We start from the raw sequence: 58,507 nt of genomic DNA on the forward strand, positions 1-58,507 counted from the left end.
AGGAAAAGCAACACATAGAGGAAATGAAGCTATATAGAGAATTCAAGTCTCGGTATTCATAAGCAACAAGGTCCCATCCAAAAGCCAAAACGTATGGTAATGGTTTTTAATGCCTGTTTTCATATGAAATATCTACATGGTTCTCAGAGAAATTCAATATTTCAGGTGACTTTTATCAAACTGTATCTAAGCTGCATGCTCATATTAGTGTTTCCCTCATGTATTTACTTCATCTGGGCTCCATTTTCAGAAAGCATGCATCATTTCACTGCTATGCAGATGATTCCCACATTTATTTACCCCTGAAACGCAACAAACATGCTGCTCTGAAATATCTTTTTGCATGAAGTGAAAATGTGGTTTTCTCAAAATGTCTTATTTCTGAATAATCTAAAACCGAGGTTATAGTCTTTGGCCCCCGTGAAAACTTTAAGAGTAAAATTGACCCGGATTACCTTGCTCCTTTTACTTCATCCTGTATTAGGAACTTAGGTGTTTTCTGGGATCAGAACCTCAAATTTGAAAAACAAATAAATGCGATGATTAGTTCTTGTTTTTTCCAGCTACGTCTTCTCTCTAAGATTAAATCCTCTCTCTCTGAGAAAACCTTAGAGATTGCTATCCATGCGCTCATTAAATCTCGTTTGGATTATTGCAACTCTCTTTACTGGCATGTCCAACTACTCTATTGCTCGTCTCCAATTAGTACAAAATGCTGCTGCAAAGTTCCCCAAAAGAAAACGTAAATTTGATCACATTTCTCCAGTTTTGAAATCGCTGCATTGGCTACCTGTGCATTTTAGAATTGAGTTTAAAATTCTTCCCTTTGTTTTAAATCATTAAATAATCTGGCACCGAGCTATTTGTCTGAGCCACTCTGTCCAATCCCACACGGAATCTGAGGTCTGGTGATTTGAGACTTCAATCTGTCCCCAGATCACGATTAAAGCATAGAGGAGAGCCTTTGCTATTGCCGGCCCTGGGCTGTGGAACAGCCTTCCGGTTTACATCAGATCGGCTGTTTTTAAATCTTCTCTTTTTCTTTAGCTTTTAATTCATTGTGAGCTTCTGTCATGAATGTGTGGTTTGCCCTTGTCGCTTTATCTTGTGTTTTGGTCAGCACTTTGGTCAGCCATGTTTGCTGGTTTTAAATGTGCTATATAAATAAAAACAAACTTGAAACTTGAAACTAAGAAAACATATTTAGACTTTACAATAAGGTTCCATTTGTTAAAATTAGTTTACTATTAGTTAATATGAACAAACAATGAAAAATACTTCCAAAGCAATATTAGGCCTAATCTTAGTTAATGTTAATTTCAGCATTTACTAATAGGCCTACATAATTAACAACAAAAGCTGTGTCTGTTAATATTATTTAATGGACCTTAACATAAATTAACAATGAACAGCAGTAGGCCTAACTTTAACAAAGATGAATAAATATTGTAACAAATTTGTTAGTTGAAGGTAATGAAGCCTATACTGTTACCAAAATGTATTTAATTACTAGGGGCAGCTAATGGTTATCGAGTCAGACTGGTAACCCAAAGGTTGCTGGTTCGATTCCAGTACCGGTAGGAAATGACTGAGGTGCCCTTGAGCAACTGTGTCACGGTTTGCAGTGTGTGTGTGTGTGTGTGTTCACTATTCACTACTCTGCTCCTAATGTGTGTGCACAAACTTGGATGGGTTAAATGCAGAGGACAATTCCGAGTATGGGTTATCATACTTGGCCTTAACATGTCAACTTATAGGCCTAGGCAAACTTTTCATTGGAAACAAAGTCAAAAAAAATGTTTTCTCTTAGAAAACATTTAGTAAAGATATAAAATGGAATACAAATGATCTACTTTAATATGGAAATATTTGATTGATGACAGGAAAAATAAATAAATAAAACTTGACAACACTAATAATAGCCACATGCAAAATGCTGAGCAAAAATCTTTAAAGAAATTTAGACTGCCTATACACAGTATATAATATTTTTGTTTTAATGATGTTTACAGTGCCGTTGTTATCCATATTTAATAGAACACTACAGAAATATATATATATATATATATATATATATATATATATATATATATATATATATATACATATATATATATATATATATATATATATATATATATATATATATATATATATATTTTTTTTTTAAAAGCAGCAGTCAGAGTTAGTTCTCAGACAGATAGTTCAAAGAGTCATTAAAAAAGTAGGCCAAAAGCAAGGTATTTTGGACATGATACCATCCATGGTAACTCTATAGTTTCTATGAATTACCTTGAATATTATCTAAATACCATGGAATATGAATATGGTAACATTTCTCACTTGGCACATGTGCTTCTGTCACTTCATTTCCAGGATTTGGTCATATACCCCGTATCGATTATTATACGGGGTCGTTGGCTCACTCTGTACGCTAGATGGCGATGTTTATCAGTGGAAGAGCAGGAGCAGTACAAAGGAGGGTTTTTTTATTTTCTTGTTGCGACTGCAGAGGTATTTTGTCCTATCCGGGAGCCGTACTTGCTCAAAGCAGATTCATACGATGGCGAATGTGAAGTGCTGCAGCGAAGGCCCCTCTAAAGAAGGAGGTGAAACTGTCAAAACTGTTTTAATTTTGCAATTAATTGACTCTTAAAAGTCTTCGGGAATATTTGTAGTACTTGTATTTTTGAATGTAGTTAAAAAATAAAGTTATAGCCATAGATTTGGACTTTTTTGTTAACTAAATTGAGCAAGCTAGCTAAGTTAGCTGGTAACGAGCTGTTTTCTGTTCCGTGCTGTGGTTTCAGATGCGTAATATTTAACACTACTATCTAATGTACCATAACAACACCAAATGCATAAGAATGTTGCATTTTGCCCAGCTGAATTTTGATCGGTGGATCTTTGATCCATTCACAAACACAAGCTCAAAATAAGTACCATGAGTTTTTGGATTTGTAACTTACCATAATTCATTCGTGGAAGTTCATTTGAGTACCATGGTACATGAATTTTAGTAACTTGTTATTTATGTATTTACCGTCTTATACTGTCATTGAGGTATTCTTAGAAATGCATTTACGTAACGTTACATATATGGTAATAAAATGGCGTAGTGATTCTATCATAGAGTACCATGTAAATACCATAGGTTGTATGGTAATAATCCATATGGTAAATATCAAAGTACTATGGTATTACTGTGTTTGATGATATCATATCTGTTCCATGATTCTGCCATAGTACTTTGATATTTACACCATATGGATTATTATTACCATACAACCTATGGTATTTACACGGTACTCTATGATAGAATCACTACGCCATTGTATTACCATAGCTATATGTAACGTTACGTAAATGCATTTCTAAGAATACCTCAATGATAGTATAAGACGGTAAGTACATAAATAAGTTACTAAAATTCATATACCATGGTACTCAAATAAATTATTACCATGACCCCTATGGTAATTATATGGTGTAGTGATTCTACCATAAAGTATCATGTAAATACTATAGGTGGTATCATATGGTAATAATTCATATGGGACATAGTATGGTTGAAGTGTTTAAATGTGCTATTGTCTACAGTTACAAACATTACTGTGACAGAACCATGTTACACATATGGAATCATCAGACAGTAATACCATAGGAATTATTACCATATCTGTACCATGGTTCTGCGATATTGTAATGTTTGTAACTAGACAATAGCACATTTTAACTTCAAATTCCAGTGTTTTGCTGAAAGCAGCCAGTTCCATTTGATTTGGTATTACTGTTGTATCTGACAATTAGTTCTAATCAAATGAATCAAGCTAATCAATTAGATTTTAGGCTCAACAGCTTCTCTCTGAGCAGGTCCTCCTGGCGTCCCTCATCTTTCAGGTAACTAGCTCACCTTTGGTCTCCAAGGCAACAGTCGCTCACCTTGGTAAGTTGTTTCGCCTCCAGCAGGACCAGAAGAGAAGGGAAGCAGTGTGAAAACTAAGACTGTCTCTTCCAGCACGGCATCAGGGGACAGTCTGCGAAAGCGGCCTGCTCATGAGATCGATCCAGAAGATGAGGCTAAAAGCAAGCCAGCCCCCCCTAAAATGTTTAAATCGGGGTTTAGCATGACTGCGAAGAAGCCTACGTCCATCTCTATCAAGCTTGGAGCAAGTGTATGTCTATGTTGTTCTGCGTACATACATCTATATTGATTTTTTTTAACCAAATAATGCTTCTTTGAGTTTAATTTTTAACATTTAAAAAATGGTGTTTTGTTCCTCTTATTTTAGAAACCTAAAGAACCCGCACCTGCCTTACCTGCCAAGAAAGCTGGACTTGCATCTGTTTTTAACGAGGATGATGATGTATGTGTCATTCATTAATATAATAATGCTGTATGTGTGAAGTCATGTAATAATTGATTATGTGCTGTGCTTGTTACATTTGTTTCTTACATATTTACCGTATTGACAAAGTACTAATGTTTAATTTTAATATAATACAGTGCGTGCATAATTATTAGACATGTTAGATATTCATAGATCATCTTTTTTTTTTTAGCAAATTTGACCAATTCCAAACCGCATCAATCTTAACTATTAATTTTGTATATGATTTAGTTTGTATATAAAAGTTTTTGCAGTTAATATATTTTCTTCCCAACCTGTTTTTGTGACCCTGCTGTCCCAATGAGCATTTGCTGTCCAATGGTCTTGTCTTAATTGTGAATTTTCTGTAGTATTGCATCCTTCTCATAGGTATTTAATAATTTTTGACTTTTCACTGTGAGTTAAATCTCTTTTTTTTTTTTTTTTTTTGTGGCCCTTTTTACCTGTAAAAGAACCCGTTATTAATTATGCACATCTGAATATAAGGAGTTTTTCACTTCCATCCCTCGTTAACAATTATATCACTTATACATGATTATATATGATATATATAAGTTGAGATTGATGTGGTTTGGAATTGGCCAAATGCAAAAGAATATGATTTGAATATCGATTTACCTAATAATTTTGAATGCACTATGTTAAAATACCAGTTTCGTAACCTTTTTTTTTTAATCTTATGTTTCAGAGCGAGCCTGAAGAAATGCCACCTGAAGCAAAGATGAGGATGAAGAATATTGGCAGGTTGGATTTAATTTTAATTCAATTTAACTTTGAATTTTAATTGTAAGTTATAGTACTGTACTGTATAATACAGTACTGTTGACAACCTTTTGATTTTCAGAGAAACGCCCACATCAGCTGGACCCAATTCCTTCAACAAAGGAAAGCAGGGATTCTCAGACCATCAGAAACTTTGGGAGAGGAAGCTCAAATCCCACACAGACAAGTAGTGTCTGGCTTCTTCCAATAGCTTGCTTTTTGGCACAGAGATATTTGTCCTATCTGTCTTTGTTTGACAAACATTGTACAAATGTAAATATGTAATGAATGTTTATGCTATCAAGCATCTTTTTATTGTAGCTATTTAGTTGTATTATTTAACCATGCTGTGGTTAAAAATGCCTTCCTGTGTAAGGTGCAAATCACAACAGAGAAAATGAGCATAATCGTTATTGCTGTACAATGGTATGTGCCGCACCGCCCCCTGTTATCATTTGCCTATAGTTTAGTTGTTCTCCAGAGAAGGAATGTAGTGGTCCAGTCATTTAGGTTTAAGTTTCATTCATAGTAATGAAAGAAGACTGTAGTTTATTAAGTCACTAATAAAGGAGAGATGTAGTGTGACTTTGTGCGTCTGAAGAACTTTTTTTTCTGTTTTGTAATCAGCTAATCCAGTTTTGAGCGCAGAATTAACCTTGGTTAATTAAATTAAACTTCTCAATCATTTATGATTTGCGTCCATTTCAAACAGAGGACAACAATCTAAAACAAAATTTTATTGAAATTAAATGACAGACATAAATGCATAGCATTTTGTCAATGACTCAAAACTGTATTAACAGTCTTCAATGAGCCCAAGAGGCAGACCGATGAAGCCTGGGAAATGCTGAAAGCAGGAGATGAAGTGATGGTAAAATGAGCAAAGTTTATTTAATAATCTTAATTGCGTCTGTTTCAATGCTCAGTAAAACTTAATCTGACCAGCACAAATGCAATAAGTGTTATTATACAATCAGTAGCAATGGAGAGTCTGCTTCACAACATTGTGATGTTAAAAACCGTGAAAGAGACATTCTCTTGTCTTTAACTCGCGAAGACAACACAGCTCACAACATAAGACTACGGTTAAACAGTAATGGAAAAATAGTATAAAATAACTGATCAGTGTAATGAGTATATAAATGGTTACATGATTAAATGGAATAATAAAATGATGAATAAAAATGATTACATGATTAAATAGAATAATAAAATGATGAATGAATATTAAAGGAAATAAAACAGACGAATATATGGTTGCTCTCTTGAAGCTGCACACATGCAGGTTGCTACAATAAAATCCTTAGATACCTCACTTTTCTTCAATAAGGACTCATAATAATATAATATAAAATAACTGATGAATGAATTGGTGTAATGAGTATATGATTAAATGGAATAATAAATTGATTAAAATGATTATAGATGAATGAATAATAAAGGAAATAAAACAACACAAATGTATGGTTGGTTGCTGCAAATAATTCTTAGATCCTTCGTGTTTCTTAACAAAAAGCTCAATTGCAATGTCCAAAATAAAACAACAAAAACATCATGCAAGTTTACATGTTTGTTCCCCATGTTGAATATTTCAAGCTATGCCCTATTGAGAGTAGATTTTATTATTATTATTATTTGTTGCATCAAAATTGTTGGAACCAGCTATATGAAGTGAATTCTAATAGGTAACCAAGAGGCTGCGTGCTTTCTTCAGACGTTTCTGGCGACTCAGTAAGCTCTCCCGCTTTTGGCCAATGTCAAAGTCTTCTTTAAGCAGGTTGTCCACACCATCTTTATCATGCAGCAACTGCAACATGCTCCTTTGCAGCTCCAAAGCTGCTTCCTGGAGCAACATATAGCGGATCACCATTGGGATCTGGTCGGCTAGACGCTTGCTTGCAATCTAAGAAAGATAAGAGCATCATATATACATTGCAAATTGAGCTGACAGCACAGAAAGCTTTAGTTAGCACAATTACCGTATAGTAGGCCTCAAGGTGCAACTTCATCTCATGCAATGTGGCATGATTGTCTGTACTAAAGCCTACACTGCTGCAATTAACCATTTCTTTAGTTTCTTCATCCTCTTCCAGCTTTTCCTTTGCATCTCTCAGGCTCCAGCTGTATGTGCCATCTTGACTGTAAACAATGAGCTCCATCTTGAATTGGGTCCTCAGCATGGATTCTGCTAGGGATTCTTTATCCTGTTTGATGGCTTCGATCTTAGTCTTAGAAAGTATTAAAAAATAAATGATAAAACAACAACAAAAAATCTTTTAAATCTGATGATTTAAATGCAGAGTAATGTGATTTATTTGTATGAAATTTAATAGCATTATCTACTATAATCAATTTGTCAAACTCTGAACTTGAAAGTTTGAGAAAGCCAAGTGAAAGTAGTTTGATATGAACACTTTGAATTCATGTATTACCAGAATCATTAGCAAAAAATACCTACCTTTGCTACTTTCAGAAGATTAGGGAAGCCACTGAAGCTGTACTGGGCCAGTTTGATGAACTTCTTTGAAACAACATCTATGTAAACATAAACACAGCGTTAATACTTCTTTAGCAAAAGTTCATCTTGCCAGCTCAATTATTCAGTGAACAGTGTTGGTACGTTATTCAAAAAAGGAATTAATTACTAGCTAATTACATTTGCAACCGTGTAATTAGATAACTGTACTAATTACTCTCTCTAAGAAGTTTCATTATTACTAATAATTTTCTAAATTCCAGACATGAAACTGCTCTTTTAATTCTTTTATAAAAAATGATATAAAATTGCATAAATTGTTCTCACCAAAGTATTTAAAGGGAGAAGGTTACATAAAACAACATGCATTTTAAAATTAGACTTTAAATTTTTATGTTAAATCCACTGTAAATTGTTATAGAATTGTTCTATAGTCTATACAGTATTTAATGCAATTACAGAAAATAAATGAGGAATCTCTTACTTTTCTTTTTGAAGTGAAAATTCAATTTCAGTAATTCATTATTTAGTAATTAGTTACACCCAACACTGCCAGTGTATCCAGGTGTCATAAGAAACGATACTCGGTTACTAACGTAACCTCGGTTCTCTCTAGAAGAGGGAACGAGTATTGCGTAAGCTAGCTTACGTTACGGGTAAAGTCATCTTTTCTCGAGATATGAAGCCAAAAAATTATCCTTAATTTTGTATTTATTGTCAACGCAGTGCAGCAGCTAGCAGACCTTGAGCAGGCTGTCTAGCGTGCTCATTGGCTGCCCTGCGGCAACTGCTGCAGCCTACCAGTAAGCCTGGCGTGACGTCATGCCCAATGAGGGCGCGTGCGCCCTCCACGCGTCAGAGCCCGCCGAAATGGGCGTGGCTTAGCGTATAAAAGAACGGCTCGGAGGCTGCTTCACTGGTTTTTCGTTGACTGAAGCGAAAGTCGAACGTGGCGCAAACACGGCAGGTTACGCAATACTCGTTCCCTTTTGTAGAGAGAACCGAGGTTACGTTAGTAATAGGGTTGGGTACCGAAACTCGGTGCCAATAGGGAACCGGTTCCGACGTAAACGGTAGTAACCAGACCGAATAAGAACGACAATTTCGGTGCCTGATTTCGGTGCCTGACTTAATTAGGCACACACACGCACAGTCTCTTCTGTCTCGCATGCGCGCTCTTGCTCGCAAGGTTTGGCTGCATTTCACGTGTAAAATTACGCGTCAGAACGCCCTCTGGGTGTGCCGATAGTCTGAATCCATATAGAATCAAGCCAATACATTGGCTGATGGCGCGGGCGCCGCCTCGACGCACTTACGTCGTCATATTATGTTGGCGCGCGCGCGCCATTTGCTCCTCAGATTTCTTTGCCGAAAAAGGAAGCTGGTCGGCAGCACGAGGAGCTTGGCAGCGTCTCGTTCCCTATTGAGAGAACATAGGTTACACCAGTAACCAGAGATGTTCTCTTTCATAGGTTCACTCAACGCTGCGTAGCTAAGAAGCAGTGGATTTGTATTTGTAGGCTGCTGTATCACGTGCCGTTTGAACTGACGCGCTACAGCGATCTGTCACATTTCAAAGAGCCAAAACATTATTTATTGTGTGAATCTCGTAAAAATATTGACAGAATCTGACAGCTGTGGATTTGTTCCATATCAAAAGTAACCTTTGTCAGTGTCCTCTTTGTCCGCGATTTTTCTCTGCGTGAGAAAATGGATGTGTGGCGTGCGTGAGAGCATGTGAAAAGGGTCAATTGCGTGAGTCTCACGGTCAATGCGTGAGAGTTGGCAGCTCTGCCTGCTAGTAATCTCTATTAATCTCCAGTATTACATTGTTTGATACAACATTGTTTTATTTGATATTATGTAAATGTGAATTTTTGTTTTATATTGGTTTTATTATTATTTGTATTTATATTGTTTAAAGATTTAAGTTAATATTGTGTCCAGTTTGGCCCTGTAACTAAAAGGGTATTATTTTTTGATAAAGTGTGTGCGGTTTCGTTTTCTTAAGTACCGTTTCAAGAACCGTTTAGGCACCAGAACCGTTTAAAAAATACCGAGTAGGTACTGGTATCGGATAAAACCCAACCGATACCCAACCCTAGTTAGTAACCAACTATCGTTCTCTTACGAGAGGTTCTCTCGTTTTGCGTAAGCTAGCTTACGCTACGGGAACCCCTTGTCAACGCCGTGTGCGCCAGCATCCACTCCATGAGTCCCCAGCCGTGCCGGAGAACAAAGATAAGTGGAAAAATTAGGCGGCCAGCATAGCGGGCCGACACCAGTATACAAGCACTCAATGGGAAATGCAGAGCAGCGCAGCCGGTCTGACATAACGGCCCATAACAGTGCAGCTCAACCAGGAAAGCTTTAATGACGTGATATTTAGTCTGCGCGCTGACAAGCGGGCAGAACATAAACATTATCAAACCGCCAGTCTAGCCTGCAGGGCGGGGACTTCAAGGTTATAAAACCTTACAAATGTCGACGGGGAGGCCCAGCCTGCCGCCGTACAAATGTCATGAATGGAAATCCCGCTGGACCATGCCCACGACGAGGCCACGCCCCTAGTGGAATGCGCCCTGATGCCCAAAGGGCATTGCAGACTTTTTGACGCATAAGCCGCAGCAATAGCGTCCACTATCCATCTGGACATGCTCTGTTTCGAGGTGGCGAGACCCTTAGTGCGGCCACCGAACGAAACGAAAAGATGCTCCGTAAGCCTGAAAGGGGCGGAGATCGCAATGTAAATCCTTAACGCGGTCGACGGCCTTCGTAAGGAGGCGCACCAGCTCCGCGTCCACTCCGGCACGAGTCCTCCCGGACTCCTGGACAGACGGGGAAGAAGAGTATAGAGACCAGTCCTCACTCCTCACAGGCCTCGTCCCCTGATGCAACGGCAGTGAAGGCCGAAGCCGGCAGCTGCGCGTCGGGAAGGGGGGGGCGGGGAAGGCGAGAGAGACACTCGAGGGTTCCTGACCGGCGAGTGCTTCAAAGCCGCGACGATCTCCGGCATCCGCTGTGCACGGCGCTTCTTCTTGCGCGGCGCCACGGGGGGTGGAGTCTCAGCTTGCACGTTGAAAGCCTCGAGTCGAGCCCGCAGGGTCGACAACGGAAGCTCTTCGCACAGCACGCAGCCCCCGGACCCGAGGGCGAGTGCGGCTTAGTCCTGGCCCATGCAGGCAGAGAGCGCAGATAGCTAGCTTACGCAATACGAGAGAACCTCTCGTAAGAGAACTGTACTGTACTAAGCTACCTTTATCCAAAGCGAGATAACAATCTACCTTTCAGCAATCTAAGGTTATACATGCCTTATTCTATAGGACCAAAGGAGTTGTTCATGAGTTGTCTCTCTTTGATATTTATTCACTTGGCAGCAAAACTCTGTATCTACAAATGCACTACATAAACCTGAATGTTCAGTGTGGCTAAAATGGATATAGATGGTTCTTGGTATTCTTGACAATTTCACCCTTATTCAAAGATTCCACCTTTAAAACAACCGTTCTAGAAAATGGCCCTATCTATCTTTAGAATAGCAAAGGATCTGTGCACAAAGTGAATTCCATATGAAAAAATTCAACACATTATTAAATTATTAAAAACGGTAAAAATGGAGTGGGTGGGATTTAAAAATATTATTGAAAAAAAAAACACAAACCGGAGATGGTCTTCAGCATCATTAAGGTAGGTTCTTCCAACAGCTTGATCTGTTCACCAACAGTATTTTCAAAGGTACTGTAATTGATGAATCCTGGAAGCTCTCTTCCCCGATATTTGGCTTCATATGTATAAACTTCGTCCTTAATCTCATTTATGGCTGCAAAGGATTTATAAATGATGTCAGAAGATGCTCTCACGTTTACATTACCACAGAATATATTTTTCAAAGATCTGTCAAGGGTGCTTCAACTCAAACAGCGTTTGACAATAATGTTTATAATAATGTTGAATAAACGGGGGCTAAAACGTTTTGAGCTGTCCACTTTCGACCACTTTCAGAGGTAGTCAAAAAAGCATTCAACCCGATTGTGTGTAAACGTTCATGTAGTCAAATGCGTTTAAATAACCACAAAAGACAGCCTATCTGCCAAATTACCTCATGCGTATGCATTAGCCTGACAGTTCGCTGAAGACAAAAACGCACCAAGCACAATGTTCTCTCACTGTTCCTGAATTCTAACACACACTCACAGCATTCACCGTGGTCTTGCGGTTATCAGAGCAAAATTTACTTAGATTAAGTTAAAAAAAAAACATACAAAAATAAACAGTACACTTAGGAGGTACCAACTATATGCTTCACTTACATGATTTTCCAGAGTCAACCAAGAAGCCATTCCAATTTGCAAATTCTTCACGGAGTTCTGGAAAAATCAGTAGATCTGGTGCACATTTAACCGCTTCTCCATTGGTCAGGTTAAGGGTATCACGTGTGAAATCTGTAAGTTTCTAAATTCAGAGATGAAATGTAAAAGATGTCAGTAACTCACTGATATCAATATGACTAAATATTCATACTTTGGTACTGTGTAGATTTTAATGCTGTACTCACATCACTAAGAAACTTCAGTCTTTCTGCAGGGTCTGATGGGGGTCCGTTGCAATATTTCTGCAGTTCCGTCTGTGTTTCAGCGAGCTTCTCATCGATTTGCTTTTCTAAACTAGGCAATGATTTCTATATAGAAGATTAGTCATATGAAAATAAGATACAGAATGTTTATAAGTCTAAAAATGCTATAGGTCTCTTTTGTAAAAAAACAAAACAAAAAACAATTTCACCTGAATGTGATGAACCAACTCAATTGTTAGTTTCTCAGCCAACTTAGGAATAGTTGCAAAACCTTCTTCATAGAGTTTGCTGGGAGAAGAAGCAAATCAAATGTTCAGTTACAGTGAGCTTTAACTGAACATAACACCACTAATTTTCTAAAATCCCATTAATGGGTACTAATTTGCATGTGCACTTCGTGGGCTTACATAAAAGTTCTCACTACAGTTTTTTCCCCAAAATAAGTCACTGTATTTTATCATCTGAAATGTCCTGCGACTTATAGGCCTATTCCAAAGTTATTTATATAACGCTATTATTGTCTGACAAAACATAGCTAGTAGTTCAAGTTTTGCTTTAAATAAATTTGGCTTGCCATTTATAATGTTGTTTATAATAAATGCCACTATAATTTATGTTTGTTTTATACCTATAATTTTCATTCCTGTTCTGTTCTGAATAACGGTAAATTTAAAGGTTTTGTTATGGAGTGAGGGGAACTAAAATACATATTTATAGTGTTTATAATGTTTGTCATTTAATTTATTGGTATTTTACATGATTTCTGAATTTAATAATATGAGATATGCATTGATACAACTTGTGTTTTCTTTCTCAACAATCCAATTTTGTGATAAACCATTTCAGCTTGAATCTCAATAAATAACAACATTTAACCATATATTTACCTGAAATGAGGATGGTCTTTGAAGAAGGCATTCTCTTTTACTATGGACTCATTAAGAGTGACCTGATCGAAAATATCCCATTGTCCCCTGCACTTTACAATCATGTAGCCTTTAGTAAGGTGAATGACCTCATTGTGCACAATGTCTACCACTGTCCCTTCAGTGCCCTTATCCACCAGATCCGGCTTTGTTAAGATGCCTGTAGGAAACAAACAATAGTTATACCGAGTCTGATTCAGTTTGAAGTATATCATTGCAACGAGAAATGCACACCTAAAGTTCTTTCGCCCTCAGGGTCCTCCTCCTGAGCCATCTGCAATGCTTCTGTGGTCGCGATGTCAACATTGCATGGCACAACAACCAGGTTGATTGTTTCTTGCTTTGCAACAAACTTCCTGATCAGTCTCTTAATCTGGAAATGCATGTGATTAATGTGTCTTTGCCTTTAAACAGACCATGACATCACAATGATCTTTGCAACAAAATATCATAAGAAAAATATGACAAATGTAAAAAAGCCTAATTTTGGCATTTAAAAAAAGGTCTTTATTGCAACCATTATAAGAAAGTTAAATTTACTGTTTCTCCAATATCCTCAGGTTGACCTTTGACTGCGACTCGTGCAATCCCAGGGAGGTCAATGAGAGTGAGGTCAGGAACATTGGCAGAGGTGATCTGCAGACTGATGAGTTCTTCACTAATGCCAACACCTACTCCAGCCATCTCATCCTGGGCTACAAACATAATTAGTGTTGTGTTTGGGTGCAATCAAGATGCGTTTTAGGCATCATAAAACCTTGTGCCTAACAGTTTATGGATAATGTGCTCTGGAAGATCGGTATCACCTTCCTTGATGGCACTTACCAGCAGAGGCCTCGACTCTCTCCTCGAGTTTCAAAGGCATTCCAGTGAGATTGATGACTCCTCACTAGTTGCCACAATACCAATACCTTCAAGTTACTTTTTTTTATTTCCCTGCGGACCATCTGTTCTCCTGAAAAACTCCTCGAAATCTTCAAGCTCACTCCTAACGAGCTCACCAAGAATATTAGAAAAAATATTATCAAACAGAAATAAAACAAGCTTTCTGGGAAAAAAAAAAAAAGTATAATTTTAGGGCTTTGTGTCATTTTGACCAATGAGGGAAAGTTACAAAGTGCGAGGGAAGGATGAGGGTTACGATGCATCTTTAAGTTTTGACCCCTTGGTGATTTTGATTCTCTGATGGTTCTTGGTTGACCGATTGTAAACCTTGCCGTTCTTTGATCTCTTTTTCTTTACTTTTCTCCATTCTGAATATATATGTTTTGCTTAGTGTAGTTAGTTTCCCCACATAGTTCCATTAGTTAAAGCAACACAATGGAACTTTTCCTCTTCGGTCGCCCTACTGGTTGGAAAGGAAATTGTCCATTATCGCTGTCGTAAATAATGTAGCCTACTGTGGCACGCACGCTCGCTGTTTATCCAGCACCGGCTTTAGAATGAACGATGTCCACAGACAAGGTAGAGTATGTTGCATGATTTCATGAAAGTAGGCCTAGATGTATTGCGACATCAGAAACGAAGAAAAATGACTATTGTAAGGCTTGACGTAAAGCAGTCGAATTTTGTAGTACTTTTTGTGCTCGGGTTACTACCCGAACCCCGAAGTTCCATAGTGCCAGTAGAAGCGATACAGACCCCGTCAGGCTATGGCAGAAGTGCCTTTCACCCTGTTTTGACTTGATGAACCACTGATAAGATTTTGTAAACATTATTTTTTAAGGTAAAAAATGTTACATAGTGTTGCTTTAAACCCTTTATACACAGGATTGATTATTGGTTTCCGTCTCACAAATCGAAGTCACTTTAGCGATTAATGTTCATATGTATTTTGTACTGTTAGTACAGTATGAAAGTTATCCTTCTTGGCCATGCAGGATAATTCTTTTTCTTAGAGTTTATATGATTGTGCTGTCTGTTTGGTGGACAAACAGATCAATCGATTGTAATGTTAATTCATCTAGAAAGCTGGTTTAAATATTCATAATTAATTATAACCCGTTATAATTAATTATACATATTTCCTTTTGAGCTAATTTGCTACATTAGATATAAGACATTAAGAAATGCTGTCTTAGAGAGACCTCAGGATACATTCTATGCATTTTCTACCTTCGCAAATCTTTTTCTCCACTTCTGCTGGGTCATCAATGTCTTTCTCATAGTTCTTGTAACTGATTCTCCCATGCCATTTGTCCTCGCCTTTAGTTCTTATCATCTTGAGCTCAAGAGGGCATCGTGTAACAATTCCTGTTCAAAACACGAAAGAGTGAATGCCAGACATATGCTGAATTCAGAACTGCATACTAGTGTAGGCCTACTACTCGTTCTATTTTTATCATATCTTTCTATGGCAGAAATAGTAAGTGTATATGCTAGCTAGAATGCAAATCTGAATTCAGAAATATTTTTAGCATGCAAATTCCATATTGATCATTCAATATCATGGCAAAATATACAATCACTGTGCCATAGCATTTGTTGGCTGTAGTCATTAAATAACATTTATATTTTACATATGTATCTATGTTTTAGTTTTATATATATGTTTATTTAATATTTCTTTATGTGTTCTCCTTACCACTACCCCTGGGTAACGCTACTCCTGACAGCGCCTCTAGAATAGAACTCTTTCCTGAGCTTTGGTCTCCAATGACGACGATGGCAGGCAACGCCAGGTCCTTTTCGACTCCCAAAGACCGTAAATTGTCGATGGTGTCGATGCAAGGGCGGATCTTTTCCTCATATTGCTGACTGAACGTATAGCTCATTTTCTCTATCTTTAACAATGCTCAAATGTCAAAATAATAAAGAAAATACTTCACGTCGATTTAACAGCTGCTGTCGGTTTGTGCACTCTTCGATAGGATGTCTCAAAGTGATGCAGTTTCAAAGTGAATCCCATAGCGGTTTTATACTTTGGTAAGATGAACTCATCATACGGGCAGAACAAAAAAAAATTACCAAGTAAGTCTGCATACCAGCAGATCCTGTTTTAAATAGATAATTACATAGCGATCCTGTCTTATTCTTGCTAACACTTTACAATACGGGTGCACTATGCATCACTGCAAAAAAAATATTAAAAATAAAGGTAAGATACTGGCAGCAGAGTCCCCAGCAATTTACTCTTATTCTACAGTATTAATACTGTGAAATTGCTATAGGGTCATTGATCACACTCAGAAGAAATAGTGCAAAAGCTGTTACTGGACAGTAGGCTACCCTAAAAGCTTCTATATGTATCATTTAGGTACTAATATGCATTTTAATAAGGAATTAGGTACAAAAGTTTACCTTTTGAAAGGGTGCCATCCCAGTGACAGTTTGTGTACTACTTTTCTGAGAGTGCTGGGATTCTGTGCCTTTTGTGACCCCAGTAAAGATCATGAACTTACTGCCTTAAAATGATGAACAAAATCCATTTTAAAGCTGCCGTAACACCACGTGAACTCTAAGCATATTGAAGTTGATAAAAAAAATCAGTTCAGACATTTTACAACATTTCTAACCTCCATGTCTCCAGACATTCATTGCCCATATTTCACCATCAAATCATATGTGTTCTGTGTTTTACAATCACCATATGTTAGCCATATCACCATATTCAGCGCTGTGGAAAAAGTAAAAAATACAGGAAAACACATCATTGCCCGGTGTTTTTGCCCAAACTTCAATGGCCTTTTAAAATTATTAAAACTAGAGGTATCTCTTAACTATAAGATTACTTTTATCATCTAAACTACATAATACAGCATGTTATATGTGTGGGCGAGTGGCAGTGGAACACGGTTGCATGAAAGTGAGCTGTATATGGCATAAATCAAAGCACGTGATATACAGTGGTCAGAGGAGATCAGCTGAAAAGGTGGCATAATGGACAATACTCGTCCGTATAATGCAATATATCAATTATGATAAATGGTCAAAAGCTTTGTGTTCTTCCAAAGTGTGTCTTAACTTATTGCACATGTGTCAATAACGCATTCCCCAAAAGTAGTGTTGCAGGAGACCTGGGAGAACGAAAGATATAACAGAGATAATTTTAGTCTGGTAGGCAACGAGGTAGCAATAGAATTTGGAGTGTTTTATATGAAGATAAGCCAGTTGTAAAAGGAATTAAGAGAAGAACATCAGATTTTTTAGGAATATACACAGTGGAAATGGTGGCATGTTAGTTGCATTAAGGTAAAAACAAGACAAGAAAATGTGCTGATATGCTCTGATTCACCCTCAGTCCTTGTGAGTTTAAGGTCTTTTCATTCAAAAAGCCACCTTTATGTGTTATGTGAAGTCCCTCGGTCAGTTACGAGGATAACAAATCAGGGAGGACAGGTACAATTTATGGGTTCCAGAACATGTAAGGGTGAAAGGGAATGAGCAGGTGGATGAATTGGCAAAGAGGGCTTTAAAGAAGGGAAATAGAGATGCAAATTAAAATAAATAAAGCAGAGGTCAAAAGTATCATCTGGGTAAAAAACTATCCAAATGTGGCAAGAAAGGTGGGACAGAGAGGAGAAAGGAAGACATTTACAGTATATCAAATTCAAAAGAGTGTAAAAGTAACTAGGTTAGGTGGTGGGGACAGGAGAGAGGAAACTGTAATGACAAGGTTAAGGCTGGGGCACGGTGCTATAAACAAATCATTGAAAATTATAGGAAAACCCCTGACAGAATTGTGTGAGGAATGCCAAGAAGAGTCGTCAGTGGAGCACATAATTATAAGATGTAGGAGATATGAGAAACAGAGAGTGATAATGAGGAATAATTTGAGGGAATTAAGGGTGCAGGAATTTACATTAAAAGGATTGTTGAGCATGGGTGACAGAGCACAGGTTAGGATATTGTTAACTTTCTTAAGGGAAACAGGTTTGTTTAATTGGTTATGAAGATAAGCAGGGATATGGGGAAGTGTTTATTATATGTTTTTTTTTTTTTTTTTTTTTTTTTTAGGTTTGTAGGGAGGTGGGGGCCATTTTTATGAAGTTCCCAAACGTATAGTTAGGGAGAAGCAAGCCCATCTAATCTTTCAATCAACAGCCAGCCCAGAGTATATAAGTAGCTGCTCACCTCTCTTCAGCATCCCTATCTCCACCTCCCCTAACTCCACCATTTTAGGTACCTACCTTGCCCTATGTAATCCTATCTCATATTTAGTTACTGTGGGGGTATATCAGAGCTCGAGTTGAAGCTGCTTCATTGAGACCCTCATCAGTGGACAGCAAGCCAAATAAGTTTAACCTTATGTCTTAAAGATTATATTGGCAATCAATCTTGTATTTTGAATTTTACTTATTTTTCTCCTGCTGATGTTATAGGGAGTTTGCTTGTTTTGCTGTACTTTAGTTTTCTTTTAGTTTAGGTAGTTTGGTTAACGAGGAGTTAGAATTTTAGGTTAGATATTTGGGTTAATGTTGTGGAAAATTCTGGGGCTGGAGACGTGTTGGTCTCTTGCTGTTGTACACCCATTCACCACCCTCTATTTTGCTCTTGTGTTTCTCGACCAATCAGGAAATCGTAACATTTGGTATTCTTGACAATTCTAAGTTTCCACTTTTGAGGAAACAGTTCTAGAGAATGACCTTATCCTTCTTCAGAATGACAAAGGTCCCACGTGCACAAAGTGAGTTTCGTGTGAACTATGGTAATGGAGAGGGCGGGATTTTAAATATTAAAAAACAACCAAACTGGATATGGTCTTTAGCATCTTTATGGCAGATTCTTCCAAAAGCTTGTTCTGTTCCCTAGCAAGTTTTTCAAAGGTACTGTAATTGATCAATCCTGATATAAACATTGCTGTCCAAACAATACAGAATCCCACTGAATTTTTTTTTATTATTATTTGTGTCTGTTGCAGACGGAGGACAGCTATCAGAAACACATTCGATTCAGTTGATTATGGAATTTTGTGGTGCCATGAAGTTTCATTTTTAACGTGTTGAAACGTTCTGCTGCCTCACCGATCTGATAAGATACCATGAAATTTCATTTTCGACATTTGTTGAAATACAAGTTCTCTAGCTCACAGATACTCTGATAAGATACGACAATATATTGCTCAAGACTCAAACTTAGTACAAGAAGCTTTTTCAGCACATTAATCAATTAATGTTTATTTATAGAACACATTTAACCACAACCTAGGTAGACCAAAGTGCTTTACAATGGATAAAAGAATCGCAATGAATTAAAAGAACAAAATATAGAAATAAAAGCAAAAAATAAATAATAAAAAAACAACAGGCAATCAACACTATAAAAAGAGAGACCCAAAATAACATGCTAAAGGTATGTTAAAAAGCCAGGGAGAATAAATGTCTTAAGATACAGGATTAGGGGTGGGAATCAGAGGTTAACGCATAATACAATACTACGATAACGATATATCACAACATTACCGATTCTGTGTCAGACAATATACTGCAAGAAAATCGTCCACGATATATCACGATATCTGTCAATGAAGAAAAAAATGTGTCAAAAAGTCATATGATGTATTTCATTTATTAACAGTACATCTTTTTTTATAGGATGGCAACAATGTACAATAAGTGCAAAGTGCATACACAAACTGTCAAAGAGCCATAAGCTTGAAAAATGCATATTTGTCAGAGAGAGACAACAGTTTGTGACTAAATTATGTATTGTAAAGAAAGGTCACATCTCTCTAACTTATCAGTCAAAGCAGCAATATTTCAAATTTGTCCAAATTATATTTAACAAAAACCCCTCAAACTAGCAATTTATTGCTGGAAAAAAATGTGAAGTGCATACATTACTAAAAAGGTGATGCTAAAAGAATAACACCCGGTATAAAACCTTACAAAATAAGATCACATTTCAGCACCCAGGGGTACAATTAACTTGTATTCTGTAAACATGTACACATTGACTGCAGTGCTTTCTAACAAGAGTTTTCTGTAACCTGAAAATCTTTCTGTAAATCGACTTCTGAAAACTTAAGGCACATATTACAACTTGGCCAACTTTTTATGTAAACAATGGAAACATTTCAGTGCTTAGACCTGGTTTATCTTTAATGCAAAATAATGCATTCCCAGTAGATTAAAGTGAGACTCACATATGCATGTTTCTCTTCAAGAACAGCAACTGATCAACATTCTCAGAGGTGAGCAGACTCCTCTGAGCACTGATTATGTCCCCAGCAGTTGAGAACATCCGTTCTGTTGATACACTTGTCCCTGGGACACACAAGAAACTTTGTGCTAGCTTGGGGAGGGGAGGGTAGCCATGTGCCTTAGATTTCTACCATTCCAATAGGTCATCTGTCAGTGGTAAAGTTGGAGCCTCTTGGTTTCGTTTCATCTCATATTCAGCTATGGAGGCAGCTGAAGGCATGGACGTACTAGTACTACTGCTGTTGTTGAACGTCTGCCCAAGGAGATCAACAAGTGCAGACTTCCTCCTCTTTGGGCTGTGTGCAGTGGAAATATATTTTCCAGGCTCACTGTAGTATATCATCCCCTCAGCAGCAGAGGATGCGTGCTTTCATCAGACGTTTGTGGCGACTTAGTAAGATCTCCCGCTTTTGGCCAATGTCAAAGTCTTCTTTGAGCTGGTTGTCCTCACCGTCTATGTCATGCAGCAACTGCAACATGCTCCTTTGCAGCTCCAAAGCTGCTTCCTGGAGCAACATATAGCGGATCACCATTGGGATCAGGTCAGCTAGATGTTTTCTTGCAATCTGGTAAGATAGAGAAGACAGTATCTCAGATATGATGTTTTATTGACAAAGTTCGGGAGGAGCACGTTCAGATAATTAACATGGGTGGAGAGCACTCAGCAATCAATGATAAGAGGTGTATAGATTCAGCAGTCTCACCTCAATCCATTGACAGTTTAGCAGCACCCCTCCACTGCCCCTTCTCCACACTTCTTCTAGTCCTAACCACTTACATACGGGGGGAGTACTCTGGGTTCGGGCCGAACTCCGAGCTCGGAGCCCTCCCCCCGGACAGCACGCCAAATGTGCAAATATGCAATAACTTTACTCCCTCTAATTGTATGTAAGTGTGAACTCGTGAAATACATTTCAATTTGAGCTTCCTCAGTCAGATGGCACAGAAAACTTTAGTTGGCACGCTTACCAAGTAGTAGGACTCAGATGCAACCTCATCTCTCGCAAGGTGGCATGACTGTCTGTGCTAATGCCTATGCAATTAAAACTTTTTCTATTGTCTTCATCCTCTTCCATCTTTTCCTTTGCACCTCTCAGGCTCCGCGGCTCTATATGTCATCATGACTGTAAACACTGAGCTCCATCTTGAATTGGGTCCTCAGCATGGATTCTGCCAATGAAACAATTGCATCAAAGCCATTTTGTCTGTGCTCAAAATCATATAATGATTTCAGATCATACATACAGCCAGTCAAAATATATAAACTACAGATCATTCATTTGACACTCAGTTACAGGAAAAAAAGTATATTGTAATAAAGGAAACAAATTTTGCAATTGTGTAAATAAGTAATGACAACTTACAAAAATAAATTGTAAACTGTATGTACTGCAAGTATAGAATTGTACTGAATATTGTAGGCCCAGGGGTCTATTGAATGTCTGTACACTTGCATACCGTGAAAATGCAGTATTCCAACTTCAAAACCCAAAAAGTTTTAAAAACATTAAATGAAAAGCATGTTACAGTACACTTAAAAGAGTTGTGCAACTACAAAATCAAGGTCAATGAGAGATTCATTCTGCCTCAGCATCATGTCTTTGTGCTGGGTCTGGCCTGAGGACTTTTTCCACATCACAGGTTTGCCAGGCAAAGGGAAAAACCTGCAACTTTTGGGAGACAATAACTGTAGGCTACTTATAGTGCACTTTCGACTTTGCATAACATTTAAATTCACAAACAGCTATATTACACTGCATGAAAGGAAATACCTGAATTAACTACAGTTGGTTTAATCAAATCATTAGATAAGTGTGAAAAAATTTAATCATTGTATGTAAACGATGACAACAATATTTTAGTTTCATTTAAAGCTGAAGTCGGCAAGATTTTTTTGATCATATTCACTGAAACCGCAGCCCATTCTCATCCCTAGGCGTCATGAAACTGACGCCTTGGGAATCATTTTGACCATGCTTCAATATTCGACGCTTTAGGCACCCTTTAGCGTCAGTTACATGACGCGATCCTAGGGCGTCATCTTGCTGACGCTTTACCTTTAACGTCAGTTAGATGACGCTATCTAATCCTAACCCTACCCCAGACCTAAACCTACCCGCGTCATCTAACTGACGCTAAAGGTAAAGCGTCAGTAAGATGACGCCCTAGGATCGCGTCATGTAACTGACGCTAAAGGGTGCCTAAAGCGTCGAATATTGAAGCATGGTCAAAATTGTCATTTTAGTGACGCCTTGGGGTGAGAATGCGTTGGAAACCGACACTATGCTCCGACAGAACAACATAAATCAGCCGGTTTTAGAAAAAACCCTGCGCTTCTACCTCCACCTGGAGCGTGTTATTTGTTTAGCAAAAATCCACCACTCCCGGTTCTTCTGGTCCAATCAGCGCAGGGCTTCGAGAGATCTGACTGTCAATCACAGTTCGTGCACACCACAGAGACCCCCTCCCCTGTTTCCAATTCCTCGGTTAAAGGACAACTCCGGTGCAAAATGAACCTCGGGTGTAATAACACATTGGTACAGACTAAATCGTTCCCTGAGATTTGTTTTCATGATAATCGAATGTAAAGAGTTTTATCTCTAAAAACAGTTTAGCTTATAACGCTAGTATATTGGGCATCGAGTAAGCAAAAAGAGATCGCTAGTTAATACCATTAACAAGGCTCAAATTAGCCCCACACTAACACGGCAGCATAATGAGTGTCCTTACATGCAAACCGAAGCATTGAGAACTTTGTAAGTGTATAGACAGTTTAATAAGAAGATACTTTACACAGACAGTACAGTTAGCGCATACAGACAGCAGCCATCTTGGAAAACAGTCTCGATCAGTCAAACCACGAACACGGTGATACGTGAGCTGAACTGTGACTTGGAATCTCATATGGTCCGTTGTTTCCGGAAGAAAGCACTGAGCGCATAAGAGAAGCACTGAACGCAACAGAGAAAATAAAAAAAATAAAAATAATTTATCTTATCTTCAATATCTACACACGTACTGTTCGCTCACCTTCGTGGTTCGATTGATCGAGACTGTTTTCCAAGATGGCTCCTGTCTGTATGCGCTAGCTGTACTGTCTGTGTAAAGTATCTTCTTATTAAACTGTCTATACACTTACAAAGTTCTCAATGCTTCGGTTTGCATGAGGACACTCATTATGCTGCCGTGTTAGTGTGGGGCTAATTTGAGCCTTGTTAATGTTATTAACTAGCGATCTCTTTTTGCTTACTCGATGCCCAATTTACTAGCGTTATAAGCTAAACTGTTTTTAGAGATAAAACTCTTTATATTCGATTATCATGAAAACAAATCTCAGGGAACGATTTAGTCTGTACCAATGTGTTATTACACCCGAGGTTCATTTTGCGCCGGAGTTGTCCTTTAACAACCAGAGCTAGGAGGTCCAAAACAACCAAAGAAAAGAAAATGATGCATCGATGCTGAAGAGACGGGCACATTCACAGAAAATCTGGTACACACGCACTGACAAGCACAAACTCGATGGGAGGGTGTTCGGAGGTAGTGGGGGAGGGGCATGAGAGTTGTAAACATTCAAAATTTTGGCTAAATCCCCTCAATCTGCCAGACTTGCCGACTGCAGCTTTATTTAACTTTTGCCTGCCTGTGTTTAGCATTTTGAAACATAACATCACAGTGCAAAATGTATTTTAGTGAGTATTTTAGTGATGAGAATGATTTTAGAGTTTAGAGTCTTAACTTTCTGAACTTGTTTAATGTTCAAGTGATTTATTTGACATATTGGTTTAGGCTACAAAGAATTTGGTTCAGAGGATTAAGTATTTTAGCAATTCAGAAAAACTGTAAGTTATTTATCAGCCCAATTTGCAGAGGGAGGAACCAAGGAAAGTGATGGTACAATTAGTTAAATTAATTAGTTTGTCGTATTGTTTTACAACTTGGTCACAAGCAGGTGCAACTACACTTAAGCCTGTGTACTAGCCTCGTGAGACCATCCTGATCTCGCGAGCTTTCAAGGTTTCACTCGCAGATCAGTCTGGATACTTTCCGTTAAAGAAAATTTGGGAGCAGTTCACCAAACGAACGTCCAATCAGCGTTGGCTTTGAGGCGGGTTGAGGTGTGACGCAACGAGAAGCGCGACAGTTCAGTCTAAAGAACATGGCGGCTTCAGCGGATGAAACTAGCATCAGCGTGGCTATCGAGCAAGTTTTATCGGAATTACAGAGTATTTCTTCACTGAAAGAAGAGCAAAACACTGCTCTGGAGGCTTTTCTCAGAGGAAAAGATGTTTTTGCTCTTCTCCCGACTGGTTTCGGCAAGAGTTTGATCTATCAATTGCCTCCTCTTGTCGTGAAGAAAATAGGAAAGGTGAAAAATCCCATAATAGTGGTAGTATCTCCGTTGGTTGCCCTGATGGAAGATCAGATCAGAGAGGCTGGGAAGCTAGGAGTCTCTGCCATGCAGCTCGGAGGAATCAACGATACAGACATCCTCCATGGCCGAATACAGTTGGTGTTTGGTAGCCCTGAGTCTTGGTTACTCAATGTGAAATGGAGGGATATGCTTTCCTCCGAAGTATACCGTGAAGACTTGGTGGGGATTGTCGTTGATGAGGTGCATGTCACATATAAATGGTAGTTTAAAAACGTTAACGTTAGTTACGTTACCTAACTTAATTGTATGTTAAACAATGTCATTAGGTCCTTGAAGCCAAACAAACGATAGCTAACAACAAGCACTAGCAATTTGTTCATAAGCAACGTTGGCTCAGTCATAAAGGATGAAGATTAAAATGTTTTTTGTATATATACATGTATTATATACACGTCTATATTTATGTTGTATGTGAACGCCAAACAACCTATACAGAGTGATGAGCTAGCTAGCGTTAACTAAGTTAACATTGCCCTGGATGTAAATGCTACTATGCATGTTATCAACATTTACTTAGTAAGACTCATTGTTGGATCTCTGTTTCTCTGTTTAGCAAGAGTAGCCTGGCTTGTGGTTGTGTTTTCGTCGTCACTCTGTTAGTACGTCATATGCTTCGTTGATCTGATTGGTTGATTTGGCCCGTCTATCACCAACATAGGCCAATCAGCTAACCAGTATTTTCGCCCCTTACCAAAACTACTTCAACGGAAGGTTTCCAGATGGATATGCGGAACAAATCCATCTGGCGGAGTCAGGTTACCTGTGTACTCCCTCCATAAACAAATTATGAAAGTGCTAGACAAAAAAACCAAGGGACTATCATCATTGTACTATCTTAAAAAGGTAAAAAAATAATTAAATTTTAATAATTTTGTATTTTATACTGATGTATGCCTGATGTACAAAATTATTCATAATCTTGCTGCCCCTCCTCTTAAAGGACAACTCCGGTGCAAAATGAACCTCGGGTGTAATAACACATTGGTACAGACTAAATCGTTCCCTGAGATTTGTTTTCATGATAATCGAATGTAAAGAGTTGTATCTCTAAAAACAGTTTAGCTTATAACGCTAGTATATTGGGCATCGAGTAAGCAAAAAGAGATCGCTAGTTAATACCATTAACAAGGCTCAAATTAGCCCCACACAAACACGGCAGCATAATGAGTGTCCTTACATGCAAATCGAAGCATTGAGAACTTTGTAAGTGTATAGACAGTTTAATAAGAAGATACTTTACACAGACAGTACAGCTAGCGCATACAGACAAGACCCATCTTGGAAAACAGTCTCGATCAGTCAAACCACGAACACGGTGATACGTGAGCTGAACTGTGACTTGGAATCTCATATGGTCCGTTGTTTCCGGAAAAAAAGCACTGAGCGCATAAGAGAAGCACTGAACGCAACAGAGAAAATAAAAAAATAAATATAATTTATCTTATCTTCAATATCTACACGTACTGATTGCTCACCTTCGTGGTTCGATTGATCGAGACTTTTTTCCAAGATGGCTCCTGTCTGTATGCGCTAACTGTACTGTCTGTGTAAAGTATCTTCTTATTAAACTGTCTATACACTTACAAAGTTCTCAATGCTTCGGTTTGCATGTAAGGACACTCATTATGCTGCCGTGTTAGTGTGGGGCTAATTTGAGCCTTGTTAATGGTATTAACTAGCGATCTCTTTTTGCTTACTCGATGCCCAATATACTAGCGTTATAAGCTAAACTGTTTTTAGAGATAAAACTCTTTATATTCGATTATCATGAAAACAAATCTCAGGGAACGATTTAGTCTGTACCAATGTGTTATTACACCCGAGGTTCATTTTGCGCCGGAGTTGTCCTTTAAGGGATGCCTGGCCCATAACAGAAGTGCTGGTAGGACTGGAGCATCTGCCAGGGGAGATCTGGTATCGCAGTATAGAAAAACAGCCTTTGGTCAAAAAGCTTTTTCGGTTAGAGTAGTGGGGATATGGAATTCCTTACCCATAAACATCCAAAGCATTGATAGCTTCTCTATTTTTAAAAACAAGCTTAAGTACTGGCTACTATCAGAACAAATTTGCAACCACTAATGACTGTGTTGTAAATTATCTGTTTTATATACTGATTTTGTCAATTTCACATTCCTGGACATGTATATTGTGATGTTTTATGTATATGCAATATTGTATGTTATTTTATATGTTTACCTGCCCTGCCCAGGAACAGCAGGTGTAAATTAGCTATTAGCTAACTCTGGTGCAATTACTTTTAATTGTGCATTGTGCCTGTAAAAATAAACAATAAAGTATGCAAGTAAAGTAAAAAAAAACGTTTATTTAATAACATCTTAGTTGTGCAGGTTTCAATGTTCAAACCTTTGTCTGACCAGCACAAATTCAACAAGTGTTGTTATGCCACATGCAGTAGCAATGGAAAATTTCTGCTTCAAAACATTGTCCTGTGATTTTAAAACTTTGAAATAGAGACATTCTCTTATCTATAACGCACAAAGACAACTCATCACACAACATAGGACTAAACAGTAATGGGGGAAAAAATATTCTATAAAATAATTTATCAATGAATGAATCAATGTAATGAGTACATAAATGGTTTAAATGATTAATATAAATGATTAAATGATTAAGTAGAATAATAAAATGATACATGAATGAATGCATATTAAAGAAAATAAAACACCACACAAATTAATGACTGCTCACTTGCAGATAGCTGCAGGTTGCTACAATAATCCTTAGATCCTTAACTTTTCTTCAATAAGAGCTGATAAAATATAATATAATATAAATAAAATGATCAATGATGAATTAGTGTAATGAGTAAAAGTTTATTTTTAATGATTATAAGACTAAATAAAATAACAAATTGATTAAATGATTATGAATGCATGAATAATAAAGGAAATAAAACAACACAAATGTATGGTTGGTTGCTACAAATAATTTTTAGATCCTTCACCTGTTTCCTAACAAAGAGCTCAATTGCAATTTCCAAAATAAAAACAACAAAAAACATCAAGTGAGGTTGCATGTTTGTTCCCCATGTTGAATATTTCAAGCTATAACCTCTTGATAATTTTATTATTATTATTCAAATTATTACTATTGAAAAATGTTGGAACCAGCTATATGAAGTGAATTCTAATAGGTAACCAAGAGGCTGCGTGCTTTCTTCAGACGTTTCTGTCGACTCAGTAAGCTCTCCCGCTTTTGGCCAATGTCAAAGTCTTCTTTAAGCAGGTTTTCCACACCATCTTTATCATTCAGCAACTGCAACATGTTCCTTCGCAGCTCCAAAGCTGCTTCCTGAAGCAACATATAGCGGATCACCTTTGGGATCTGGTCGGCCAGACTCTTACTTACAATCTGGTAAAATAGATAAGACAGCATCTCAGATACACATCACAATTTGAGCTTCCACTGATGGCATGAAAGCTTTAGTTGGCACACTTACTGTGAAGTAGGACTGAAGGTGAACCCACATCTCTCGGAAGGTGGCATGATTGTCTGTGCTAAAGCCTTCGCTGCTGCTATTTACCCCTTCCTTAGTTTCTTCATCCTCTTCCATATTTTCCGTTGCATCTCTCAGGCTCCGGCTGTATATGTCATCTTGACTGTAAACAATGAGCTCCATCTTGAATTGGGTCCTCAGCATGGATTCTGCTAGGGATTCTTTATCCTGTTTGATGGCTTCGATCTTAGTCTTAGAAAGTATTACAAAATAAATGATAAAACAACAACAAAAAATCTTTTAAATCTGATGATTTAAATGCATAGTAATGTGATTCTTGAACTTCGATCTTTGTCTTAGAAAGTATAAAAAAGAATTACTGAAAACGTCTCGGGTTACGTATGTAACCCTTGTTCCCTGAGAAAGGGAACGAGACACTGCGTCGGTGACGACACTAGGGGAACGCCCTTCAGCGTAGCACGTCTGAATTTATGAATGAAACCGAATCCAATCCTATTGGCGTTGCGTGATGACGTAGCGTGTGACGGCATAAGCGGATGTATACAAAAGCACGCCGGCACACAGAAATGTCAGCTTTTGCTATGAAGCAAGTGATCCAGGCGGGGTGAGGAGTGGCGAACCGACGTAGTGTCTCGTTCTCTTTCTCAGGGAACAAGGGTTACATACGTAACCCGAGACGTTCCCTTTCGAGGGAACTCGAACTGCGTCGGTGACGACACTAGGGGAACGAGATACCCACTATACCACAACGAACCCCGCTCATCCTAGTGTGAAGCTGACTTCAGGCACAACTTAGGACGAAAGCACTCGTGCACCGGGTGTAGAGGGAAGGTCCAGACTGTAAAACCTCATGAATGTGTGCGGAGTGGCCCAGCCAGCCGCCTCACATATGTCATGGATAGGAACCCCTGAAAGGAGGGCTCTAGAGGACGCCATGCCTCTGGTTGAGTGAGCCCTCACGGCCATAGGTGAAGGCAAATTGCGCACCTGATAGGCCAGGGAAATAGTCTGAACGATCCAGTTGCTGATGGTCTGCTTAGAGGCGGGAAGCCCCTTCTTGGGCGACCCAAAACACACCAGCAACTTGTCCGACTTCCGCCATGAGGAGGACCTCTGTATATAACACTGCAGTGCTCTGACAGGGCAGAGCAGATGAAGTCTCTCCTCATCCGCCGTCACTTGAGGTGGAGGATGAAATGCCTGCAGAACCATAGGCCGTGCCACATTAGATGGCACCTTTGGCAAATAACCGGGCCTGGGATGTAAGATGGCCTTAATGTTGCCTGGAGCAAACTCCAAGCACCCATTAGAAATAGAAAGCGCCTGGAGCGCCTTGTATTTGTGCTCAGGAGACCTCAGAGAAGTAATGGCCAACAAAAAGACCACCTTAAACGAAAGGTTCTTGGCCTCAGCCGACTCCAGTGGTCCGAAGGGGGGCTCGGCCAGCCCTTCGAGAACCACTGCCAGGTCCCAAGAGGGAACCCTGGTGCGAGTCGCAGGTCTCATCCTCCAGGCTCCACGGAGGAAGCGTACGACCAAGTGATGCCTCCCCAGAGGACCATCACTCAGAGGAGCGTGAAAAGCCGCAATGGCAGCCACATAAACCTTGAGTGGGGACGGGGTAAGCCCAGCAGAAAAGCGGTCTTGGAGAAACTCCAGTACTGAAGCCACTGGGCAGTTAACTGGGTCCAAATCACGCTCTCTGCACAACAACTCTTCGGATGAATCAGTCTCTCTAAATCCCTCCTTTCCGAGGGCTTACTCTGCTCTGATTGGCCTGATGGCCCAGTCTATTGTGATTTGTCTACAGTGTACAGCACGTGTTCCGGTAAGCTAACGCCCATTGCCACAACTGAACTGCAGCTCTGTCCGGAGGTTTTCTCAGTCCTCATCGATTGTACACACTGTAAAATAGATTTTACCATATCAAGCCGAGCGTGAGTTTGATGATGAAACGTTGGAAGAACTGGTTATTCAACCCGAACCTCCATCGCAAGGAAGTTTCCCAATTATATTCTTCTCAGTTTGAGGTACATTAAGAGATGCTGAAACTGTAATTCCTCACCATTAGAATTAAATGATGTTTTATTAACAAAGTTCGGGAGGAGCACGTTCAGATAATTAACATGGGTGGAGAGCACTCAACAATCAATGATAAGAGGTGTTTATAGATTCAGCAGTCTCACCTCAATTTATTGACAGTTTAGCAGCACCCCTCCGCTGCCCCTTCTCCACACTTCTAGTCCTAACTACTTACATACAGGGGGAGTATCCCTCCCCCGGACAGCACGCCAAAGATGCATTAAACTTTACTCCCTCTAATTGTATGTAAGTGTGAACTCGTGAACAAATGTATGTCCATCAACAAACCTATGTGTGTATTTCTAATTTATTGCGGTGCACATGCAGGAACTCTATCAATAACAGTGCATAATCCTACATTGAAAGCAATCATCAGTAAAATGACATTTGAGGGTGGGTCAAGTTGTTCGTGGGCAGACAACGTAGGCGAGCATAATGCAAATCTATATCTTCTAGTGACATAAAACCGTAAAGCAGTAGGATTCGATTCAAAATGACTTGTAAAGGCAGTTCGGAGTCGATTCTTTCTTTTGGGAGACAATAACTTTATTTATAATGCACTTTCAACTTTGCAGAACGTTTAAATTCACAAACAGCTATATTACACTGCATGGAAGGGAATATTCGAAAAACCATAACAGGGGCACTTTAAATGTGATGATTTAAAGGCATAGTAATGTGATTAATGTGTATGAAATTTAAAAGCATTATCAATCATTGGCATAAAATCCATATACCTTTGCTGTTTTCAGAAGATCAGGGAATCCATTGAAGCTGTACTGGGCCAGCTGGATGAACTTCTTTGAAACCAGATCTATGTAAACACAAACACACTGTCAATACAGCTTCTTTAGCAAAAAAATAAATAAATTTAGATTTCTTTGATATTCTTGACAATTCTAAGATTCCACCTTTGAGGCAACAGTTCTAGATAACTGCCTTATCTATCTTTAGAATAGCAAAGGGCCCACGTGCACAAAGTGAAGTCAATATGAAAATATTTAACACATTAGTAAATGATTAAAAACTGTGGAAATGGAGTGGGTGGGATTTGAAATATAAAAAAACAACACAAACCAGAGATGGTATTCAGCGTCTTTATGGCAGGTTCTTCCAGCACCTTGATCTGTTTCTTAACAAGTTTTTCGAAGGTACTGTAATTGATGAATCCTGGAAGCTCTCTTCCCCGATACTTGGCTTCATATGTATCAACTTCATTCTTAATCTTATTTATGGCTGCAAAAGATTTATGAATAATGTCAGTAGATGCTTAATATTATCACAAAATATACTTTTGAAAGAGCTGCCAAGGGATCAGTGATTAAAGTCAATCAGCTTTTCATACATTAAAGAAAATGAAAGGCCCTGTTTACACCTGGTATTAAGATGCAGTTTGGTTGATCGGTTAATTGGACGACGCTAAATAAACGGGGTCTAAAATGCTTTGAGCTTGTCAACTTTCGACTACTTCCAGAACAGGGGCGGCGTTTATGAATGGCAGTTACCATACCCTGGCATTCAGACAAAAGATGGGAAATAAACAACTCTTGATGCTGCACCGGACAACAACAGTGTTGTGTGTAACGCGTCACAAAGTAACGTAGCAAATTAGTTCCTTTTTCAATTCTGCGCAACGTTCCCAGGGACAGATACACCACCTTCTCAGCTGTGCACTTGCGCAATAGTCACAAGCTCCACACGGTACTGCTCTGGTAGCAGAGCAATCATGGCAAGCGAGAAGCAGCCAACTCTAACTTTTGAGAGATGGAGGTATTCCCACTACCATTCAGATGCGAAAGAGAGCTCAGTTCAGTACTCACGCGCTGTATAGGTGTCTATGTATATGGCTGCGCGTTTCGGGTGTGTGTGAGCACAGAAAACCGTACGCTGCTCTTCTCTTTCTCCCAGACGTTTACATTTTTGATACAGTTTTTCATACAATTTTATGAGACATGCTATGCATCAAGTGCATGCAAACTCTAGTGACGCCGGGTAGAGCAGTAGCCTACGTTACGACTCAAATGTGCGCATCTACCACGAACGCAGCCGGACATCAGTTCTGACTGGATCTCTTCCCAAATCGTCCCTAACTAAAATGTCAATAGATTTTTGTCATAGTTTTTGTCATTCAGAACTGGTTTTTATTAAGTTATCGTCTCGGTTTCATCTGTGAAAATATGTCGTTGACGAAAATAATGACGAAAATTATTCGTCCATGAAATTAACAGTGCTAGGCATATGCTTTCCATTAACGGGCATTTCTTCATAAATATATATATTTTTTGATAAATGCATTATGCCTCCCTGAGTCGTGTGTCTGAAAACTAAGCTTTTGTCTTCTATTTAATTTTGTCCTAGGCTATCAAGACCGGTGTCACGCATTTAGGAACAGATATTCCAGAAAGTCAAGCAACATAAAAGTAATGTAAAAGTAAGTAACTAAGTAAAGTAACGGATTACTTTTTTTTAAGAAGTAACGAGTAACGAGCAAACACTACTTTTTAAAAGTAACTTCCCCAACACTAGACAACAACATAGTGTCTGCCCAGATCCGGCCCATATCTGGTACAAGTTGAATCTACATGTGTGGCCCGGATCTGGGCCGACACTATGTTGCTGTCTGGGGCTAGTTAATTCTGTTGCTTGAGTTGGCCTTTGGCAGAAATTTCAGCTTTGAAAAACAAATTTAAACCGTGTCCTAACCAGACTCAACCCAAGATGAGAGAAATTCATAAAAAATCACAGCCAATCAGAAGAGCACGTGGGCGGCCTCTCTCTGCAAGTGCACTGCATTCGCAACGAAATGGATAAGTACATTATCAAATTCCTAAATCTTACACAATTTTAACATGATTAAAAATACATTCTGAGTGACTGAAACAATCTTTTTATCATAGAATCCACTTGCTTGTTAACCTTGAGTTTATAGTTTGAACTTTGTTGTTTCCTTTAATTTATTTTCAAGATCTGAGGTGATTTAGCCTATCCATTGTTGCTTTACTATGTATATAAAGGTCACGAAAAATGATAGTATAAACTCTTAATTATTTTTACATTAAATAAAGCACACAATTAGCACCTCAGATTTTCATTGTCATTTGTAAGTTGTTCCAGCCGGATTTTTTCCACATTTTGATTAGATAGTATAAAATGATTGCATGGGAATGTCGTTTTTGTATGGCCAGAAGAAGGAATCATGTCATACCCTAGGTTTTTGTGAAACGCCGCCACTGTTCCAGAACAAATCGCATTCGACCAGATTGTGTGTAAACGTTCATGTAGTTGAATGTGTTCAAACAGCCACAAAAGACCACCTTTACTCTCTGCCAAATTACCTCATGGGTATGCGCTAGCCAGATGGTTGGCTAAAGACCCAAGTTTGGTTTGAAGACAAAAAAACTTACCAAACACAATGTTCCTTCACTGTACCTGATTTCTAACACGCACTCACCTTGTTTGGTGTGGTCTTGCGGCTATCAGAGCAGAAACTAATGGTGCTGCTCATATATAAATGTGTGAGCTTATTTCATCCATTAGATCGAAAGATCTGAAAAAGCCTGTGCATTTACCCACCCATAAACACTCCCCTTGAAGAAATCGGGACATGAGGTTGAAAGAGGACAAAAGAGATATATTAAAATACTATGTAAACAGGAATGTGTCTCCCTCATCTACTTGTGATCTGATCTGATCGACCAAAAACTAAATAAGGTGGAAACAGGGGAAAAGTTGTTACAGACATGACCATTTTTTCCATTATAGCATCAGGAAGTTCTTATTAATAAAAATGTTACCTAGATTAAATTAGAGATTTAAGTTGGTAGGCCTAATTAACAGATTGAAACTGTGATGAAGGGGGATACAGCAGATATATTATAAAGCAAATATTTTAAAGCAAAACAAAAATGATAAAAATAATAGTAGACTAAGAAGGTACAAAGAATGCTTCACTTACATGATTTTCTAGAGTCATCCAAAGTGACATTCCATTTTGCAAATTCTTCACGAAGTTCTTGAAAAATCAGTAGATCTGGTGCACATTTAAGCGCTTCCCCAGTGGTCAGTTTGAGAGCATCATCTGTGAAATCTGCAAGTTTCTAAATTCAATGATGAAATGTTAAAGATGTCAGTAACTCAATGATGTCAATATGACTTAATATTCATACTGGTAACACTTTAGAATACTGTTCCATCATTAATGAGTAACTAGGTACAAATGAGTAACGCACTATTAACATTCTAGTAACTACTGTTAACTAACAAGTAACTCTAATTAACAAATGAGTTAGTAATAAAGCTCAGTTGAATGAGGTAGTTCATTATTAGCTTATCAGATTTCTTTCATACCTGAGGACTACTAAGAACTACTATATAAAGGTTCATAATTACGGTTCCTATAAAAGTTTAGTGACACTTGAGTCATTCCTATCCAAAACCTTACAAAACCCTCAATAGCTTACACTTATTTTAGTCATTTTCACTTTAGAATGCTGATCTAAATAATTAGTATTATAATTATAAAATACAAGTATAATAATAATCAATAATTTGGAATACTGGAGTCATTACTAGTGGGGCATGACCTTCACTTCAATTAATTATATATTATGCATTAATCATGTCAATTATGACCCCGTATATAGTAGTTATTAGTATTCTGTCTATAATGAATACTAGTTTGTCATCTGGTGTTGTTCCGGTTAGTTTTAAGCATGCGGTTATTCAGCCCCTTTTAAAAAAAACGTCTTAGACCCCTTTGACATGAGTAGTTTTCGTCCGATTTCAAAATTGCCTTAGGTTTTAGAGCTGGTCGTGGTACAGAATCTGCTCTTCTGAGGGTCTCTAATGATATCCTACGAGGTGTTGATTCTGGAAACCGTGTTGTTTTGCTTTTGTTAGATCTTACAGCGGCATTTCATTCAGTTGATCATAACATTCTAATTGATCGTCTTAGGGATCAGGTTGGTATTCAGGGCTTAGCCCTGAAATGGTTCTCTTCCTATTTGAAGGATAGGACTTTTTTCAGTCAGTTTAGGGGATTATTTTTCTTCCATTGCCCCTCTTGTTCCACATGGCTCTATACTGGGACCAATTTTAATTTCCCTTTATATGCTCCCTCTAGGTTCGATTTTCGAGAAATTTGGAATTCAGTATCATCTGTATGCGGACGATTCTCAAATTTATTTACCACACTGAAACACGGGCATAAATGTGCCATTCAGTCTCTTCATGCATGTTTGGCCGAAGTTAAGTGTTGGCTTGCGAATAACTTTCTCCAATTAAATGAGGATATGACCGAGATGATTTTATTTGGAAATAAGGGGTGTGTGGATGATGACTGCCTGGGGTTGTTTCCTGGGAAAAAACTGTCTAGCGTGAGGAACCTTTGTGTCATTTTTGACTCTGAGCTTAAATTTTACCGGCAAATCAATGCTGTCGTTAAGAATAGTTTCTTCCATCTTAGATCAATATCTAAATTGAAATCTATCCTTTCTTTTGACGATATGGAGAAGGTTGTTCATGCCTTTGTGTCATCTCGTTTGGATTATTGTAATGTGTTGTATCTGGGTGTGAGTCAGGCTTCTCTCTCCCGTTTGCAGCTCGTTCAGAACTCAGCTGCCAGACTTTTAACGGGCACTAAGAAGAGAGAGCACATTACTCCGGTGTTAATTAAATTACATTGGTTACCCATACGATACAGAGTTCAATACAAAGCGTTGTTGTATGTTTTTAAATCTCTGCATGGCCTAGCACCTGAGTATGTTACTGATTTAATCAGCCGCTGTCAATCCAGTAGATCTCTGCACTCAAATGATCAATTGCTTCTCATAGTTCCGTGATCCCGTTTAAAATGTAAAGGTGATCGGGCATTCTCTGTTGCAGCTCCTAGGCTCTGGAATGACCTTCCTCTGTCTGTAAAAACTTGTCCTTCATTGGGTGTTTTTCAGAGTGCGCTTAAAACTTATCTGTTCTCTTTAGCATTTGATCAGGTTGGTATCAGGTTGGTATTCAGGGCTTAGCCCTGAAATGGTTAGCCCTGAAATGCTTTGTAAGTTGTGTATGTCATATGTTTGCATTGTTTTTATTTATTTTTTATACCTTCTGTACAACACTTTGGATCCACTTGTGGTGTTGAAAGTGCTCTATAAATAAAGTTGAGTTGAAAGTTGAGTAGTAGTCCTCTGGGAGGTATTTAAAAAATAATAGTTACTGATTCGCTAATAGTGAACTTCCACATTCAACTGAGTACTAATACTTATTCGTTAATCAGTTTCTTGTTAGTTAATGGTAGAGTGTTAATAATGTGTCACTCATTTGTTCCTGTGTCTTATTCATTAATGACGGAACAGTATTCTAAAGTGTTACCTTCACACTTTGGTACTGTGTAGATTTTAATGCTGTACTCACATCACTAAGAAACTTCAGTCTTTCTGCAGGGTCTGATGGGGGTCCGTTGCAATATTTCTGCAGTTCCGTCTGTGTTTCAGCGAGCTTCTCATTGATTTGCTTTTCTAAACTAGGCAATGATTTCTATATAGAAGATTAGTCATATGAAAATAAGATACCGTGTTTTTATTATGAGTCTAAATGTTCTGTAGGTCTTTTTTGTACAAAAAAGATATATTTCACCTGAATGTGATGAACCAACTCAATTGTTAGTTTTTCAGCCAACTTAGGAACAGTTGCAAAACCTTCTTCATAGAGTTTGCTTGGAGAAAAAAAAAAACACAAATACATTAAGTGAGCTGTAACTGAACACAACACCCCTAATTTACAAAAAAAAACTAATAAAGGGTACTAATTTGCATTTGCACTTTTGGGGCATACCTCAGGTGAAGAAGAAATGTTATACAAATAACCACAAAAGCAAATAACAAATCTTTTTTCTGTGAAGAACATAAGTCTCTTTTTTTTCATCACCTGAAACATCCTGCGACTTATAGGCCTATTCCAAAATTATTTATATTACAGGCTCAACGCTAAATATTTTATCTACTGGCCTGGTCGGGCCAGTGGTTGAAATTTTTACTTGCCCTAAAAAAAATGTTCACTGGCCCCACCACAAAAAAAAGTAATAAAATAAATAAAATAAAACATGTCTAGTTATTGTTTTAGTTGTTTTTGATTAATGTAAACTTAACAAATAAGGTTATGACACCAAAAACTACTAGCCTAACTCATTTACATTTTAAATATTGTTAAAGACCGTCAGTAATAAAATAAGAACAAATAATCAAATTACAAGCAATAGCACAAATTAATGCAACAGAATACAATTAAATAAACAGTTCTTTTCAGGTTTTGCATGTAGGTCTAAACAAGATTTTTAGGCACATAAATAGTAATCAAATATAAAATATCACTAGTCTTCACTGTATAAATATTGATTAACCCTAATTAAAGATATTCAGTCAAGAGCAGTGAGCATTTTTTTTCTGTCGTTTGTTTGATTAACATGAAAACAGATGGCACCAGGAATATTAGGCTGCTGTCACTTTAAGAGCTGGATCCAATATTTACACATGCATCTTATCTCCCACATGTTTAGGTTCACTTAAGACTTAACCGACTATGTTTACGATGATACTTGACAGGCCATTTGACATCATTTTGTGTGAATTAGGGCTGGGCAATATGGACAAAAAATCATATCACTATTTTTTGGGTGAATGGCGATATATGGTACATATCTCTCTTTTTTCTAACTTTTTCTATTTGGATTAAAAAAAACATATTTGTAGCCTATTTTTTTATTTTATTATTATTATTATTTCACATCCTGTCCAATGTTGTCCTACAGACAATGTTCTTATTAAAGGCTATGAAAACAAATAGCGTAGTGAATGTAACCATGTAGGCCCTGGTATATATTATGTGCAACAAAGGGTTAAAATCACATTACATTCTAACTTTGCAACATTACAATCAAAAAACTAAAATAATGATTTAATTGTTAAATTCACTAAACTAAAAATCAAAATAAATACAAGACAAAATAAACTACATTTAATTAGGCTACACCATTACAATAGTCACTTTAGAGTTACTGCTTTCATAAAAAATACACTTACTTGTAGGTTTAAATTTCTACACATGGCATATACATATTGCTAAAATATTTGTTGTTGAACAATATTTAGTCAGAATTATTGCGCTCCTATTCTATTGCGCTCTCTCTGTTTGGAGCGCACGCGTGTGGTGGCACTCAGATATATTGTACAAAATCTATATAACTCAGTGTGAACATGTCCAAAAGCTCACGAAGTCGTGAAAGAGTATTTGCGTGCGGTTAGACAGCTTGAATGCTTGAATATTTAAGTTGGCAAGCCTTAAAAACATGCAAATTATCAACTTCCGTGAAGATGCAGCACTGGCCCGATTGGCCAAGTGAAAATTTTGTCAACTGGCCCCATTCTCTTGCTTGTCACTGACCAACGGGTGGTCCGTATTGTCAAGCCCTCTTAATTGTCAAGCATACAAAAAAAAAGCTTAAAGTTAAAGTTTCATTTTAAATAAATCTGTTTAGGCTTGTCTTTTATAATGTTGTTTATAATAAATGCCACAATAATTTGTTTTATAATGTTCATAATGTTTGTTGTTTCATTTATTGGTCATAATACATTGATGTGACTTTTTCCTCAACAATACAATTTTGGAATATACTATTTCAGCTTGAATCTCAAAAAATAACTAAATGTTGTGACAATTTACCCACCTGAAATGAGGATGGTCTTTAAAGAAGGCATTCTCTGTTGCTGTGGCCTCATTAAGAGTGACCTCATCTTTAATCTCTTTTTGTCCCCTGCACCTTACAATCATGTAGCCTTTAGTAAGGTGAATGACCTCATTGTGCACAATGTCTACCACTGTCCCTTCAGTGCCCTTATCCACCAGATCCGGCTTTGTTAAGATGCCTGTAGTAGTAGACAAACAATGGTTATGAATCTGATTCAGTTTGATTTATAGTAATGAAATGCAACGAGAAATGCACACCTAAAGTTCTTTCGCCCTCAGGGTCCTCCCCCTGAGCCATCTGCAATGCTTCTGTGGTCGCGATGTCAACATTGCATGGCACCACAACCAGGTTGATTGTTTCTTGCCTTGAAATAAACTTCCTGATCAGTGTCTTAATCTAGAAGAAATGCATATAATTAATTTTCCTGAGTCTTTAAACAGACAATGACATCACAATGGTCTTTCCAACAAAACATCATATAAAAAGAAAATAATAATGTAAAAAAAAGCATACTTTTGGGGGCAAAAAACCCCCGGTCATTATTGAAACCATTATAAGAAAGTTAAATTTACTGTTTCTCCAATATCCTCAGGTTGACCATTGACTGCGACTCGTGCAATACCAGGGAGGTCAATGAGAGTGAGGTCAGGAACATTGGCAGAATGGATCTGCAGACTGATGAGTTCGTCACTAATGCCAACACCTACTCCAGCCATCTCATCCTGGGCTACAAATATAATTAGTGTGTTTAGATGCAATCAAGATGCTCGATCATATTTTAGGCATCGTAAACCTTCCCCCTTTTCCACTTTTCACAAATTCGTATTGTAGAAGCAAATCTTAACTTGATTTAGGATTAGTATCCTATCTTATAAAATCTCATCTTAGTATCTTAAGCCGCTCCATTGAGTTCAACCACTCAATTAACTCTCAGGTCTGTTACCAAGCAACCACCGATGTGCAATTAGCTGCTGTCAAGTAAATGCTAGAGATTAAAATGGAGAAACGAAATAGGTGTGCTTTTAATTAAGTGCTACTGAAAGAGAAGTTTTGATAAGCCTGGTAGAAAAGGCAAAGCCTATCACTGTATTTCATGGGATGCTGTAATTATCAGTGTTTTAACGTCAAAGTACAGCACATCATTTGGGTGTTCACAAAAGTTGGGCTATTGGTATGTGATTTTTAGAGTAGGCTTTCAAACAATTTTGAAGTTAGGACACCAGTGGGGTTGTCTTAAAGTTATGACAGTTTTTAGGATTTTTTGTAGAGTTACGATGCTTTTGTAATCTGCCTTTTCCTATTCGTAGTTAAGATAAGATTATGCACTAAAGAAATGTAATTCTGTAATAGCTTTTGTCCTACATGAGGTTCTACCTGATATTGCCATGTTTACCAAACAGATACGACAGGATTCTAATGTAAGGACCTTTCTGTAATCAGTATTTGGTATTAACTTTGCGGACCTTGATGACACTGACCTGTGTCAGTGACTCTCTCCTCGAGTTTCAAAGGCCTTCCAGGGAGGTTGATGACTCCCCATCCCCAGGCACCACAATACCTATACCTTTAAGTTACTTGTGTTTTATTCTCCTGCGGGCCATCAGCTCACTCCCAACGACCTCATCAAGAATCGTCTACTCTATTCACGCATCCAGACTCTTGTTCAGCCTCAAAGACAATGCAAGTAACTGCTTCTCAACTATTAAAGGGGTCATCGGATGCCCATTTTCCACAAATTGGTATGATTATTTAGGGTCTAAAGTTTGTAACATACTTTGGTTAAAATTCCACAATGGTTGTGTAAAACAGCTCTGTTCACAGCGACCCATTTCGGTGCATGTCTCTTTAAATGATAATGAGCAACTGCTCACCCCACCCCTCTCTTCCATGGGGGGTGTCGACACAAGAAACATAAAGTGCTGCCTTGGCAACCTGCATTGGTGGACAGTATACAAATGGCTGAGGGCGGAAATATGCTAATACAGGACAGAATGTCAGTGGTCGTGGGCGGAACATGAGCAATATGCATCATATTGCTCAGAAAATTCAAACGGCTTGATTATTGAGTGTGTTTAAGCTTTTTGAGGATTTAAAAAAAAAGGAGTGAAAGGATTTTTTTCATTGTATTGTGGTTGTGTCCACAGACTGCAAAGTCACATTTATATGCAAACACCATATAAAAGTGAATTTTGCATCCGATGACCCCTTTAAGATAGGCTACATCTTTAAGTTTTGACCTCTTTATTAAGGTGATTTTTATTCTCTGATGGTTCTTGTTATATGATTAACCAAGCTTGCCATTCTTTGTTCTCTCTCTTTTTCTTTACTGTTCTCCATTCTGTGTATATCTCTTTTGCGTTTAGTTGTATGTTCCCCATAGTTCCATTTGTTAAACCCCTTTATACTGGTTGTCTCTTGGTTTCCAACTCACAAATCAAAATCACTTAAGCGTTTGATCTTCCTACATGCATGTGGTACTGTTAGTACTATATACAGTAAGAAAGTTATTCTTCTTGGCCAGGAGAATAATTTATCTTAGAGTTTAAATGATTGTGCTGTCTGTTCGATGGATGAACAGATCAGTTGATTGTAAAGTTAATTTTGCTAGAATTAATTCTGAAAGCTGATTTAAATATCCATAATTAATTATAACCCATTATAATTAATTATACATATTTTCCTTTTGAGATAATTTGCTACATTAGATATGACATTAATAAATGCTGTCAGGATACATTCTAAGCATTTTCTACCTTCGCGAATCTTTTTCTCCACTTCTGCTGGGTCATCAATGTCTTCCTTGTAGTTCTTGTAACTGATTCTCCCATGCCATTTGTCCTCGCCTTTAGTTCTTATCATCTTGAGCTCAAGAGGGCATCGTGTAACAATTCCTGTTCAAAACACGAAAGAGTGAATGCCAGACATATGCTGAATTCAGAACTGCATACTAGTGTGCTACTCATACTATTTTTATCAAATGGCAAGAATAGTAAGCATATATGCTGGTATGCGAATCCGAATTCAGTAATATTTTTACCATGTAGCCTACCATGCAAATTCCATATAGTAATCATTCACTATCATAGCAAAGATACCATCACTGTGCCATAGCATTTGTTGGTATAGGATGTAGTCATTAAATAACTTTTTTTTTTTTTTTACATATTTATGCATCTATGTTTTAGCTTTATATATATATGTTTATTTAATATTTTTTTATGTGTTCTCCTTACCACTACCCCTGGGTAACGCTACTCCTGACAGCGCCTCTAGAATAGAACTCTTTCCTGAGCTTTGGTCTCCAATGACGACGATGGCAGGCAACGCCAGGTCCTTTTCGACTCCCAAAGACCGTAAATTGTCGATGGTGTCGATGCAAGGGCGGATCTTTTCCTCATATTGCTGACTGAACGTATAGCTCATTTTCTCTATCTTTAACAATGCTCAAATGTCAAAATAATAAAGAAAATACTTCACGTCGATTTAACAGCTGCTGTCGGTTTGTGCACTCTTCGATAGGATGTCTCAAAGTGATGCAGTTTCAAAGTGAATCCCATAGCGGTTTTATACTTTGGTAAGATGAACTCATCATACGGGCAGAACAAAAAAAATACAAGTAAGTCTGCATACCAGCAGATTCTGTTTTAAATAGATAATTACATAGCGATCTTGTCTTATTCTTGCTAACACTTTACAATACCAACCTGACAAATTTGCATAGTTGTTCCTCATGCTGAATATTTCAAGCTATAACCTCATGAGCATATCATTTTGTTGCATTAAACTGTTGCAATCGACTAAGGGATTTAACCAAGAGGCTGCGTGCTTTCTTCAGACGTTTCTGTCGACTCAGTAAGCTCTCCCGCTTTTGGCAAATGTCAAAGTCTTCTTTAAGCAGGTTTTCCACACCATCTTTATCATGCAGCAACTGCAACATGCTCCTTCGCAGCTCCAAAGCGGCTATAGATTAGCAGATAGTGGATCACCATTGGGATCTGGTCAGCTGGATTGTAATCTTGTAAAATAGATAAGACAGCATCTCAGATATACATTACAGTTTGACTTATCCGATATCAAAGAAAGCTTTAGTTGGCACATTTACGGTGTAGTAGGACTGAAGGTGAAACCTCATCTCAGGCAAGGGGGCATGATTGTCTGTGCTAAAGCCTTTGCTCATTAGTTTAATTTTGTCATCCTCTTCCAGCTTATCATTTGCATCTTTTAGGCTCTGGCTTTAGAAACTTTAGAACTCTCAAGAATTGATAAAACAAAACAATAAATCTTTAAATCTGATGTTTGAAATGCAGCACTGAATATTTATCACTATATTAATTTATTTTTATTTGTGTGAAATTTAAAAGCATTAAAAAAAAAAACTTACAATAAATTTCAAACTGTCAACTTGATAGTTCAAGATAGCCAACTGAAAATGGTTTGAAATGAACACTTTGAATTTATGTATTGACAGAATAATTTGGCATTTAAAAAAAAGAAAACTACTTTAGCTATATTTAGAAGATATGGGAATCCACTGAAGCTGCCTGGGCCAGTTGGATAAACATCTTTGTATCCACATATGAAAACATAAAAACACTGTTACAGTTTTTCTGAATTGCTAAAACACACTTCTCGAAACCATTATACATTCTCACAACCTTAAACACAAAACCAAATCTTCAAACTACATTCAGAGAACATCTGACTCTTCTAGCAAAATCAAACAATTGCCTCAAAACCATTTTGTCTGTGCTCAAAATCATATAGGCCTAATGATTTCAGATTATACACACAGTCAGTCAAAATATATGTCAAAATATACAGTCAAAAAATGGAGAACACAGAATCCAAAGCATGCAGTTACAGGAAGAAAAAAAAAAGTATATTGAAACACAGTAAACAAATTTTGCAATTACGTAAAAAGGTAAAAAAAAAATTGGTTTAGGCTATTGAGCATTTGGATCAGAGAATAGGATTTGGTGTTTTAACAATTCAGAAAAACTGTAATACAACTCTATAACGTTCATCTTGCTTGATTACCAAGTGTGTCCAGGTGTCCGGAAAAACTGTACTGTAAGCCACCTTTATCCAAAGCAAGATGTACATTTAATCTAATGGAAATCTACCCTTAATTTATGGTTACATCTGTACCAACAAATGCACTGTATAAACCTGAAAGTTCAGTGTGGCTAAAATGTAATTAAATTTCCTGATTCTTAAGAATACATGTATTCTTGACAATGCTAAGATTCCACTTTTGAGGCAACAGTTCTAGAGAACGACCTTATCATTCTTCAGAATGGCAAAGGGCCCACATACACAAAGTGAGTTCCGTGTGAAAATATTCTATACACAAGGAAGTAAAACTGTAGAAATGGGGTGGCTGGGATTTGAGAGACCAGAGAGTCAAGAGATTCAGTTTTTTTCTGAATTTCTAAAATACTAAACCCTATTCTCTGAACCAAATTCTCAATTGCCTAAACCAATTTGTCAGATAAATCACTCTTTCTGTAAAACATTAAACAAATTTAGGTAGTTACAGTTTTTTCCAACACACTAAAATGACATGCACAGCACAATTTAAACTGATACACAGAGAACAAAACCTCTTCTCAAGGCTCCAAAAGTCTAAACACATTTTCTGTTTAACACATTTTGCTATTCAAAATGGCACTTTTTAAATGCACTGAACACAGTTCTCTGCATAAGACACAACAATCTGACATAAAGTCACATGTTTGCCATTTCAAAACACTGCCATTCAAAATGACACTATATGAGCTAATTGGCCAATACATGTGCCACCTGGCCAAACACCTCAATGGTTAATTGTTAACACTTCAATCAGGATGTAAGCACTATGAAAAGACCACCTTTTTTTTACAACAACAATGGAATTATTATAATAATTATTATTTTTCTTGCCTCTTTTTTTTATATATATTTTTTCTGCAATTTTCTTTTTCACTTTACTGTTTTTTTGTGAGCATAATTTTGTTCAGTCCAGTGTAAATATATCCGCTGTGCATATGTTGCACTGACTTGTTTGGTGAAAAAATAAAAAAATAAAATGTTTCAACAGCATGTGTGTGTATCTGCAAATATTTCTGTGCATGTGAACAATCTGAAAAATGTTCTACAATTTGAACTATTTTAGTATTATGGCAAAGCATATTAAAGATGAGAGTGCTTTTCATTGTGCCCAACAGTGTGTAGTTGGTTAGACAAAAATATGGTAATATGAATGAAGTGTGTACCATTTCGTGCAAAAGTTTGATTTTGATAATGCTATATGTAGTCTTGGTTGAGGTTATATGAGGTATTTTGCAGTTTGGGTGTGTGGTTTTGTGAATTGTGTTAAAGGGTAACTAAACACTAAAACAACTTTTTTTAGTTAATGATCTGTAAGACTGGGGCTTTATTAATGCTGTTCATTGATTCAAGTAATTTTTTTGACATTTGGGTATAAAGTGTTTTAATTCTACAATATATGGTGTAAAAACGTCTGAGTGCTGCCCTCTTCAGATTGAACAGTGGCTACTGCAGTTGAATTTTCCTATTGGAAGTTGTGGTGCCCTGTGATGTAAGAGGGTACCAGCTAACCACCCCCTCGCCTAGAGAGACACGTCTCAGGTGCAAAGTGCCAATATTGACTCAAAATGTTGCACTGAATGTTGATACCAACAATGAATGGAAACAATATAAGATGGAGAGGAGGAAGAGTATGTGTATACAGTAAGAGGAGGTGAACAAGCAGGAAGAGGATGAAGACGAGGAAGAGCAGGTGTGGAGAATGTTGTCCAGACTGGATTTGGCTTTAGGATTTTTCCCTTTGCCTGCAGAAATGACATTATCTGTGATGCGGACAAAGTCCTCCAGCCAGACCAACTTGAAGACATGATGCTGAAGCAGAATAAATCTCTCTCACTGACCTAGATTTTGCAGTTACACAACTCTTCTGAGTGTACTGTAACTGTAACGATCACCAGTGAGAGTGCCCGTCATTACCACCAGAGGGCACTCCACCCTATTACCATTCCCTCATGAAACTACATTTCCCATAATTCACTGACCGGACTCATCTCCATTATCACATTCACCTTTGTCTCATTATCTTGTTTATTCACCCATATAAGCCTGGTTCTTTCTGTCATTCCCTGTGAAGTCTTGTATGTGTAACACTGCATTTCTGAGCGTTTCCACTGTTTTCCATGTTCCTGGTTTTCCCATTCCTTTCTCACCCTCTGGATTTGTTTGTTTGTTTGTTTGATTGGGCTGATTTACTGTGCTCTGACCTCTTGCCTGTTTTTGACTATGATTGTGGATTACCCTTTAAATAAAACTGCATTTGGATCCTCAACCTTGTCTCAGAGCGGTTTGTAACAGTAACATGCTTTTCATTTAGAGGTTTTTTTTATTGTAACCTTTTTGGCTTTTGCTGTTGGGTCACTATTTTCAGTATGCAAGTGCTGAATATACAGACATTCAATACAATACAACATTCAGTAGCCTACAATACTATTGCCTACTTGCAGTGCATACAATTTATTCACCTATACTGTAAGTTGTCACTACAATACTTTTTTACTAATTGCAAAATTTGTTTACTTTGTTACAATATACTTTTTTTCCTTGTAACTGCATGCTTTGGATTCTGTGTTCTCCATTGTTTGATGTAGTGTCTAACTGTGCGTTCACACCGCCGCCGGCGAGAGCGTCAAAGTGGCCAGAACTCATTCACTTTCAATGAGAGCCGGCGGCGAGCTCCGGCGAGGCGAGAACGGCAAAATTCCATAGCAAAATTCGCTCGCGACGCCGTGAAAAGATTCGTGGACGCTCTGATGCTCTGACGTCTATCGAATGTTTGGTCTTTTTTAAAACTTTATTTAAAGGGGCCGCAAAGCAAACAAGCATGTCGATCGTTATTTTTGCAAAAAAAAAAAAAAGATCGATGGAAAGAACTTAACAATTAGAGTGACATGTTTGCTAACGAAATAAACCAATTAAAAGCCATTTGTGTGGTGTGGCTTTTGTGTTCATGGTTAAGTGCTAGGCTATTCTAATTTGCATTCCCGCTGAAAAACAAGCGTTCTAGCGCATCATTTGAATTTGATAAGGCGCGCAACACTATTTAGGCGAGATTCGCGCTAGAACGCTTGTTTTACAGTAATTCTTGTACTTCCAGATTAATAGCCTCCTTTCAATCTATCAGCTCGAAAGACCAATATGATCAGAATCCAGCAGAAGATACAAAAAAAAAATTATTCTGTAAGTGGTCCCCTTTAGTTAAAATGCAGTCCACCAAAGGATGATCAGTTTTTAAAGCTTCCATTACTTGATGATATGATTTAGAGTCTGTGAAAATTATGAAATTCGTTTGTTGTGAGTTTCCAATATATTCAAAAGCTAAAAGTAAAGCCAGTGTGAAAATTGAGTCCAGCTTCTGAGCACCATGCACTGCATGATGTTACACCAGAGGGATCAGTGCTCTCATCAGACAAAGATCTCAAACGCACAATTTAAGAACATGTGTTGAATAGCCGGCAGAAACAGAGAACTACAGCAGAAAAACCAAACAAAAACTGAGCGTTAACCCAATTAAATGCCTTCATTATGACACACAAGTGTCCTGCTCCCCACTTTAAGGGCTGTGCTCTTCGGAGTGAGTAGCCTACCAAAAATAAACTAGTCATATTTGTGCGAACCTATACGGACTCTTGACCGTGCGTATACGCACTCTTTGGTGTGAGCGAATTAATGAAGTAAACAGAATGAGTTTCATCTTTATTTTCATTTTGATACACATTTAGATTAAATATGCCACTCTCATTAATGGAGTTACCCTGCTATTTTGTTTTTTTCCCTCCAAAAGCCTTATATTGGCAATTATGTAACGGTTACAGTTAGGCTGTTTTATTTTTAATACAATTAATAGGCTATAACATTTATGTGATGTCTTATATTCATCCAGTAGTAATGTGAGTGTTAGGCTGCAGAGCAGTGCAGTTATACGTGTGTGCAAGTGCAAAATCAGCTTTACACAGTTAAATTCGAGGTCAAGGAGGTAAGGATGAGACCGCTAAATATCACTCTACATATTACTTATTTATGCTCAAAGTATAGAGAAAACATGTATAAGAAAGACCACTTTTTTGTACTTTAAAAGTATTTTATTAAAAGAGTAGAGAGAAAACATGTAGCTAAGAAAGACCACTTTTTTATATCATTATTTTTATTAAAAGTAGAGAAGAGTAGAGAGAGAAAAAATGTATAAGAAAGAGCACAAATAGCCTATTAGAAAAAGGGGAAAAAAGAGAATGCGTTATACCATCAGATAAGAGATATGTTGCAGACGAGACGCCAGAAGGCAGCAAAAGAGCACTGAGGAGACAGAGGAAGAAACTTGTTAGGCTATAAGCAAACCCTGAGGGTGTTCCCAGTCTGGATGACCTCATTCTGGGTGGTCTCTAATTTATCTTTAAATATCCGTGACGACGACAGTGGCTTCGTGTCCACTATATGGGGAGTCTGCAGACCTGGAGCCGGTAGATATACGCCCCACGCAGTTTTATGACCCTGTTGTTCCTGATGCGTCCAGTAGGGGGATATACTGCGAATAACATCATTAAATCGACACTTACACATTAATAACCCGTCCATACTTGACAATTTTGTGTTTTTTTTTGTTAATTTAAATATAAACGTTACAGTGTAGATCTGCACGGATTAAATTATCTGTAGATATTCAGATGGGCTTCACTCTATTTACTCAGCCTACAGAAGACTTTGTTTTTCTGAATTGAAAAATTAAAAATACATAGTTGGATCAACTATGTGTTATGACCATAGACTGTAAAAAATATGGACAAAGCATCTGTGACGTCACCCATAGACTTTCTGAAGAACGGTTTTGAGGCCGTTTATGGGGGGTATGGGCGGCGCCATCTTGGAAAATCTTGGGAAATCTTAACCCCGCCCACCTTCTGGCCAATCGAAGGCGCAATCCCAAATGGCACACTTCATGTGCACTTTCGGTCTTGTGGACTTACAATGGCTGCCGCGTGCGCGTGTCCGTTAAGTCCGTGAGACCGCAGTGTGTCCCATTTGTCATTTTTAGATCTCAGAAGGATGCTCGCGAGCGCCCCTCTGCGGTCAATTTGCGCCCTTGATGCGCACTTTTGCTGAGCCCGCGCTGATGCGGACTCCACAGCAGACTTCTTCCCGACATTCAAAGCGGCGTTACGTCCCGAAAGTGCGGACTCAGAGGAAGACCGCGAGTGCTTAGGGTTCCATTTGGGACAGGGCCCATATATGAGAATTGAGAAAAATGCCTGTGTCATGTGTTGCTTGGGGCTGTACAAATTGCCACACAATTGAAAACAGGTCTCGAGGAATTACCTTTCACAAGCAAGACTGAACATTTGTTTCTGGTTGTATTTGGTCATAATAATAGTAACGTTCAGAGGAGAAAAGCCGCAAAATTTAAAAATACTACTGTTATTGTGTCACGAAATGTAGTTTTAATCGTTTTTCAGTCGACAATGTAGTTGTTTAAAGCTAAAATCTGTGGTTTATTTATAAAGATCGCGCCTATTTAAAAATTTGATCTGACGTTTTCGGAGTTGTGAGATCCAGGGATCAGCGGGCGCTCAGCGCTCATGTACCCCGCCTGGAACAGCCTGCCCTACATCGGCTAGAGCTTCTGACGTGTGCCGCTGGCTCTGATGTCTCTAGTCTAGTGGTTGAACATGAGATATAATTCGTCTGTATATCTAACGGGCGATCTTTGGTCTCACAAAAAGAGACTGTGACATTTTATTGTATATAGCCATGTAGGAATATTTTAAAATATATAAATTATTTTATATATACATTCTCTTTACTGTATTTAGGCCTATATAAAATAAAATGACACAAATCTTTTTGTTAAATGTCAGTTTAAAGGTGCATTGCGCAAGTCTCTGAGTTTTTGCAGAACTATGCCCCCTCTGGCGACAAGCGAAACTGCATTTGGAGCAAACTACAAGCCGGTCTCTTTGAATCCATCTTCTACCTTTGTCGAAAGTTGACTAAAGTTTTGTCGCTCGAGTTATCTTCGCTGATACAGAGAATTGCGGCGAATACACAAACCTCAAATCAGCAGTTTGAAACCTGCCAGACATAGCCAGGTGAGCGTGAACGCGCATGACGTCACGCCCAGTCTCAAATTCGAGCCCGAATCCCTCTTATATATTTTACTGTACAGGATTATAGAGGCAATCTCAGTGCGCAGAGAAGGGCTCATTCAGCCCATCAGGCAGTTCTTTAAGCATGTATAGGATAGAAAAACAGGTATTTTTAACATGAAAAGTTGCGCAATGCACCTTTAAGTAAGACTCGATGAGCATGAACTATTTTTAAATAGTGCTAACTACGTGAAATAGCCTAGTAGTGGAATGTCACTCACCGGAAAAAGTGTCGGTTAGTGCAGTTTATCGCAGAGCAACCCATTTTATGTACGATATTTCAATACAAATGTTCAGAAAGGATACAGAGGTGGTATGATGTGTTGTGTCAGATCATGGCCGAGGCCGAGACATCAAATTTCAGGAATTCCACTCGGCGCAGCCCGTTATCAGCTGTCAATCAAGCTGTCAATCAAGCTGTCAATCAAAGTTAACCACGCCCTTATTTGTCATACATTTTATATCTAAATACGATCTAAACTAACGAGTTAGAAAAAAATTCACCCCCCTCACAGTTGTCAGGCACTCGGAACCTATCGAAAAATACAATAAAAGTCCATGGGACCAACCTGTAAAAACATGAATTTATGCTGTGAAAACGGACATTTTAACATGGGGGTCAATGGACATTTGCTCCCTTTTGGGACCTCCCTCTAGCGGATTTTCGATGTATTGCAGTTTTTCGCACTTCCGGGTAGGCTTCATTTTTCAGATTTGAATGTTGCCGCTTGGTTATGACAAGTAATGCTATGACCTACTGCAGTTATAGGCCTATTCACCGTAGGTTTTTACACAGGAGACTGAGTGAAATATGTTTTTGTGAATTTATATAGTCACATTTAGATATTTAGCCCATTAGACATACAGTACCGTGTAATCATATGGATCCTCGATGAAATATCTGCTGGTCGTCATACAGCTACATAGTATTTTATGAAGATAAACACAATTGATCCCTTTTCTAAAATTCCAAGGGCCATTTAGAAGAAAGAGACAATATTGTTCACAAAAAAAATATTTATTAAAGGTACAATATGTAACTTTTTTTTCGCCGCTAGGTGTCGCTAACCTCTTACAATAACAAAGGCGCATGTTTATGACGCAGTGATGAGCTGAATGATGGCACTTGCTGTCAAGCTGATGGATCTAATAATGTTTATGGATGAGTGAAAACATTCATGTTTTTTAACATTACTGTGGTATGAAACAGGTCGCGATTGCTAATGAGAGACAGATATCACACGCGAGTCCCGCAGATATAAAGGAATAAGGACATTTCATTCTACCGAACTACCAGCAAGTGCTGAATTACTCACACAGGTCAGTTTAATAGACGAATTAAACTGTTTCACTTGGTCTAACGTTACACTATCACACTAAACGGCATTTAAATGTGTTGAAAGTTATAATGTTATTCTATGTGTTAGTCTGTTGGCTGTATGAGACTAGCAGCTAGATCAACATTAGAATAACATACTGATCATATTCTAACATTTCATCATGTTGAGCTATAACATTGATTGGTTTTATGTACATTTGCTCACCTGTCTAATAAAGTATGTGCAAGAACGGTGTCGGCGTGAAGTCGTGACTCATGAAGCTCTGTCAAGTCCAAGTTAGTCGCGGACATGGAGCTCTCGGCATCTCGAAAACGCCACGCCGATATTGATTCTCATTTTAGTTCTCCTTTTTTGTCCCAAAGTCTGCTTGCCATGGTCTATAATGTTTGAATGAAACAAGAACAGTGTGCCGCTAAATGTTACGCACTACACAGTTGTCCACGTGTGTCGCCATGGTTACGTCATGGCTATGGCAGTTCGAGCGGAAACAGAGGATAGCGCGGATATTGCGTCATTGACAGGCGACATTTTTTTCCGGGACGGCCACTTATTTAAAATTGGAATTTCTCTGAAATACAATATCCCAAAAGTCTTCAAAGATTTTTAAGTACACAACTGCAGAAAATATATCACACTGTGCAAGTGATTTTTGGATATTTTATTAAAAAAATTCTTATATATTGTACCTTTAAAACCATTTATGATTTATGATGACTCCCCTATGGTTTGCCACTCTGTTTTAACTATTCTTCTATCCTCCTGTCAAAGGGCTCCCGCTCATAAAAAAAAAAAAAAACATAAAAAAAAAGTTAAAAAGGACACCCATGGTGAATTTGATCTTGTCACTGTGGTTGTGTGTGTGCTACCCAGAAGTGATGGCAGGTGAGTGAAGATCAGAAGCAAATTGATGCAATCCACAAAGTACAATGGCACAGGCACTTGTTGGTGGAACAATAGTGGAAAAAGTGTCAAGCTACTTTGATTTCTTTTGGCCACTGATGATGGACTGTGCAGGGAAAATTGAAAATGACATGTCTGTGTATGTCTCTGTAAGTCTTTTATTTCGTAAATCGTAAAAAAAGAGATGGGTGTTTATAAGTTTAGAGAGAGAGATTTTAATTTCCTTAAGTAGCTAAAGCAAACACACACCTTTATGAGATCCAAGTTAAAGAGAACTTGGTAAAGACCGAGTATGATAAGTGGAGAAGCTAAAGTTAAGCAAGGTTAGCAAGCATGTTGCACTCACAAAGAGGACAGCAAGCGGCCGGGCATGAACAGGACGACCCTCCACAGCCTCCTGCTAAAACATGTGCAACGTTCTCAATAAACCCGCCGGAATCCTTCGACTTTTCAAAGCCACAAGACTGGGAAAAATGGATAAGACGGTTCGAGCGTCGAGCACAGGTACAACTTTATGACAGCAGGTGGCACAATAATCCCATTTAGTAGGATTTAACCTGAACCTTCTTAACTATGTTACATCATTCCACTGAAAGGGTGACATTTCTGTCCCCAGGACATCATATGTATAAAAATGCATGAAAATGAACTCTAAAATACATTTTATTATTAATCAAATAACCTGCACACTAAGCTAACTACAAATTTAAAATGTATACTTAAAAACATTAATAAAAACTACATAGAACACTAAAAAATAGCATTTTCTGCATGTCCCCACTCTCTATCTCTAAACTTTACTATGAAATATAATGATTAAAATCCTTCAGAAATCTTAATTTTTGTTGCATTGTTGTATGACTTTATATCCAATCTATGCTTTAAAAGGTTGTTTTTTTTTCATGAGAAAAAAATATTTTATCTATTTTAGATAAAATACAAATTTTAGTCGTGTCCCCGGGGTTTCACTCAGTCCTGTTACCTTAACACATCCCCCCCTCTGAAAAACTTGGAATATTCCACAAGACACATTTTCAACAGGAAGTTGCATCATCTGGATCTTCTGAAGGCAATGGGAAGACCATAAGTAAGTCCTCACAATTAAATTGCTGTATATTTGATGAAATTGTAACTATGACTGAGAAGGTCAATCTCAACATACTGTACTATTACCTAAATTATTTCTTAGATTTTATTAATTTATTTAAAAAATATAAACTTTTGGTAAGTCACTAGAATTTTCTACATGTCCTTATGCTATTAGCATGTATGCTATGTGGCCATATGTCATGTATTTGATAACTTTTTGCTTAAAAACTCAATCCTGTTACTTTCAGTCCTGTTATTTATATGAAAAATAACAGGAGTGAGTTAAATTAACAGGAGGGAGTAGAGTCCTCTGTTTTGTTGATTTAATACTGTAAATATTAGTTGATATAATACTACTCACCTGAATTATGAGTTTTAAGGTTGCAATTACTTATATTGTAGACATTACCATTAGTTTTACAATGTGAACACCATACTTCCAGGAAGCCAGTCCACCACGAAGTGACTTAAACGTTTTGTCTTTGTCTTTCTTATATTCTGAAGATGGAGAAACCCCATACTATACAGGTGCCAGAAACACCCACCCATGGCATGTTGCACGGGAAGGAGCAAGACACACCCGCAACCCTCTCTTTTCTCCCTTTTTTGTCTTAACTTCCCTCTTTCTCCCTCACTCTCTTCTTCTCTCTCTCCTTTTTTCTCTTTGCACCTCCTTCACTGTGAAGTACTACTAGCACATAGTACATCACATCAACACAGAAATCTTATGCACATAGTCATGTACACTCTCTCATACACACACATTCATGTACAGTCTCTCTCATACACACTCATAGACACTCATTCCTGTTACCCAATGTTCATTCCTGTTACCAAGTGTTCATTCCTGTTACTATTTATTTTATTTTTCTAAAAAAAAAAATGTTAAACCACTGTTTTTATCAGTTTTGTTTGGTCCATCATTTATACAATTGTTTAATAAATTAAATTAAAACAATTATAAACTTAATGCTTCGGTCTTCTTTAAAATGAAAAAAAAATGGCTTTGTGTTTTTTATTAAAAAACACTTTGCCTTAATATATTGTGATTTTTTGTCACAAATATCAATTATTTGAACATATAACCAACAATTTCTTTAAAATAAACACTTTCTTGTGGGGAAAACAAAGGAATTAATAGACATGCTTTTAAACATGCTTTTTAAATGGCACATGAGTTTTGGTAACAGGACTGAGAAAACATGCGTCCATCTTCTGCTTAGAAACCTTGTAAAAAATTAAATAAAGTTGCCTGAGATTGACCAATGCACATTTTGAATAGTTAAATATGTGTAGTATTAGATTCAGTGTTGGAAAAAAATTAAAAATAAAGTTTAATTTTGTAGAGTTACAACAAGCAAATGTCACCCATTCGGTGGAATTTGCTCGCAGCACCTGAGAAGCCCCGTGGTGAGGAGCAGAGAGTTCGCTCAGAGTGTTGCGCTAATCACTCCGCCCAAGTAACAGTGCTTCACCTTCTGAGAATATAGTTCCCAGTATGTATACGGTTAAAAGATGCCTGTGTCTCATATAACCTTGTTATTTGTACACACTGTGACTATACAAATCACAACATGTAAATAGGAAAATGTTGGCGTTATTTTGTCACTTGGGAGCAGTATGCTAGTGTGACCTTTGGGTTTTGTTTTCTCTTTCTCGACCCGGTTTGTCCCACCCTTCATTAGCACACACGAAATGTGGACGATATCTAGTCGGTTACTCGCGTAACCTCAGTTCCCTGAGTTAGGGAACGAGTATTGCGTAGCTATACGCAGTGGGGGAAACTCATTTTCCTCGATTTACTGAAGCCTTTATGTAAAGCGCATTTGCAGCTGCACAGCCGAACATGAGCGTCTGGCTCGCTCATAGGCTGTGCTGCGGCAACTGCATATCCAATGGCGCGGGCGCCTCTGACGTGCGACCAATGAGATCACTCTGCGTCATACACGTCAGAGCCCGCCTAGGGGGCGTGTCCTCAGACTATATTAGTCCCCGAATTCGCCATTATAGCAGGTTTAACGACTGAAGCGACAACTTGCCATGTTACTATAGTGCGGCTGGCTACGCAATACTCGTTCCCTAACTCAGGGAACTGAGGTTACGTGAGTAACCGAGTAGTTCCCTTTCGAACGGTCACTTCGTATTGCGTAGCTATACGCAGTGGGCACGCCATGCAAAACGCCGCACTGAATAACTGGCTGCTACTGCAACTCAGGACCCCTGAGCATACAGAACAAGCCATAACCGCATAATTATGTATAAATAGACCAGACACCGTCAGGTCTAAATAGTACACCTCAGATAGTAATAACTTAACCCACTACACCAATGAACCCAGACCCTGTCGGGGTTATTAGTATATGAACATTAGGGGTGGGGGAAAAAATCGATTCTTAGATGCATCGCGATGCGGATGTGGACGATTCTGAATCGATTCACAATTGTCAAAAATCGATTTAAAAAAAAAAAAAAAAAATTTAGATATATATTTATAATAACGTAATATTGACGGAACGCGAAAGACGGAACTCTGAAGCGCGGAAGTGCAGTGGCCGGACCGTCTGTGGCGTGCACATAACAGACGCGGACGCGATGGCTGAGCGCCAAATCCAAACCCCCTCCTCGTTAAAAGCTGACGTGTGGAAATATTTTGGCTTCTGAAGTTGAAGGGGGAAAGGAGCTGGACAAGAGCCACACTAGTTGTAAGCTTTGTAGAGTAAAACTAAAATATTTCGGAAACAAGACACATATGAGAAGCCATATGACACGTTTCCAGCCAGAGGAGGAAAAACACTCGGCTGTAACGTTACCGGTCGTTGTTATATTATTAATTTACTACAAATATGCTGCTGCTAGTTCAGACACACATGTATTTTCCTGTTGGTTCTTTGCAATGTTAATAAAATATATTGTACGTTAATTCTTTATGGGTCATTACTTTGTACTTTTAAAGCAAAGTATTTATAGTCACACACACACAAAAAAAAGATTCTGATAATCGATTTAGCATCGAATCGCAGCCCTCTGAATCGTAATCGAATCGAATCGTGAGGTGCCTAGAGATTCCCACCCCTAATGAACATACCACCAGTCAAGTGGGTTTATATATATAATATAACCGGCCAAAGCAGGTTTATATATTTATGGAATATAACCAGCCAAAGCGGGTTTATATATCTATGTGAGTGTGATTGTGCACAGTAATATATGACAAGACCAGCCACTGACGGGTCTTAATCATACCGAAAGCACCTTCGCCTGCAGGGAAGGCACTTCCATATTATAGAAATTCATAAATGTGGAAGGCGAGGACCAGCCGGCCGCCTCACAAATATCCCTGATGGGAATGCCAGATGACCAAGCCCATGACGAGGCCATACCTCTAGTCGAATGGGCCCTGATACCTATAGGGCAAACTTGACCCGCTGCGGTATAAGCCATAGAGATAGCATCCACTATCCATCTAGACAATCTTTGCTTAGTGACTGGATCCCCCTTGGATCTACCACCAAAGCAGACAAAAAGCTGTTCTGATTGTCTAAAAGACGCAGAATGCTCCAGATAGATTCTCAGCGCTCTGACAGGGCAGAGAAGATTCACCTCTCCATCCTCTGCAGAAGGAGGGAGGGCTGATAACGTCACCACCTGTGCTCTGAATGGTGTTGAGAGCACTTTAGGAACGTAACCATGTCTGGGCTTAAGGATGACTCTGGAGCCATCTGGACCCAACTCCAAAAATGCAGGGCTCACAGAGAGCGCCTGCAGATCTCCCACTCGCTTGATAGATGCCAACGCCATAAGGAGAGCGGTCTTCAGCGAGAGAGGTTTTAGATCAACCGATTGGAGCGGTTCAAAAGGCGGACCTTTCAGCGCCCCCAGGACCGTGGAGAGGTCCCAAGACGGCACAGACAGAGGTCTGGAAGGGTTCATTCTCCTAGCACCTTTAAGGAATCTCACGACCAGGTCGTTTCTTCCCAGTGACTGGCCAGCCGTCAGAACATGATGTGCTGCTATGGCTGCCACATACACTTTGAGCGTGGACGGGGAGCAACCCGCATCCAGCAGCTCCTGTAAGAATGAGAGAACCACAGATATCTCACATGACTCTGGGTCAGCCTGGTTTTTCGAGCACCAGCTGGAAAAACCCACCCATTTTGAAGCATAAAGGCGCCGAGTCGAAGGGGCCCTGGCTTCAGATATGGTGCTTAGGACCTTCTCAGGAAGGACCTTTGGTACCCGTTGAGGGGCCAAACATGGAGGGCCCATAAATCGGGTCTCGGATGCCACAATGTCCCGTTCGCCTGCGTGAGGAGGTCTTTCCTCAGTGGGACAGGCCATGGGACTGTGTCCGATAACTGAACCAGTTCCGGGAACCACGGTCTGGTTTTCCAGAGAGGGGCCACTAGAAGGACTGGGCATCCGCTCTCTCTGACCCGTTTGATGACTTGTGGAATCATTGAAACGGGGGGAAAGGCATAAAGGGGGCGGTTGGGCCAGACAGTTCACGCACCGGCGCCTCCGTTTAGTGATTATCTATCGTCTGCTATATTTACTACTTATTTATTAAATCCAGGCAATTGGTTGATGAAACGTTGATTAAAATTAAGATACAATTAATACAAAACGAAATTCACTTTAAAGAAAGGTTTTGTGCTTTCTGTTTGATGTCTCTGTGAAACTTTTAAAGCATCTTTTAGTGCCGCTTTCAGAGCGCTCACGTCCGTAACGGGGAACTGTCACGTCCGTAACATTGTTTTTTTCCTCATAAATGCAAAAAAAAAAAAAAAAGAATATTTTATGTTCTGTGGAGACTGAGAGTCAACCCTTCTTCATCCGGTGAATAGAATTACTTTGGTGCAGTGTAATTCACAAAATTACTAAAAAATATTGTAGGCCTATAAAATTCAGCCCGTATATAAATCTGCATTTTCTAAGCTTAGAAAATGGACAA

The 58,507-nt window shown here is 38.3% G+C and overlaps 3 protein-coding genes across 9 annotated transcripts; 1 reads left to right on the top strand and 2 right to left on the bottom strand.

The window, feature by feature from the left end:
- Positions 1-2,496: 2,496 nt before the first annotated feature.
- Positions 2,497-5,738, top strand: pcnp (PEST proteolytic signal containing nuclear protein). Of its 7 annotated transcripts, none has more exons than XM_056258723.1 (6): positions 2,508-2,609; positions 3,874-3,946; positions 4,019-4,175; positions 4,293-4,367; positions 5,080-5,135; positions 5,236-5,738. In XM_056258723.1, exons 3-6 carry the CDS (start codon positions 4,107-4,109, stop codon positions 5,342-5,344), a joined length of 309 nt encoding a protein of 102 aa, XP_056114698.1. In that variant the 5' UTR covers positions 2,508-2,609; positions 3,874-3,946; positions 4,019-4,106; the 3' UTR covers positions 5,345-5,738. The 7 variants fall into 7 exon arrangements, with proteins under 7 accessions (XP_056114693.1, XP_056114695.1, XP_056114698.1 ...); XM_056258716.1 differs by having other exon boundaries at positions 2,540-2,609; positions 3,874-3,900; positions 3,967-4,175; XM_056258717.1 differs by having other exon boundaries at positions 2,549-2,609; positions 3,874-3,900; positions 3,970-4,175.
- A 1,040-nt stretch (positions 5,739-6,778) lies between these two features.
- On the bottom strand, positions 6,779-15,912 carry LOC130091032 (interferon-induced GTP-binding protein MxB-like). The gene is made up of 12 exons (XM_056258709.1): positions 15,713-15,912; positions 15,244-15,381; positions 13,669-13,823; positions 13,363-13,501; positions 13,090-13,288; positions 12,412-12,490; positions 12,185-12,307; positions 11,940-12,081; positions 11,291-11,449; positions 7,612-7,688; positions 7,133-7,381; positions 6,779-7,056 (listed from the first exon to the last, which is right to left on the bottom strand). Exons 1-12 carry the CDS (start codon positions 15,900-15,902, stop codon positions 6,832-6,834), a joined length of 1,875 nt encoding a protein of 624 aa, XP_056114684.1. The 5' UTR covers positions 15,903-15,912; the 3' UTR covers positions 6,779-6,831.
- Positions 15,913-27,855: 11,943 nt separating this feature from the next.
- LOC130091033 (interferon-induced GTP-binding protein MxB-like) lies at positions 27,856-42,438 on the bottom strand. Its single transcript, XM_056258710.1, has 12 exons — positions 42,239-42,438; positions 41,759-41,896; positions 39,578-39,732; positions 39,263-39,401; positions 38,985-39,183; positions 36,899-36,977; positions 36,677-36,799; positions 34,224-34,365; positions 31,346-31,504; positions 31,006-31,082; positions 28,169-28,417; positions 27,856-28,080 (listed from the first exon to the last, which is right to left on the bottom strand). The coding sequence occupies exons 1-12, from the start codon at positions 42,426-42,428 to the stop codon at positions 27,856-27,858; spliced, it is 1,875 nt and encodes a 624-aa protein (XP_056114685.1). The 5' UTR covers positions 42,429-42,438.
- Positions 42,439-58,507: the final 16,069 nt, after the last annotated feature.

Source organism: Rhinichthys klamathensis, unplaced genomic scaffold (genome assembly GCF_029890125.1).
Source record: "Rhinichthys klamathensis goyatoka isolate OS25496 unplaced genomic scaffold, OSU_Roscu_1.1 h1tg000157l_1, whole genome shotgun sequence".
NCBI lineage: Eukaryota > Metazoa > Chordata > Actinopteri > Cypriniformes > Leuciscidae > Rhinichthys > Rhinichthys klamathensis.

Coding starts and splice junctions, on each gene's coding strand:
- pcnp (XM_056258716.1), top strand. CDS start 2,564: ATGGCGAATGTGAAGTGCTGCAGCGAAGGCCCCTCTAAAGAAGGAG. Junction 2,610..3,873: donor AGGCCCCTCTAAAGAAGGAG/GTGAAACTGTCA, acceptor CTCTCTGAGCAG/GTCCTCCTGGCGTCCCTCAT. Junction 5,136..5,235: donor AGGATGAAGAATATTGGCAG/GTTGGATTTAAT, acceptor TTTGATTTTCAG/AGAAACGCCCACATCAGCTG.
- LOC130091032 (XM_056258709.1), bottom strand. CDS start 15,902: ATGAGCTATACGTTCAGTCAGCAATATGAGGAAAAGATCCGCCCTTGC. Junction 15,382..15,712: donor AGCGTTACCCAGGGGTAGTG/GTAAGGAGAACA, acceptor TGTTTTGAACAG/GAATTGTTACACGATGCCCT. Junction 12,491..13,089: donor AAAGACCATCCTCATTTCAG/GTAAATATATGG, acceptor TTCTTCTCCCAG/CAAACTCTATGAAGAAGGTT.
- LOC130091033 (XM_056258710.1), bottom strand. CDS start 42,428: ATGAGCTATACGTTCAGTCAGCAATATGAGGAAAAGATCCGCCCTTGC. Junction 39,733..41,758: donor GGAGAAAAAGATTCGCGAAG/GTAGAAAATGCT, acceptor TTATATTTGTAG/CCCAGGATGAGATGGCTGGA. Junction 39,184..39,262: donor TGAGGGCGAAAGAACTTTAG/GTGTGCATTTCT, acceptor CTACTACTACAG/GCATCTTAACAAAGCCGGAT.